Raw genomic sequence first — 72,089 nt, forward strand, 5'->3', positions numbered from 1 at the left:
CGCACACATTCACTAGCATTCATTGTGCGCCTAGGTTCTTTGCTAAAGAACTCGGTGAGGATGTTTAACATAGCAGGAACACGAGAGACTGAACCAACAGCCTCAACCATGTGAACTTCTTGAACTACAAGTTCAGCATAAGTAAGAGCCTTCTCTAATCCCCTCTTCACACTTTACTAAGGAGCATTTAAAATAATGTAAGATTTTTTTTGTAATATGATTACAAAATGTAAGATTATGTAGCAGATTATTTATTAGGTATGTTAAATTATTATTTTGATTCATTTGATTGGAATATAGAAAGTCGATAATATAAGAATGAGTTGAATTGATGTTTAAAAATTCTCAAAATGAAATAAAAAAATATTGAAAACAAATCAATTCCTTAGCTTTTCTTACTATGAAATTCTTCCAAATTATCTTCCTTAAAATTAATACATTTTATGGATAAAAAAATTGACGCATTTTTATATAATTTTAAGGATAAGATAGAACCACTAATTTTTTATTAAAAATTTGTGCCCAAAAGTTTTAAAAACTCTCGCAAATGAGAATACAAGTTTAGCAAACAAATATGCTTTTCAAATATGTAAGTTAAAGCTCCCTGAATAAAAAATAAACCTCTGAATAAAAGGTGAATATGAAAATAATAGAACTTAGAATATACCCTTTTGACATTTGGAACTTGTCTCTCATGCTTTATTTGTACTTGTAGAATGACAAACTAAAAATATTGTGGGTTTTAATAGTTGAGTATGAGATTCATCTCTTTTAGACACAAATTTAGTAGCTGTTATGTTAGGCTGGGGAATCCCTCCCAGGATCCATATCTGACCCTTCTTAAAATGCATGTGGCTTCAGGAAGAGGGATCTTTACTGGGATCCATCCCTTAATAGAACTCCATAAAATTAAATTTTAAATGGTTTTTCATTAGGGACATATATGAGTGTTAAGTCAAGGTGTTTTTGATACTTTAAAAATATTTAATGGAATTTACACAAATGATTTGGTGAGTATTTATGAAAAATTAATTTTTAATATTGTTATATTATAAATTTGATAAATTAAAACAATCAAAATGTAATTTTATTAAATTAGAAAATTTTTATTATCTTTTTATTGTTTATTAATTACACAAAAGTTTAAGATTATAGTGTTTTGTTTTACTAATAAATTAATTTCATATATATTTTATCGAATAAACAATCTGAAAATGGGGTGGAGGCTCCTTTTTAATCAAAATGATAGGGACAAAGAATAAATATATATATATATTTCATTAAAATGCGCTATACCAAAATAATAAATGGTATTTCAAATAAAATGTAATATAATAATATTAATTTTACTTATTTTATAATAATAAATAAATATAATAGAAATGTTGCTTCACTGAATATATTTGTCGGACATATTAAGTTAATTAAATTAATTTGTTTAAATGTTAGTTTTCTCTATGAAACTCCAATAATAAAATTTAAAAGCCTAATTTATAGTTTGTGTTGTTTGAAATTCATCTTTATGTTTACAGCTTTAAGCTTTTGATGAGCAATGTTAATTTAGTCTTCTTATTGGCTCCTTATAATCAAATGACAACATCTGTCATATAATTTATACTTTCTTATTATATAAATAATTAAAATTTTAATTAAAAATTCACAAATCAAGCCAACAGATTTTGTTCCTTTTTTCAATATTGGCTTCCAGATTTGAGTAGCCTTTAGAGGAATACAGAAAATGACCAAGAGCCTTCAAGATTCTCATTTTCGTGTCAATCTGTAATGGTAGATGTTAGACATGACACAATAGACCTTCATTGCCAAAATAAATCAACACTATACGATTGTTGATTTGTCAGCCATGCCTTAAATAAATCTTGTAATTCTATATTTAATATTAATATATATAGAGTATATACACAAATAATCGGCAGGGAACAAGCAATGGACAATGTCAACGCAAGCATCTACCAAATCTTACCGAATACCACAACAATCCAATAGCTTAAATTATAAACAAATTAAAACCTTCTTTCTTAGAAATCATATATGTTTGTATCAATAACACAAATTACTAATTTAAAAAGAAAAAAACATAATAATAATTTTAACAATATTTCTTGAACACAAATACACATGACATTTTATATATATCCTTACCTTATGTTGTGCCTTGTTCTCATTGATCTTTGATGATCTCGTACATTATTACGAGCCTTCATCGGAACTTTTATATCATGTTGACGCAAATCCACAACCAGGTCAACAAAAGCATTTAAAATGAATTTGTAACACTTCTTGTCGTTCAAGTTCAAGTAACAAAACACAAGCTCTTCCATGAAATCCCAATCAATATCGGAATTATGTTTCAGCCTCGTTTCCACCATATCTTGCATTGAACGTCGAAAATCATCATACGGGTTTGGAGAATACGTTAACACCGCGATGCACTCATTCGGAATATTGCTCAGTGACTTGACAGTGACCCCATCACCCCCGATGGTGCCATTGCTGTTGGAACCGTTGGCAGCGGTAGTATTATCGATTGAAGCTGACGACTTTGAGGTTGAACCCAGCTCCTCAGACCTCGACTTGGTCCCAGCACTGCTGCGAGCCTCGTCAACGAGCGAACCCGACGACCCCGTCGACACAAAGAACCTGTTCGAGCCACAAAGATCAGAGGGAAGATCAATAAACCTTGGAGAATCAAAGAAGATGCCACGGGTGCCTTTTACTTCATCATCTTCTAATCTAACGTCACTTCTCTTTTCATTAATTTCACCGTAGTCTTCAATATACAGTGACTTGAAATTCTCGAAGAGGAAACGATCAACATCAGCAAGTGTCGCCGCAACATCATTATTATCATCGCTGTTCCCTTGATGACCATGATTTTCGGCAAGGTTGACTGCAAAAGATAGGGTTTTGGTGTGTTTGCATCGGATCCATTTCTTGGAAGAAGAGAGTGAGTTCGGAGGAAGAAACTGAATATTTGGGGAAGTTTTTTTGATCTTGGAGACGTAATCCTGGAGAGATTTTTGAAGCTTCTTGGACATAATTTTTTTTTTCAAGCTCTTTGGTTTATCAAAGTATAAAAAGCATAAGAATAAATAGGTTCAGGTTGGGTTATTATAATAATAATTACAAAGCAAATAGAAACAAATACTTTGAAAACTTACCTCGTTTAGCTCATCAAATTTGGGTAAAGATTTGACAAATATGGTTTGCTATTAAATAGTGGAAAAGATTTACTTAATGGAGGCCAGATTTTCAATGGAAATGTGAAAAATATTTGGTAAGATTTGGGTTGCTGTTAAATCATGGAAAGATTTACTTTATTTAGGACACATTTTCGGATGCTAATATTAAAAACATTTAATTTATTAGGTTGTTTTTAATTTGGCAGATTGTATGGAAAGTAATATTTAAATAGAGATTTAAAAATTGAATTTATTCAGAGGTTTCGTTGTGGTATATTAATGTATGGGGTTATTTGTTTTGACCATTAATGAATTTTTACATTAAATTTTACAGTTTTCATTTCCATTTTAATTGGTTGTTGGTATAAGATTAAAATTTATTTAATTATTTTTCACCTCAAAACATGAGAAACACAACTAAACTAATTAGCACTTAATAAACATACTGAAGCTACATTATTATCCGCCTTATTTACTTGTCTATGTGTCCATTTAAATAAAAGATGTATGGCCTTTAACCGGCCATGAATATTACCGAAGCTGAATCAACGTGGGTTTTGAAATAGGGGTTACAGTATAAATTTGTTATGATGAATTTTGAATTTTGAAATTTGTTATTATATTTTATTTTGATTGATTTTAGTCATTATATTTTAAAAATATAGATAAATTTATCATTTAACCTTTACGTGATTGAAAATAGCTACTAAACTTTGAATTTTAATTACTTTTTTTATTAATTTAATTTTTTAAATAAAATATTACTTTTAAATATTTATCTTAATGATTTGAAAAAATAAAAAAAAATTATTTTAATTATTTTATTTTAACAGCTAAGATTAAGTTATTTAATCGAAGAAAGACTTGAAAATTTTTAAAAATCTATAAAGATAATTTTTTTTATAAATAGCAATTTTTTTTAATATTTAATATTATGTTAATTTTAGTTATTTAAATGAAATATATTTATTATATATTTGAGGAGTTTATTGTTTATATTCTGACCGATCAGTAAGATGATTTGAGGAGGCGTGTGCTTGGGATGCTATGGGATACTTGGTTTAATCAGAATGTATTGGTTTGGAAGCATATCTCTATGACGACAGACCAGCTTGTGCATTATGTTGATGAATTCATACATTGTTGGTTGGGCCGCATACGGTTCACATCTCTCAATCGGTTAGGTGTCTAGGGGTTGAGGGAGGTGATGATTGTTGGAGGAAGCCGTCTATTGGCATGCTCAAATGTAATGTTGATGGTGCTACTTTTGTTGATAATGAACATGTGGGATGGGTTGCTGTTGTGCACAATGATGTAGGAGGCTTTATAAGATGTATTTTGGGTTTCATGAAGAGCTCTTCTGATCCTTTTATGGCTGAAATGTGAGGTTCTTTTTTGGCTTAGGTCATTGCATTTGGATGGTGTTATCATGAAAATTGGTAGCCAACATATCTGGCAAGCAGTTTATTTGAGGCGTGTAGATGCTTCGGATTCAAGATTATTAATGCTAAAAGATTGTGTTGCTATTGCCTTCAAGTTTTAATCTTTCAACCTCCATTGGGTTCGAAGGGGTGTTAATAAGGTTGCTCATGGATTGTTATCCCTCCTATATTGTTGGTATTGTAATCGCTGAGAGATTGGCGAACATGAATGTTAATGAGAGTAGTTAGGCTCGAGTGTATTAGGTAAGCTTGATGATTTGGACTTAAGTGGCCCTCTTGTTTTTCTCTTTACTGTTTTGTCCTATTATTATCTTAGTGAAGTTGTCTTTTCTTAAAAAATAATTGATTAAATTCAATTTAAGTTAATTTAAATTAAAATTGAATAGTAAAATTTAATAATAAAAAATCAAATTTTAGTTTCATAATTCAATCATACAAAAGTGAAGTGACAAAATTCAATATAAAATTAAAATAGAGTGGCAAATTTATCTTTAGTTTAAAAGTGCAATGAAAAGTATCAATAAAACTAAAATATAATAACAAGTTTCATTTACTATCTAAAGTAGTAACAAATTTACATATTAAACGTGACTCACTTAACACTTATCACATGCCGAGAATTTAGCCCTATTGTCATGCTCCCTTAATTAAGCTCAAGACTTATGCCTACACGTGCCAAAACTCAATGTTCAAATATTCTACGAAATACATGCACGAGAAAGCCTATAGGCACTCTGATATACCAAATACAAGAGTTAGTAACTTAGTATGCTAAGAAGGAGAAAGCTATAAGCTCATATTACTTAATACAAACTTATGTACACCTGCGCTTTTCCATTGGTGGGTGCCTCCCATTTATAGGCCAAACCCCATATAGGATCCACTAATTAATGATACAACAAATGCATGATCAAAATATACTAGCCAATTAATATCTAGTTTAAGACTATGGTTGAGGTGGTGGAAGTACCCTAAAGGCTTTCATTGAGTCAAAGGCATCCCCTACATCTTTTATAGGCCTCCCTAGGATTGGACCAATACAATATTTAATTTCACACCTACGATGTTTTGTAATATTTTAGTGCTCACTTGTGTGTTCCAACACTCACCACAAGTTTCTAAACTTGTCCTACACTTTTAGTACTCGCGTGCATTGGGGACATCCGAACCCTTTGTTCTCAAAGTATCTTAAAAGTGAGTCGAAGGCTTCAAAAGTCTACCAACCCACTAACTGCACTCAGAGGGTACCTTCACCCTTGGAGACTTTCAAAGTCACCAGACCAAGTCTCTTTGCATGCACAATTGCCACCATAGTCGCATGTATAGGTATTGCCTCCAACACTTATGTGCAGGTCATTAAAGGTAAAATTAAGAGTTTTTTTTTATTGTAGTGTTAAATTTTGAAAAATTAAATGTTTAAAAAAGTAACATTAACACTCTATAAACTAATACATAAAATGGTTAAATGTAAGTTGATTATAAAATGGTAATTAAATTTTTTTTCACAAAAATATAGACCATTTAAATATTTTTTGGTACCATGAGAATACAATATGTCAAATACAAGATTCACAGTAATCACACTATTAACAATAAATTCTAAAGACATGCTAAAATTTTAATCAATGTTCAAAAAATTTCAAGGATAATAAAACCTAATTTTCTTTCATGATTTGTATTAATCAACATCTAAAAATTATCATTCAATCAAGATGTTAGGAATTTCATACAAAATCAATATCTCAAAACAATTCAATAATGAACACTTAATCTTGCATAAAAGTCCTAACCTATGAAAAATAAAGTCTGCAATCTTAATTTTTTAGAGATAATCTAGAGATAAATAAATAAAAATTAAAAAGAAAAAAATGTTATACCCACTTAAATTTTTTAAAAGATTGACCATTTACCATGTAGAAGTCTTTAAAAAGAGAGTGAGAAAATAGGTAGATTTTTAAAAACATTATAAATATTAAAATAAATTAAGATAAAATAAAAAATTAAAGATTCTAGGAGTTTTAGCAAGAAAGAAATTATTTTTCTTATAAAGTATATATTTTTAAACTTTTTTTTTAGATTAACTCCACAATTATTGAAGTGGCTCCGACCTTCCTTGTTTGACGTGCAAAGATGCTAAACACTATTGTGATTTTCATTGTTATAACAAATTCTCCTTTCGAAGTAATCACAGCAATGAATTTCTTAGCACCGGTTTATTTTTAACTACCCTCACATTTATGATTAAAATAGTATGATTTTTAACCTATGTTAATGTTGCATTAATTATTTTACGCTAAATTGTAGGGTTAAATTTTAGATATAATGTAATTTAGTTTTTAATATTTATATATTTTGTCAATTTAATTTTTATTTTTTAAAATTAAATTTAGTTATATTTAAAAGTCTAACATTTTAGTCAGTATTTTTATTAAAGAAATAATAATTTAATTCTTTTTAAAAGGTTTAAGACCAAATTTAATTTTTTTGAAAAGTTGAAGAACAAATTTAATTAGAAAAGAATGAGGGTCAAATTGACACAAGATGTAACCGTAAAGGGTTAAATTTGATTTCATATCTAAAATTTAAAGTTACAATATGCTTTGAGTTTGTGTACTCTCTATCTTTGGAATTTAGTAGCCATATATTTATTTTCAAGAAAAAAAAACTCACTTGAAATAAGAATAAATTATCTAAACTAAATGATGACATTATAAACATTGAGGTACCAAATTATATTAAAAAATTAAAATATAAAAATTAAATCTCAAATTTAAGCATAATATAATCGGAATTAAAATTTAACTATTATATAAGAGTGATTAGAATTGAGATGCAATACCAGTTGCCAAGCTTTAGATAAATCTGCTGAAAACTACGTTTTGATAAACCAATTTTGAGTTACTTGGAACTTTGAGACATTCAAGAAATATCTCATTTCACTTTTGGTCAAGATTCATCCCTGATTGCAATAATAATACAACTTATAAAAGCAGCCCACATGTTGTGGTTGGATGATTGAAGAACATAGAATCATATATTCCTTTAGTGGATGTTTAGGCTCCATCAAATGGTCCGTCGAAGTTACAGATAGGGCCCGGACATGAGAAGTGAAGGTGAATGACTAGGTAAAAGAACCAGAATTGCAGTGCCCATTAACTGTTCTAAACTCAAAATCTTCACCTGTGCTGGGGCTTCTTGCATTGGAAATTAGGAAATTTTCTCATATTATCTATTCATAAAGTTTGTTGTGAAATCTCTCTTGCCATTTTCACCATACTTATTGATTATGGTGATTGAATTAATGGATCTATCTAAGCTTATACGGATCAGGGTAATGGTTAATTTTTGTAATAATATCATGCACGTATTATTTGTAATTGTTATCTTCTTCAGTTCTAGCTCCTTACATGCAAATTGAGGAAATCAACACAAACACTGGGGTTCCAAGCTTTTGAAAGAAGGGTCAAGCCATGCACCAAATGACACTCTCACTGGGCCTTATTTCTGCATTTCTAAGACTTTAAGATGTGACCTGAACTATTGCAAATGGAAACACTAGTGACTGGTGAGACATCTGGGTCCTTATGTATGAACATATGGTTGCACCATTCATTTGTTGATATACTATTAACCATACATACCATAAGATCTCAAAAGTTAAGATTTATTTATAAAAATAATTTTAAAAAATTATTTCAGCTGTATGAAAAGGACTTTTAAACCAGGATTCAAAAAGCCCAATTTCATGCTTTGAACTGAAGAGAAAAAAGAAAATATGTTTCTGTTACTAAACCTAACAGGGAAGTTGCATGATATATATATATATAAGCAAGTTCTGTGCCACTAATGAAAATTGATTAAAATAATTTTCTTATTAGCAGAAAGCTTGCAGTGTTGATTAGTTAATGATTAAATGAACAGCTAAACCAGGAACAACAATGTGATTCTTCATTATAAAAGCTTGTAAGTTGAATAATAGTGTTCAGTTTTCAAACTACCTCTATTTTTTCCCATAAAACATCGCTGCAATCTTCAGAAAAATAATAGGATAATACCCATTTGAAAATTAAAAATTATTTTGATATAATCCTTTTAATCATTAATGTTTATAATATATTTCAAGTTTCACTTAAAATCTAAAGAAAACAAAATGAAAATATGCTCTACAGGTTTGCCAGACTGGGTTTGCAATATTCAACCTTGAAATGTGATCACACATCTTCAGTTTCTTATCGGTTCGTGGCATCCGATAGTTAAGAGGAAATATGGCGGCCGAGGTATTAAATGAAGAAAAAAGCTACACAAGAAGATAAGATGAGGAAGAAGAGTAGATATGTTTTCATTAATTAAGATGACCAAATATGTAAAGCTTGGTGGATCTTAACATTAGTAGATTGATCATATCAAAGTGAAAAAAAAAAAAAAAACTATATATATTATTTTCTTAACTCAACAATACATGGATCAAGCTATGAATCCAGTCTTGTCAAAAACCCTCGAGGGAACAGCAAACCTAGCTGAAAAAGACCTGGAGAATTCATCAGGATCAGCTGGGATCAGGCCCTGATCGAAGTTCTGTGCATATGTATGAGGATCATAAGAAACATTATGCACCCCAGAAGTAGTCCTTGATGTACAAGCAAATACCTTCTTCTTTTCCCGCATCAACTTCCGCCATAGCAGCCTCCACCTCGGCACCTTTGATGTGGTCGTCAACACACTGATTGAAAGCATCCGGTCATAACGGTTGCTTCTCCATCTCAACTCCTGGATGCCTGAGCTGCACAACTTGCTAACTTCCATTGTGAAGGAGAAGCTAGAAATTGTGGGTTTTTATTTGAGATCTTGTTGAGGCGAGAGTGTAAAAGCTTATGGATATTCATGCTGTATGGTAGTTATATACGAAGCAACAACATGCTTCCAAAGTCAAAATCCTGTTATGAGCTAATAATAGAATTCTTTTATTTTATCTTATTTTTCAAAAAAGAAAACCAAAATTTCAGCTTAATTTGATTTACAATATTTGATCCTGAAATTATGCTGCATGACCAAAATTTCAGCTTAATTTGATTTACAATATTTGATCCTGAAATTATGCTGCATGTGATGGTGAGTAATTAATGTTTCCTTTGGTTCTATTATTATTATAATAATTCAGCTACATGCACTGGCTAATTTGATAATTGGGTTAGCATAATCGCTTGATTGAACCGTTTAGAATTGAATTTTCATGCTTTTACAACAACTCTTCAAAACATTATTATTCAGACTAATTAAGATGCTCTTCGAAAAGGAATAATAAATAGATGCAGCAAAATATATTCAAATGGGGATTGGGGAGTATTAGGCCATGGGTGCAGCCCAAAACAACAGTTCCCCATTAGGGGTAGCTGCCACAGATCCAAGACTCATATTCAAATGCAGAACCCTAGATTAATAATGGGATTATGTTTATTAAACTACTTTCATATTTCATTAATTATATCTTTTTCTTTTATCTTTCTAGATTCTTAATTTATATGGAATTTCATTCCCCTTAAAATTTTAATTGATACGTAATTTATCTCTTCCCTATCGTTTTAGATTTTTTTTTGAATAATTTAACTGGGCTTTTATTATTTAAAAAAACAAATACCCAAAATTTTCTTTGGGGCTCAGGACCGTATAGCTAAAAAACCAATAAACTATAATGGGCATACCTATTGTTTTAGATTTCTTTAATTTTTTATGATTATAAATATGGGAAAGAATAGAGTAAGTGTGAACGTATAACAAGGTTAGCCACTTCTACAGTTCATACTTACTAGTATCTTAGCAGTAAAAAATGTTTAAATCTCTTCCATGGTGTCAGAGGCATTGATTAGCCTCACATTCAATTTTTTCAAATTTTTTTCAGATTGACGATTGTAGTGGAGGATACCCACCAACCACAAATCAAATCCCAGCCACCGGAACCCAAACCACCTAGGGCACGTGGTCGATTTTTGTAATCTCCGCCTCTTTTTCTTCTTTTATCATCTTTCAACGCCGTCACAATACCGTCCATCGGGATCACTACCAAACCTTCAAACCATCCCTGTTTTACCATCCTGTTTCTGTTCCCATCCCTCACTTTCCTATTTTATTACTACTTTCTATCTAACAATCATAAAAGCAGCTGATGGGAAAATCCAAATCATTTTTTTATGCAGATTAACCAATTCGTCCAGCATAATGGAAACAGGATATACTATAATTACAATACCATGAAATAATATGCTGCACAAGTTTAAGAAACCTGTTTCGATTTCTATTTACAATGATGGCTGTGGAACACTGGTTAATCTTTCAGCTTTTTCTGCACCGCAAGCAATCCAATCCATTCCACTTCATTCCTCGTACCCATCGCTTCCAACTTCATTTCTATGCGAGGGTCAAATTGACAATAAGTTTATAAAACAGAGTACAATATCTATAAAACGAAACTCAACACGCATGCGTGAATTGTTAGCTCCGTCCGTACCTGAGGGTAGCAGTTTTGGCGGACGATAGTCTGAGTGGTTCTATGTACCACAATCTCGCATAAGACTTTCGCCTGTTCAATATTATTACACACATGAAGAGAATCTAAAGACTAAAATCATGAAACAGAGTAGTACAACATTAATATTTAATGCTTGTTAATCCAATAATCCCATTTCCTTGTGTTTCTCGAAACAGGGTGTTAATTTGATGAGCTTAAGCAATCATCAAGTTGAATAATCAATCTTCATCTTCAAGAATGAAAATTTTGAAGATGAAGATCAACATGCTTAGAAGATTGCAATAATATATCATCATTTTGTTCAGTCAAATGGTAAGTTGGTATAAAACAGCTTTAATGGTTAGTTACCTTTCTTTCTCCTTTTTTTTTTTTTTTTTTTGCTTTCCAGGAAATCAAAATTATTGTGTCAATCAACATTTCACCCCAAACATGAAAAGACAAAACCTATAGCTTAATATACCTAAATATTTCGAGAAGAAGGCACCATTATAGTTCTTTGTAAAGAAGCCATCTAAAACTTAAAGTACCAAGCCTTCAACTTCAATCTTGTCAATATTGAAACCTATAATAAACTGAAAGGTTTAATTCTAGATTGAGTCCTTCTACTATATTTAAACTTTGAATTTAATCCCCTCTAATTTGGCATAATTTTGATCTTCTACTTTTACAATGTTATCAGTAGGCCACACTGTTAGCTTTTCCATTAGAGTACTAACAAATTAACTGTAAACTATATTAACAGTGTTAATAAACTTTAATACAAACCGTTAATTGTTTTGTAAATTTAAAACTACTATGGGGATTAAATCTAAAATTTCAGTATAGTAGGAGTACTAAAATTAAAATTTGACCTAAACTAACATATATTGCTAGGGACGAAAGATAGGTTCCAAGAAAAGCAAATATAATAATTAAAAATTAGAAGTTTATTTTTACCTTTAAAGGGAACTTAAAGAAGGACAGACCGAGGTAGCCGGCGACTTCCGTAACAGTGTCAAACGGGACAGTTCCCTTGGCCAAGTCCTCCAGCAAATACACAACGTCCGACAACACCTCAACCCCATTAAGCTGGAGCACCGCCTCCACATAAGACGACCCCAACGCCTTCACGTGACCTTGCTCCGACGTCACGTGTCCTAGCATCTTCCCTCTGAACCCGACGGCAACGTCCAAACTGGTGAAGTCCATGGAGTAGACGTCCGAATTCCTCACTTTCAACGTAATCAATAAAGACATATCCAACGCTATGATGGGTACGGTGTGGATTTTCATGCGGTTCACATGCATCCGTACGATCTTAACGTCGGGGTCGGAGGGCCAGAAAATGTACACCAAGGTAGCTAACAAGAAGAAGGAAGCCGTGCCGGTGTATAGCATCCGGCAACCGCACCAGCGGAGCCATCCCTCGGGGGAGTAGTAGGGCAAAACGACGTAGTTTTCATCAGGAGGTTGGGGTGGTAAAGCAGTGTAGCAGTGGGATGGCGACGGCGGTTCTTGTGTGGGTGATTGTTGTTCGAGTTTTGAGAGAGCCATTGACTTGTGTCGGGTGTGAGAGAAATGTTACTTTGGACCAGATGGGAGTGAGGGCTGTGTTAGGAAGATCATGTAGGTTTTTAGAGGAAAGTGGGTTTTTTGTTTGCTTCCCCTTTAATCATGATGGTTGCTTTAGACGGGAAATTTTTTTTTTTTTTTGTTTCTCGCATTCAAATAAATAAATAATATATTTATGTAAAAGACATAATTAGGTATGCAATCATGGATGATTTTCCTAGCGCTGATTATTTAAGTAAAGTAGTGTTTCTTTTAATTATAAATTTTTAACATAATTTTTTGGGTAAATTTCACCAATAGTCACTCAACTTTAGGGTAGCTAACAAAACAGTTACTTAAGTTTTATTTCAATCACTCAATTTTGGAAAAATAACAAAACAGTCACTAACGTTATAAAAAAGTAACAAAATAGTCACCGATTAATAGTTTCCATTAGTGTCTTAACTGCTGATGTGGCAAGTTAACTAACTGATGTGGCCAGTTAACTTGCCACATTGGATGTTTACAGTAAAATTGAAAAAAAACCCTTAATAACAGAGAAGAAGAAGAAGAAAAAGAAGAAGAGAAAGTGCTCTTATGGAAACCCAATAGGATTCCATCCAAGAACCGATTCTGATATCGTCCAATGGCAAAACTTAGCTCGTAACCGCCGCCATAAAACCCTCTTTTGCTTCACCAGAGCTCCCCACGCCGCCATCAAGAACGATTTTAGAGGCTACTCCTCAACCATTTCAACAACATGTAGTATCGTCTCCCTATTTGAATCACGGAGGATAGCCAATTCTAGATTGTGCTGAATTAAGTAGAGAGCTACGTCTAAGTAGAAAGGAGAATTTGATCAGTTATTTTATAAATGGACCATAAAGTATGGACTTAGGGCCAGTTTGGCAATGCTTTTGAAAAGTGCTGTGGAAAAGTACTTTTGAGAAGTACTTTTGATAAGTGCTTTTGAGAAGTACTTTTGATAAGTGCTTTGGAAAAATTTAAGTGTTTGATATTCCTGTCAAAAAGTGCTTTTGAGAAGTAAAATGTCCATTTTAGACATGATATTATAAAGTAACAAATATGTATTTAAATAATGTTCAAATTAGTTAATATTATGATATTTTAGCAAAAATATAAAAAAATATAAAAAAATAATTTATTATAACTTATTGTTAATATTTTAATATATAATATTAATTTTAAATATTTCTAAGTAGTTAATATTATTTATTTATTAAATTTAATTAGAATATATAAACTATATTTAAATATTTAAATATAATAATTAAATATTTGTAATTAGATATTGACACAATTGTATTATTTTAAAAAATATTTTTTTATTTTTAATTAATGCTTTTAACACATTTATAAAACTCATATTAAATAACCAAGAAAGAGAACACAAAATAATAGCATCAAACACATTTTAAGTCAAAAAATAAGGTTAAAAAGGTAAAATAACAGTCAAAAGTGCTTTTTGGCTGAAAAGGCTAAAATTTACTGCTTTTTCATCTCTAAAAAAACTCATCCAAAAGTTAAAAAAATTGCCCCAATGATACGTGTTCTTCATTGCTTTTAAGAGAAAAATACTTTTTTTAAAAAAAGTTCATCCCAAAAGCAAATGGAGAACACACCCTTAATAGCCCTAACCATTATTAAACATCTAATAGACTTCACTTCATAGTTCATACCAAATAAATCAGTGGTGATGGTTGCTATAAGCAACCCAATATAATCCTCCTGATTAAGATACTCAGCAACGATCACATTGTAAAGATACCAAACCATGTCTCGATAGCCTTTTTGTGCAGCAATGCAGGGTGGTGTCACCCCCTAGTTACCCCTTAACCCTGGAAAAAGTTTGTTCTTTTTCACCATCACCTCTGCAATCCTAGTAATACCCGAATCAGCGGCAACGAAAAGCGCAGTGTTACTGGATTTGTCCCTTTGTTCCAAGTCTGATACGCTCATCAACTTGACTACCTCCTCTACAAATCCGATGTGTCTGGCCCTTACAGCAATGTCAAGAGTTGTTTCCAATCGGTTGGTTATCCTGACATTTGCAGCACCTGGATGAATATTTAGGAACTCTTTAGCTTTTCCTTAACCACCTTTCATTGCGGCTTGATGTAAAGGTGCATACAAGGTAAGCCGTGTAGAAGTCCTATTACTCCCTGCCACCCATTATATTGATTGAATGTCAAAATATTGAGTTGTTCTTAGATAAAAGTCTGTCAAAAAACCAGAGGCGCTAGCTTCACCTGCTAGTTCGTCTTCAACTGTATGATCGCCTGTTTGATCCCAGTCTTTTTTTGGCATCAAACAACTTACCTTCAATACCAATGATATTTACCCAATGACCCAAATCTTACTCTATTTTCATCCACTGTGACTTAGTCAAAAATGGTACCTCCTCCATTAAAACAATACCTTCAATATATTACACAGATGTAAAGTTTTTGTTGGGGAAGATAATGTATCAAGAGTTGCAGAGTAGGTAAGAAAATTTCATCAGACATATGTTTTTTTCTTTGAAAAAAATGGTGGATTGGGTTTCAGGGGCTTTGTGCCGATGACATAATTTGTCTGTAGTTTCAGTGGAAACAATGAGAGACCATAAGCCTAGTAATTGATTTTGGAATCACTAGAGGCACCTCCATTTTTTCTCCTCCTCCTTCCCCTCTTATTATTTTTCTTCTTTTCTTCTTTTTCTTTTTTTAAACCCTAAAATGGTGCTGATAGGGCTGTTAAAGTGAGAGTAACCGGCCAGTTGGACGGTTTTTTGATACCAAGGATACCGTCATTTGCCATGTCACTTTGTCATTATGTCTGTGACAGAAAACGGTAAAAAAGACTGTTTTGTAACTTTTCGAAAGTTGAGTGACTGAAATGAAACTTAAGTGACTGTTAATCCCAAACTTGAGTGAGTGTTGGTGGAATTTACTCTAATTTTTTTTTATTTCCCATCCCATTGTATTGCCTTCATACGATTTTCTAATAAAAATTGAGATTCGGTGTAATGAATATAAAAATCTGATTTTAATGATAGTTTATCACTCCATTTATCTTTCTCAAAGCTTTGGTAGGACTTTGTTTTCTTGATGCAGCTTTTTTCGAATGCGTATCTTCATGTACAAGAAGAGAACAAATAGAAGACAGACTACTCTGGGTGACTCAAACAAGCCACACAATTAGATAATAATTACAATTTTTTTTTTACAAAAATTGCAATGTCTGGCTCTTTTGTTGGGTTGTTTTTTCTGCTTTAAATTTGTTGGGAATTTTAAACCATTTGTCAGGTACGAATATATTTATATTTCTCTAACTCCTCGTATGTACCCTCCTTTTTTTTAAACATCCAAAAAAAAAAAAAACTTAGTACTTTTGTTCTTGTATTAGTTAGTTATTTGATTGTTACGCGGAAGCTGTGATTGTAATTTTCTAACAAAAATTCCTTGCAATAAAAATGTGAGAACAAAAAATTGGTACATTTGAAATATGATTTAATTTAATTAATTCATACAATTATTTTAAAAAAATGGAATTTTAAATTTTTAATACTTAAGGGTCTTATAATACGGATAAGGCCTCTTTTCAAGGACGTTTAATCTTTACAAGTATCAAGCAAAATCTTGAGAAGCAAAGAGAAACAATCAGCAATGGTCCCCTTCCTTATATGGCAAACACATCCCATGTTATCTGTCGCAGTCCAAACTACTAACTAATTAGTTCATTGTATCCTCAAAGGAAAAAATCAATTTCATTTTCGCAGCGTTCTGGAAAAACGTAGCATGGGAATGCCTTAAACTTCAGACAGGAATGAAGAAAGCCGAGGCCGGCCTAAAAGAATCTGGGGTTTTGTTTAGTTGATTAACACTAGCATCTTAGACTGACCATGTATATCATAAGCCCCTTCCTCTTCTTCAATGATTCCACCATAAATTGTCCAATATCAATTTTTTATATCCTCTTAATGGTGAAGATTGAAATTCATCTTCCAAAAGTTATAATCATTTACAGAGAAGCAGTCAAAATCCGTATGTAAATAAACACGTAGTAATATCATCTATATATGTATCCGAATCTATTTTTACAAGCTTTTTTTTCTTTTTCTTTTACATGAATGAACGAGCAATTCATAAAGAAATGTAGAGCTATATATGGTAATGAATGAATGAAACAACAAACTAATTTCCTATAGATGCCTTTCAAATCTGAAGATTACTAGGTAGAATATAAATGCAGGTAATATCTATACTCTCATAATACTGAGTAAATATTCTTTTATTGCTGCCTTAGAGCTGCAAGACGAGTTGCCAAATCATCATAATCTGGTAGCTTAGGATGCACATGCCCAGCAAACCCATCTGAGGCAGCTCGGGTGTGTCTTCCTGCTCTCTCAGAAGAACTTGTTGTTTCTTTGGAAAAAGATGCAACTCTGCCTGGAAGTGAAATAGGGTTGGATTTAGTGCTTCGTAAGCCTGGAGCTTTACTTGTGCCTTCGGATTCTTGTTTTCTAGGAGGAGGTGCTAGAATTGCTGTCTTCCATCTGCTCACCCATTCGAAAGGCGACTTCTTCTTACTATAATGCACCAAAAGCTCATCCATCCTCTTTTCTTCTTCATCCCTCTTATCTCTGCCTTCCATTTGTGTGGATGTCCGACTCATATTTGCAGCTACATTGTTTCCAAAACCACTTAAACCTTTGGAACCCGGTGGTGGTCTCAAAGGTCTCCTCCAAACAGATCTTGGTTCTGGCTTACTTTCACCAACAGGTTCATTCCATTTATTGTTATTCTCATTCTCGGTATTATCATTCGGTGCCATGGGGTCCTCTGTGATGCTTTTTTCTTTACCCAGGGCGGGCCTAACATAGGGAGGAGGAATAAACCTGTAATAAAAGGGCTTCCTGTTTTCTATACCATCCTCAGAAACACTTTCATCCGAAGCAGAACTACCCTTTGGGATATCTTGATCAGTAACTTCATCTTCACTGCTGCTATTCTGCTTGAATTTATCATCAGTATCCTCCATTATCCCACGAGAAGTAAGGTCTGCTTCATTTCCCTTTTGCCTCCTGTACCTATGCAAGTTGCTCAATCCATTCTCATCTTCATTGTTGCTTTTCTCAAATGTGTCGTTCTTGCTTCTATACAAATTGTATCTATCATCATCAGCATTGTTCTGCAAGAAAAGTCACAAAGTGTATCAGCCTTAGAAAAGATCTTCAGAGACACAAGTATTTACTGTAATGAGACAATTTGCCTAGCTATATGCAATGTCCCTAAAACCTCCTAACTATTCTACCTTCTAACAAAGGCCCAATGCATTCCCCAGTGCATCAAAGCATTTTAAAGCCAAGCGGTACGAGAAAGCAAATAGATCTACAGTAACTAAAACGTAATAACTATAGATTTCTTAACATCAAAAAGCATTCAAAATTGTTCTGTACTCATGTTCCAACAAGATACTGGTTTTACAAGGTTCTAGGGAGGAAGTTTACTTGCTCTAATGGAGGTGGTTTAAACAGCTTCTGTTCCAAAGCCTTGGAGTCCCATTCAAAAGAGAACTCTTGTGCTATGTCATGCATCAGTTGAAGCTTCGTATCCTTTGTGGGAGGCTCTGCCTTTAGCTTCTGCACAAACTGCATGTATGCAATTATCCAGATCAGTACGTAAAGAGACACTATTCCTAAGCATAGGAGAAGAGAACATCTTATAGGATTTCAAGTCACCCATTTATTACCTCTTGGTTTAAGTAAGAATCTAGGGAATTTCCATATTTCTCAGTAAATATAGTTCTGAGTTCACGTAGTTCTGGCAAATCAGCGAATCTGGCTGCTGCGTATATTAGAGAAGGGACAGCTTCTCTGCATTCCTCTCGACACTCACTGTATTGAAGAGAAAATTTGGGTCAAATTCAAGTATTTCCCCATATCCTTAAGCTTAAGAGATGGAAAAGGGGGGTAAATGTTCGATTTAAGCACTTGATGAGGTATCCGTTCTGTAAATACGAATAGAGTAGCACATATTCAAGCGTCACAAAATACCTCTGCTTTTGCATGACTGAGAGATTCTTTGAGATGCACTCACAAAACTGCTCTATGAAATCGTAACAAGCTGTTCTCTTTTGCTCCATCAGAAGACCTGAAGCCTGCATGTACAGGCCACAAACATTATTAAATTTTGATATAGTCAATATGCGTGCATAAATTATTAAACTAACTTGGTTGCACATTGAGCCAAGTAATTAAATCTCATATTAAATTGCACGCAAACAAAGGTGTAAGACGGTCTGCATATGTATCACTAAGTCTGGTTCATGTTGGGAATTTAAGGTGCTTAGACCATCCAATGATCCTTGAGAGCAAACATCAGCAACATAGACGCTTATTGCACATGAACCCTGATGAATGCCAGCAGTAATACAAAAAACCTAGCAGTAGCTCAGGTCATGAAATCAAGATGCTGCCTTGTCATCGAAGTATCATGCTGATAAACAAAAACATCCCGAACAGCTGCTGATGCTCAATCGACACGCCAACAATCATATATTACAGTTCATTAATCAAAACTCACAACTAGACACTAATATATTCTGCCAAATGAAGTAGGGTGACAATTGAAGACAATATAACATAGCACACGAAGCATAACATCTGGTCCCGTAACATACTCCAATATTTCAACTTTTATTCTTTTGGTGTAAAATTCTGTGGAAATGTTCCCTTAAGCCTAAATGTTTCCAATATTCACGGATAATGAAGCAAGGAACAAGGCACTCAAAGTTAATTAAGTCGAAAACTTGTTAGGCTGCCATGAATCCAAGGATAAGCAGACAACGGAAGTATTACAGCAAATAGATGCTTAAAGAACCACCCCCCCCAAAAAAAAAAACTAATATTAAAAATTCATCACAAAGTACCAACAAAAATTAAACAAGCAAACAAATTTTCTGGGGTTCTTGAAAATCAGAGCTATAAGATTCATCGAATTAAAAAGTAAAGACAATAAAAAAAATTAGCATTAAATAGTTTATTTTTTCAGAGTGAAGAAGAAGTGCATTAAGGAAACAATGTCTAATTAGCAATATAGGCGACAAACATCATGTATGGTAATTATGAAACTCAAGTTTTAGGCTCTGCTACAAAAAAGTTAATGCGTAAATCATTGAGCAAAAAAAGAGGAAAAGGACGAATTACAGTGGAAGTAATTACCCTGCCGTAAGCATTTTCATCAAGACCGTTCTTGAGAAGGTCAGCAACATCATTCTTCAGATACTTTTCCACCGCATTTCTCTTCTTCTTTATAGTCTCCAGTCGCAACTTAATCATCTTTATAGCCGATTTGCTAACCGAACAAAACATGAAAAATCCAATCAAACGATAAATACAATGGAATTTTAAAAAACAAAACAAAGCATCAAAATTTCATGCAAAAAAAAAAAGAAAAAAAAAGGTCTTTGTATGTCTAACCATTTTGTATAGAACTTCGGCTTCAACAACAAGTCAAACATCTTGAGACTCAAACTTGAAAAGCAGACGGCTCTTTTTTTCTTTTTTGAAAATGAAAATGGCTTTTTGAAAGAAGAGAAAGATTTGAGGCCGAGTTTATGATAAAATAGAACTGGAAGTTTGCTCTTCAAGTTTCACCAGGAAGGTAGGAATCTGTATGTAAAAAACCCAGAGAAGCAAAGAAAAGAAGTTTCTCTTTTTTAATGCAAAAGGCAAAGATTTTATATAAAAGTTTCCGAGAAAGTTACTCGGTTAATGAAAAACAAAGAGCCGGAAGATAATGAGGAGACAGGTGAAGCTAAAATGGGTCTGTTTATAGCAAAGCAAAAGTAGCTAAAACGAAAGGAATTTGAGAGGTTTTTCAACTTTTCAAGCAGAAAATGAAGAAGGTTATGTTTAAAGAATGTTTAAAGCTATTGAATTTTGAAAATTTTGTAATCAATAATTAAAAATAACTGATAAAGAATCATAAGCATAAAATTGAAAAAAAAAATTGAAATCAACAACTAAGAATACCTTAAGTGAAAACTGAAAATTAAAAATTTATAATCAAACTTTGGTGTTTTATTAAACATTTAAAAATGAAAAAAAATGGACTACTTAAAAACTAAAAGAATTAAAAAAAAATTGGTTGCAAAAGAATTAAATTAAATTAAATGAAAAAACTAAAAATGATTAAAACATTATAAAAGAAGAATTCATGTTAGTTTATTTTATTAAAAATTTAATTATTTTTAAGTAATTAAATTAAGTTAAAATAATATATCATACATATTTGGATATATATCAATATTTTTATGTTTTTTTATTGATGCCTGAAAATTATATATTTTTAAAATATGATTATTCCCTTAATTTTTTTGCTATTTTAAATATTAGTAATTTGTTTTTATATTATGGTTCCGATAATTAAATTTTACTCCATGATAATAAATTGAAATAAAATGATTAATTAAAACCAATTTAGCGTAGTGCAGATCTTTTGTTACACAAAAATAGGTATAATAGCCAACATCTTAGAGCATGGTGGAAACTCTTATATCAAAAGTAGTTTCAAGTATGGTCAACTTGCGTTAATGTGATATATTGTATCCGATGTACTTATCATTCAAAATATTGATTCGATCACTTGTATTTGTATTCTATTTATAAAAAAATTATATATTATAATTATTTTTAAAGTATCATATAATTTATATTAATAATTTATTTATATAGAATTTATTATATCTATGTATTGTTTTTGTTATCATATTTTTATTTTTATTATATGTAAAATTGTTAAAAAAAATTATTGTACTAAAAACTGTTATGGCTAGTTGACTGGAGATTACGAAGATCAATGAATTGAGGTAATGTTTGTTTTATTCATTTGTTGAAAAAGTTCGGAGAGATTTAATTTTAAAAACTTAAAAACCATTTAAATTTAATATTTATTTTCATTAATTATCTATAAGTTGTAATGGGATTATTTAAAGTTTAAACATTAAGTTGTTAAACATTCAATTAGAGTCATAAATTATGCATAAATAACATATGTGGATCTCAAGCAAATTTATTTTTTAAGCTTGGGATCTATGATTGTAATTTTTATTATATTTAAGAGATGAAAAACTTACAATATAATCAGGGGCGTAGCTAGGGGGCTGGCATAGGCCCTGGCCCCCCCTAAAATGAAAATTTTTATTTTAGTCTCTTGAAATTTTTTAAAAATTTTAAATTAGTAAAAATAAAATTGCACTTTGACCCCCCTAAAATTATAAAAATTTAATTTAATTCTTTATAAATTATAAAAATATAAACAATAAAAAATTAAAATTTTATCCGACCCTCTTAAAAAAAATTTTTAGCTTTGCCCCTGAATATAATATATCTACATTACTAGCTTTTTTATATATATATATATCACCTTAACACTGCTTAGCATTATCATGTAAGATTTTCCTCACGATTTAAAGAATAAAAATGGATGAATCACACTAACAACTAAAATAATAACCTACTCACCCCCAAATTCTTTTAGAATGAATAATTGTCAATAACTTTGCTTTTACAGTCGCGTGTCGATATTCTATTGGATATAGCCAAATAAAACAAGTCCAACTCCAAAGCTTAACTCGGTAGAAAAACGGGGTTTCCATGTCTTTGGATTTTGGAGCACAGCTGTTACCTGGATGGAAATATATGCCAATGTCCTTACTTGCTTGCCAAGTATTAAAATATTCTCCTTTTTTTTTTCATTTCATTAAAAAAATTGTTATATGTGCCAATTGGTCGATTGAAAACTAAAAGCCAAAACAAAATGCTTCAACTTTTCGGAAAGATTTTTACCACTTAAGTATTAAAAAAATATTAATATAGAAATATGCTTAATTTTATTTAATACGAATTATTGATAATTAATAATTGTATAAAATATAATTTTAAATACAATTTTAATATAAAAAAATATGTTGCATTGTTAGGCAAGTTCAATGATCCACTTTGAGTTTTTGAAAAGTAGTTTCACTTTAATACTTTGAGTTGATTCATTTCCCCCAATATCAAAAAGTGTGCCCCATAATCTTCTTTAGTAAGTAAGCAGTTTTAGTTAACTTAGTAGCCAATTTCTTTGGGGGGAAATATCTGTGAACATATTATTTATGATTACAAAACATCAACTTCCATTATTTATTTTCTTATAGGAAACTAAATTTTTAAATATATTTTTCTTATGAAAAATTAACATTATTATGATTATGAAAGAGAAGATGGTGACATACATTGTCAACATTAATTTCACAAAAAGGAACGCAAGTTTTCCATATGGGTTACCTTTTAAAAAAACAAAAGCAATACAATTCTATGATATATAAATGATATTATCTCTTTTTTTCTATTTTATAATTTATATTATATTAATATTTTTAAATGCATGTTAAATAAAATGTATTTTTTTTATGGATATAAGAGGATTTTGAATTAAGTTAGATTCAAATCTTAAAATTTTTATTGAGAACCTGATGAATCTTCATATAAAAAAAATTATGCATCAAAATTTCATGAATAACTGGACAAATTAAAAATTAGACACGTTGTAATGATTTTATATATTATTTTTATATGTAATAACAAAGGATTTTTTTTTCTGTTCACAAAATCAAAAATTGATATCTTTGTTAAAGAACGTCGAACCCATTTGAACATCACTAACCTGATTTTCGTTCGTGATAAGTGGTTGAGAGAGACAATTTGCTATTTACTGATCCTGACTCAAAATTTGATTAGGTATTGCTTTTGGACCCCACTAATCACATGATATATAGCCTCTGTACCTATACTTTTATACTTTATTCTCCACCACCTTTAATTTATTCTTTTAAAAATGTCATCTAAAAAAATGGTTTTATAATGTATAGACATAAATAAATGCTTCGACTCCTCAAATTAATTAGCATCCAAAAATTTTAAAAATACTGTTTTAATTTAGATAAAATAAGGTAAATGGTTAAAAAATTTAAATTTAGAGTTAATTAAGTAAACGCTGATTACCTTACAAACTGAATCAAATTAATTAACTAGTGTTACATAAATGCTTTTTTATTTGGACGTGAGATTTAAAATAAACATACGTGAAATATAATTATGGGTATATTTAATGTATTGATAGCGCATAAAATCTGTGCACCATCCAGTAATTATAAATTATCATCTTATTAAAGAACAAAATAAAAAATGTTAAAATGACTTTTTAATAAATAATAAAAAATTAAGTTGTCAATCAATGATTGATAATATTATAATCATTGGACATTTATATACATAAATAGCGCAGACCCATTGTTTTGTTGTCTTGAAGTTGGGTGAAGGTAAATGGGCAATGGCGTCCTGAGGTATATAATCTGAAAATGGTGTATCACTTTAGAAATAATTAGTTAATGCATGAAAATGAAATGAATGGTTTATAGCCATGTATCGATATAGAGATAGCTGGCAATAATAAGTTGGGTATGGAAGCAGGGAGAAAAGCATGATCTATGGTGAAATGGTTGTGTTTGCTTTAGTGGACTAAAAAAAAATCGTCATAAAAACTGTAGGGGATGGCGTCAAAATGAAGTTTTCCTTTGGGCCTAATTAGCTAGCAGCTCACATGCTACGTTGCCACCAAATCGGGTGAAAAATATTGCGCCACCCCATCCAAGTATCCAACTCACATGAACATTGCAAATACGTATCACCAAGTCTTCGACTTGCCACACTGGGCCTTAAACAAATATTATTCCCAGTTCCGGATAGCCGTGTTTCTTTTAATAACAAAAAAAAATCTTAAATTAATTCAGCAGGTGTAGTTTCATATAAATTGATATTATATTATATTAAACAATAATTATAAAATATAATAATTTAATTTGAACCGAAATAAAGTTTTAGTTCTTTAGTACTCTAAAGTTTAAAGCCTAATTATTTAGTTTTTAATTGTTTTAGTTAAATATTTTATATAAAACAGTAAAAAACAAAAATACCATTATATTATATTAATTATTTTATTAAAATTAAATTTTTAAATAATTTTATTAAGTGAATAATCACAAGTTAATTCGTGACATCAATTCCTTAACATGAACTAAATTAATTATATTATATATAATAAACATTAAAATTAAATTAGTATAATAACAATAATATAAGGAAAACTTGTTCCGGCAAAACAGGAAAGCATTCCATGTGATTTATCATAGATGACTTGCGCCGCAAAACCAACATCTTTTGTAGATACTAAACGCGGTTCTTACACTACCAAATACGGTGGCTACCAAATTGCACTCGCCGCTATACCCATGCATTTTATACTAGTGTGTTGTGTAATATATGGTTTTGGTATTATTGATCATATATAAAATGACTTATCATAGAAAAACTATTAAAATCTACTTTAAAAAATAAAATAGGTGAAATTAAAAAAAATTATATCAATCATATTATTATTTTTTGATATAACCAATACACATTAATATAATTCTAAAAACATAAGATGGTGCAATATAAATATCGTTTTGTTTTACAGTAAAATCGGTGCAATATTGATCGATATGGTCTTCACTAAGATATATATATTATGATGGTGGTGACTGCTATAAATTTGACGAGAAAGAAAGAAAATGATGAATGGATGAACTTTTTTTTTTTTAAATTTCTGAAGAATGGATGGATGAACAATTAAATCCGTCGGCCTGCATATATTGGAGATGATTTTGGCTTTACAATTCTAGCAAGGCAATTTTATCTACCCATGAATTAAATATGATATTTACATTCTGACGTAAAGAAAACTGCCAGTGAGTTCATTAAATGGTTCTATTTTGTTGATTATGAGTCGAGCCTATTTTATTGTGCCCGATTGGAGGCACCGCATTCCCCACACCTACATCATCAAAGTGTCAGTTCGTAACCAAATTAAGCCCTGAGAAGCCTTGCGTATGGTCCCGTAGCTTTCAGATTAGTTGGGCCTATAACCCATTTATTATTAGTTAGTGTTTAAAAAGGATGTTTTGATCCATGTGGGGTGAGCGGTGGCTCAACTGTACGAGTTTCAGAGGGTTTCGGCCTACACCAGAAAACGTTTTTTTATTTTAATTTGTGTTAGGTGCTGAATACAAGTTGTTTTCAATTTTTCTAAAATTGGCAAGAGTCAAATTTTTATAATTATTTAAAAAATAAAAAATAATAACATAATTTAAAACTTATTATAAGATATTTAAAAAGTTTTTACTAGATTTTATCTTTATTTGATTATTTTAAAATATTTTATCTTTGTTTAAGTATATCTGAAATGAATTAATCCTTATTTGATTATTTTAAAATATTTTAAAGAGTCTGGCTCAAATTTGAAGTGTTAGTCTTTTTATTTGAGAAATAGACTATTTAAATACAAACTGAAAATTTAGGTGTTGCACATTATAATAAATTGCTTAAAATATTTTATAAATTAGAAGGAGACACGAGTATGGTTTCTTGGTTCCACCTTAACTTGGTCATTACAGCACCAGTATGTTGTTGGATGATGCGGGCAACCGTATTATTTCTAGCACAAATGAACTCACTCATCGTCCAAGGAGAGTGAAAGTTTTGTACGCAAAAGACTGGGAAGATTGTCGGAAAACTAGCAATATAGTCGTGAATTGACTACTGGGGAATATCCTAAATTTGTTATCATGTATGATTCATTGTCTTCTCATCTTGATTTTGTATGTAAATCTTATTGGAGCATTGACTTTGATTTGGTATTTTGTCGGTACTTGAAGTTATCAGTTTCTCATATTATATATTCTATCAGACCGCATGTAATTTTCAAAAAATAATTTATGCATTTTATTATAATTTTTTATATTATAAAATAACTTATGTTATATAAAATTTTCATATGTAATTTTGTATAGTATTTGATATTAACCGGTGACATCCCAAATTAAATAATTCTCTGGCATCCGACATGTGGAGGGTCATTTTCTTTGCCCCCCACCATGCGCAGTTCACTTCCGATCGATCTCCACCAGCTGTTTCATTCATTAGTCTTTACGAAACAAGGAACCATAAAAAAATGAAAAATAAAAATCTGGTAATGGAATTTCATTAATTAGCATAGTCATGTTTCCTACAATACTAGTTCCCAGTTCTAAGTCTACTCGTTAACCTAGGACTTGTCTCCAAATGCATAACATGCAGTTTAGAGTATGCTACATCAAACTCTGGGATCCATCAATGGATGCTATCCCTCTCTTCCCACCAAAATGATCCAATCTCAGCAGGTCTGGGAAAGAAAATACAAAACAAAAATGAGACGTTTAAAGACTCTTACTATTACTTCAAAAGAACAGAATAGACTGTTAGTGTTACTATTACTCGTCCCACTGGTCCTAGATATAAAACAGGTAAACCATGTATTATCAGAAATGAAAGGCAATATTGATAAGAAAAATAAGTTATTGGTAATTTACTACCAAAAACATCTCAAGAGGTTGATGAGAAAATGAAACAAGTAGTTTTCTGGGTCCAGCAAGTCCCGTCGAACCAGTCTTTCTAAGTTGAGGTTTCGCGGTAGAAGATCGCTGTAATAAAGCAACGTTGTGAACGAGGCCGTTGGTTCACTCACTAGCGTTGTTACTAGCATTGCTGCCGACCGTACCATCAATGTCATCACAGACTGCAACAAAAATATATATCACTAAGATTATCCGCTGGGAAGCTTGATTCAATGGCAGATGATAATATATATATATACACATTTGTTAGAGCAGTTTTAAGAAAACTCTCACTCAAATTCGGTACAAAAATTGAAAACGAAACAAATAAAAACAAAGAAAAGAAGAGTGCATTACGCCATTACCATGATTTTACAGTGTCAAAAAAGCGGTGGAAATTTTGTCCAACGATTGTGGTAAAGTGAAGAAGAGATTGAAGGTTGAATTGAAAATAGACAATGGGTAAGTGTAGTGGATCGAAGAGAAATGAGAAATGTGGGTGGTTGATAAACAACTGATGAAATCGTAGCTGCCAATCTTCAGCTGATGTTCTTACCTACCCTTCTCTCAGGGTCAAATCCGCTGCCAAACTGTTAAAATGGCTTATAGTAATGCTACGACTGAGGAGCCAATCCAAGCTCCTGGATTAATAGTAGAAAGCCCAAATGACAGGGGCCTCGATGTTTTATGCGTATGTTCTGTTGCCAGTGAACTTTTTCGATTTCGTAAACATAAAAAAATTGATTTAAATTCACCTTCTCGTCGGCTTGCTTGTATTTACTTCCTGATTCAGGGGGTTTATCAGACCCCTTTAAACAAGGGGCAAACACATGGTTTTAATTCTCGGAGAATGTTGATTTTTTTTTTGATAGATTTATCTTGATTTCGTGTTTCTCGGTCCAATAAGTAGTGGGAGTGTTACCGACTAATGAGTTGATAAACATTCAAGTATGGATGAAGTTTAATCTTTTCATTAAATAAATCATCTTAATCAAATAAATTATCATCGACTTAACTTAATTCCATTGCATATCTATTTAGTTTTATTCAATTATGATAAAAGAATTTTAAAAAAATGAGACAAATTGTGTGTTTAAAAAAAGTGATTACTACTAAGGATTATCAATACTTATTTTCAACGTTAATTCCATTATAAAAATAAATTAATCGGAAAGAAGAAAGTTACAGTTAAAAAAATTTAATTATTGAAGAAGTTTTAAAATCTAACTAGACTTTCAAACCGGATGAGATTCCATCAAATGGGTCATAAAATAAAAATTCCTTGTTAAGCTGACAAAACTGCATGACTGAGTGGAGCCCATGGTTTTTGCAGTGAAAGCTTTAAAGAGTTCATAAATCTTTAATTTCAAATCAGTTTTTACCGATAAGACAGTTTCTTCCATCTCGAGGTTATAAGAATTGTCGCTTGTCAAATGGCACTTAGAATTTAAAAAGGAACTGCTACATGTAACTGTATACGGATTGGTTAACATTTTTTAAATTTAATTTATAACTTAAAATATAATTTGCTACATATTTCTTTTTTAAAATGTATTTGTGTCATTTTTTTATCGTATATGGTATTTATATTTAATAAAAGTTATATATCTAGACATAATTATATTAACTTTTTAATATTTAATTCGAGTTATAAGGTTTGATGAAAGTTAATTGTTAATATTATATTTTGATTTTTTTTATGAATTTTTAAAAAAAATTAGTGTTAAATTTGAACTTATTTAATTTTGTGTTTAATTTGTCAAATACAACCTTACGAATGTGATTTAATTTCAATTTTAGCGTTGATTTGATGAAAGTTCATTGCTAATACTATTAGCTAATTATAAATTTTCATTAAATCAATTCCAAAACCTGTATTAAACACTAAAAAATTAATATTATTATCTTCAATATAACATTTGTCAGATATATGTATCACATTAGACCAAAAAATAATACAAAAACTTGTTTTTTTAGATAAAACCCATATCTTTTAAAATAAAATTCTAGATTTTTCTATAAAACATAAAATAAATGCTAAAAGAGAAAAATAAATAAAATGAATAACTAAAATAAAATTTTTAACTAAAACAAGTTACTAAAACGAGTACACAATCATATTGTTGTTAGCTAAATTAATGGTGAGTGATTAGTTTGGATAAAAAATGTTTAGGTCCTAAAGTAAAAATTATTGTCAAATTAAAAGACTAATTTGAAAAATCTTCAAGCCCTCAAATTGAAATAATTGTTAAGTTCAGGCCCTAAATACTAGATTGACCCTTATACATTTGTTTCTTTGCTATTTCCTATGGAAGGAATGATATTTCATTTTCCTCACAGTTTCCGATCCACGCGATACTCAAAAGTGCAAAGGAACCTTCGTTTACTTGTTACAGTGTTGATTTCTGAAATTTCATCAGAACGAAAATGTTGAATCCTAAAGACGCGTACCCAACGCTGTCAAAGAAATGAATACCGTAGTGACCTCAAGATTGAAACTTAAAACAGAACTGTAACTGGAACAGAATATCTAAGCCTAGATAGTCACTACAAGGTAATCGATTTAATCCCCAAGCTTAACCGATTAATGGGTAATAAACGAAGACAACTGATTTTCCTTATTAGCTCCTTCACTTGCATTATATGTGTTAGCTCATCAGGTGTAGAGACAGACACATTAGCAGCAGGTCAAGAGCTGAAGGATGCAGAGTCGGGGTATCTGATCTCTGCTGGCGGGACATTCAGGTTAGGTTTCTTTAGTCCCGGCTCCTCCAACAATCGCTACTTAGGGATGTGGTACAACCAGCCTCAGCCTGCAGATAGAAAGGCGGTGTGGGTTGCCAATAGAGACAACCCGTTATTTGATAAATCCGGAATCCTAACCATAGATGAAGTTGGCAGTTTGAAAGTGTCGCATGGTGGAGGCAGTCCCTTTGTATTATCTTCTCCTGCTCGAACAGCTGGTAACGTAAGCGCTACGCTACTCGATTCTGGTAATTTTATACTCAGGGAGCTGAGTTCAGATGGTTCTACCAAGCGGATATTGTGGCAGAGCTTTGATTATCCCACAGACACGCTTCTTCCCGGCATGAAACTCGGAATTAACTTGAAAACTGGGCACAACTGGTCACTAAGTTCATGGATTAGCGATGCCGTTCCTGCCACTGGGTCTTTTACCCTTGGTGTAGACCGCAGCGGTGCAAGCCAATGGATAATCTCGTGGAAAGGGAAGCCCTATTGGACTAGCGGGCTTTGGCGGAACCGCGACAAACATTTCGATTTAGCCCCAGAATTGTCAAATGAATCTGACCACCACTTCAGCTACACTGAAAATGAGGAAGAGAGGTACTTCTCCTTTTCCACGAATAAAAACCACTCCATGTCAGGATATTCCATTACATCTTCAGGTGAAATCCTGGAGAGGTCAAAGGCAGCACCTTTTTGGAGCTGCGGTTTATACAGATCCAATAACCTTGCTACCGGTTGCATCCAGCCAACAGCGCACAAGTGCAGTACGCATTTTGTCCAACAGTATAAGCATAGCAAAGCTTCCTTTAAAGGCAAATTCAAGTTTGGAGAATATTCCAATCTGAGCCTTTATGATTGCAATGCCAATTGCTCTAGCGATTGTTCTTGTGTCGCATTTGCTTATGATGACCGAACCGCCAGTTGCGACGTCTGGAGCAGAGGACTGAGTACCAAAAGACACCCCATTTTTTATAAAGAAACGACACAGCTCTACTTCATGCTTGCGGACAATTCGAGTGGTAAGTTCATGCTCAGATAATTATAAATTTTCTCCCATTCAACGATCAATATAATCTTTGCTTACACATGCAGGGTCCTTTCACAATTTAGGATTCAAATGATCATCTTTGTTCAAATTTTAAAATTTTCTATTTTTTTTTCTTTTGCAATATTTATCACAACACCATAATATTTATGGCAACCATAACTGCGGTGGATATCATACAATCGAAAATATTTTCCTGACTAGTAAACAAATGTTATTTCAAGTAGAACATCGAATTTTCATCTCCTGGTCTTGAGAACTGCTGGAAGTTAGAATTTTAGAAAGAAACCAAGCATTTAAGTACTTTAAAATGGTTGTAGATTATGGAACATGAGGATTTTACTTTCTTGTTAATGTAGAATTGGACAACTCAATATTCTTGGTGGTTTCACTGGTTCTAGCCTTGGGCTTTCCCTTAACAATGTTTCTTCTCATAGTAAAAGAACTTATAAGATCGAAAGGTAAAGTTTTCAAGGCTAATTTCAATTACTCATCCATTATTTCTCAGTATTGATCTTATTAAAGCAATATGCACACAGTGGATGAAACAGAAGTAGAGATGTTATTAAATGAGCTAGGAGCCAATGGCAGAAATAAAGAGGGCAAGACAAACCGGGCGTTGCAATTTTTCAGCCTTGAAACAATTGCACATGCCACGAACAACTTTGCAGCCACAAATAAACTTGGAGAAGGTGGATTTGGACCCGTTTATAAGGTATGTTCAACAAATTCCTTGAGCTTGTTAGATGCTGAGAATTACTAGTTAGTTATAGAACTGTCACTTTTGGACACAACCCAATCACACAATAGGACACACAAAAATACAAACACGACATAAGTACTTGAACATATCAAAATTCAGATAGCTACTAACATGAAAAGTAAATAACACCGATACCATACAAATACATGAATGACCAATGTAATTAGCTATTAACTTGATTCTTCTGGTTAAGGGGAAGTTACACAGTGGTCAACAAATAGCAGTAAAAAGGCTTTCAAGCAGCTCTGGGCAAGGACTGAAAGAGTTAAAAAATGAAGCCCTTTTGATTGCTAAACTGCAGCATACAAATCTTGTTAGGCTTGAAGGTTGCTGCCTTGAGAAAGAAGAAAAGATGCTAATCTATGAGTACATGCCCAATAAAAGCTTGGATTTCTTCCTCTTTGGTTAGAATAATAAACACTCAAAAACTTCTTTTTTTTTTTTAATCATCATCCAGTGAGTTTTGCTTCTTTTCTTTGTTGAATGCATTCATCTATTTTAATTACTATATAATCTGCAAATTAACAATCTATCTTAATTAGATGCTGAAAGAAAGAACGTTTTGGATTGGAAAAAACGATATAACATCATTGAGGGTGTTGGTCAAGGGCTTCTTTACCTTCATAAATATTCAAGATTGAAAGTTATCCACAGAGACCTCAAGGCTAGCAACATTTTACTTGATGATGACATGAATCCCAAAATATCAGATTTTGGCTTGGCTAAAATTTTTGGTCGTCACGACTCTGAAGCAAACACTGAGAGGATAGTTGGAACGTAGTAAGTACATACATACTAATCATAGCAAACATGCCAAAGGCCGGTCAAATTAATGAGGATAAGTCAGTTTTCAACCTTTAAGGATTATACTTCATATCCCTATCTAAATATGTGTTGGACGCAAATATTTAAAGATAAATGAAGGATCTAAGCTTCAAACCCTTTTCTTATTTATTTATTTATTTATATTTTTAATGCAGTGGATATATGTCTCCAGAGTATGCAATGGATGGCATTTACTCTACGAGATCAGATATGTTCAGTTTCGGGGTTTTATTGCTGGAGATAATAACTGGCAGGAAGAATAATAGTTTCCATAGTCTCAGTGGACCTCTCAGCCTTGTAGCATATGTAAGTGCAGCAAAATCATACGAATTTTTTTCCCCTTTTTTTCATGAGATTAAGTGTTTAGACTGAAATATTAAATAAGCTCATTAATTATCTTTAAAATTTTAGAAATAACCTTGATCATTTTTAGCTCATAACAAGCAAGTTAACCGCATTTGCTGATATAAGAGAAGTCATGTCATGTAAGCACTGTAAGGTATTTATAAGAAATCTGGGATTATTTCAGGCATGGGAGGCGTGGAATGAGGGCAGAGCTTTGGAGCTAATTGATCCGTCATTAGGCGAGTCGTATCCAAAGGATGAAGTGATGAGATGCATACATGTAAGTCTCCTATGCGGACAAGACAACCCAGTTGATAGACCAACCATTCTAGATGCCTTATCCATGATGTACAGTGAAGGCAATCAACTACCTAGGGCCAAACCGCCAGCATATTACTTTTCCAGGAGCAGGGATGAGCCAGAGATAGTGGAATGCGAGTTGCAGATTTTTTCACCAAATAATCTCTCAATTACAGAGATGGAAGCCCGATAAGAAGATCAACTTTATATTTATCATCCCGCAAACCAGTTTAGAGACTAAATAAAAAGATTGCAAGTACGGAAATTTCTTTTTCCTAATATTTATTGTTTGCTACGAATAGATGACCTTCCCTAATATTGAAGTAGAGGTGATCTTGGCCGGGCTGTGTAAAATTTCGTGCCTATAAAATAGTAAAATTTTGTATCAGCCCAACCCATTTGTATTAAATTTTAAATTTTTATATAAAAATAAATTTAAAAAATATAATGCACTAAATACACTAAAAATATTAAAATAAATATTTGCTAACAAATTAAAAATAAATTTAAAAAAGTCTTTATACTTGAATAATATTAAAATAGGTACAACTTAACAAGCAAATATTTTAAAATAGTAGTAAAAAATAATAAAATAATAGTTATATAATATTTAAACAATAATACTAAAAATAATAATAATATAATAGTGAAATGAAAATAAATAGTAGCAAAACAGTAAAAAAAAACAACAACAATTTTTTTTTTTTACAAATTCGGATTGAGCCTAAACCCAAAAAATTACTCAAAGCTTGGCTCATTTTCTAAATAGATTTATATTTTTATTCAAATTTTTTTATTTTTGAGACAGACATTCATACTTAACCCATGATTATGTTTATATTGAAGTACACAACAAACTAGCTTAGTGGGAAAAGAAAAATCATAGATTTCAGTTCTTGTTTCACATGGGTTACGGTGATCATCAAACTTAGACAGCCCAATCCCTTTCTGCATATCAAATAATAATATATTTGGTCTCCTGTTTGTCAACTTAAATGGCTATCTACATAATCCCATATTCATACTAGTTGGAGGGAATTCTTGGAGAGAAAAAGACTATGAAAAGAAAATTTATTTTTATTTTTCTCATCTTTTTTCTTTTACAATAACTTCATCACTTATAACTTTTTGTATAATTGTTACAAGTGATTATTAATTTTCTATACATGCATCTTAATGCAACTCTTAATCTACTATATTAATGTAAATTAGATGAGTACATTCATACATATTAATTAAATAATTACTACATTTCCTAAATTTATTCATTTTAATCACTTTAATTAAATATAATTTTAAATCCCACATTATCATTAGATATGTTTTAACGAAAATTGGAGCTATGCTTCTTCTTCTTCTTCTTTTTTCTCTTTGTAAAGAAGATGATCACAAAATAAGAATTGTAAAAAAATAGCATAGATTTTATCATTTGAAATAAAAACTATCTGAATTTATAATAAAATAATTAAGGTTCAAAAGAAAATTTAGAATTTAAATCTATTAAATATATGAATTTATTACTAGCTTTGAATTTATTAATGATTTATCCTTTAAATTATATCATTTTCTTACTTTAACATCTAATTTTTCAAACTACATTGGTACTTATGTTTAGCTCTGGTTTAGCCCTTCAAGTTGACTTGGGATATGGTTTATCCTAAATAATTTTATAAAATTATCCAAACAAACAAAAATAAGTGAACTATTTTTTTGTTTTTTTTCGTAGGTCAAATTTATGCTTTTATATTATTTAAAACTTTATTTGGTGCTGAAATAAATTATTTAAAACTTTGTTTCTGTTATAAAATAAAGAGAGATGAAGAGAATAAAGAACAAAGAAAATAGGAAAGCAATAGAGAATATACTTTTTTTTTATAAAACAGAGAATATACTTATTGATCAAAAAAGGTGATTACAATGCTTCATCAGAGTCTCTATTTATAGGCATAAGAAATATAAAAGAAGTAGAGATCTAATTCTAATAACTATTAGAATTTAAAATACATCAAAACTTTATCTTGATCATAATGGACATTCACTTAATAAGATATTCATAACACTCCCATTGGATGTCCATTGATAGATAATGTAACTAGTTAAAACCTTAATAGGAAAAACCCTGTGGGATAAAAACCTAATGAAGGAAAAATAGTCCACAATCTATAATATGCATAATATGCTGTCTCATTAAAAACCTTACCAGAAAAACCCAATGGGACAAAACCTCGATTAAGGAAAAAAGAGTGCAACGCGTATTTACTCCCCTTATGAAAACATCACATATTTTCTCATATTTTACGTATTCAATCTTGAGTACTAGTTTTTTAAAAGACTATTTGAATGTATTGCTAACCATTTATATCACCATTCTTTTAAAAGTCATGAGTGAGGGAAATTTGAAGAAATATATTTTGATCTCTTCAGGAGATTCAACAATAATCATAACAAACTTTAATCATAATTCCTTTATAAAAACACAAATATGTATTTTGGATCATTTTATAATCCTCCTTCAACTACTCAAATTTACCACATATGTTCAAATTATTTCAATTCATATAAATGAATAATTTCCCAAAAATTTCAATATGCTTCTAGCATTCTAAATCCTTCAAGGATTTTAATATAAACTTTACTATATAGTGATTTATAAAGGTTGCAACAACAACCATTAGACGCAAGTTAAATCTTTTATGAATTGTCAATTTAATAATATATCTAAAGATTGATGCATCCACCACAAAAGAATATTATATAGTTTCATAAGCAATACCAGTACTTAGCGAAAAACATCATATTTTTATTCCGCTTTTGCAAAAATACTTCAATTGCACCCTTACTGGCTTTATACCTTTAGATATTTGGACTACTGGTCCAAAAACTCCACGAATTTAATTGTACTTGTGTAACACCCCCACGCCCGAAACCGTCACCGGAGTCAAGCTTGAGGTGTTACTAAACTTATCTTACCTTTTAAACAACTCTAAACCACTTATTTTAATTTTTGGAATAAACTGTTTTTCTGCGTCATGGTTGCTTAAAAATTCATTTCTCGAGTTTCAAAACTCAAAATTAAGATCCGTAAATTTTTACTGAAACTAGACTCATATATCTATCTACTAATTTTTTTCTAGAATTTTTGACTTGGCCAATTAGTACAGTTTATTAGTTAAAGTTTCCCCTGTTTCAAAACTTGACTGCACTGACCTCTTCTTACTACGAACCATTTTTCTTCCTGTACAAAATTCATATGACTAAGCTATTTGTTTCTCCCAAAACTAGATTCAACAAGGATTCTTAACATATAAATTACACCTTCTAATTACTTTTTTACTATTTATGGTGAATTTCAAAAGTTGAAACAGGGGATCTAGAAATCGCTCTGACCCTGTTTCACTAAAACTCAGATATCTCATAAAATATAATACCTCTACCTGTTTTTCTTATTCCATAAGAAAATATACATAATAAGCTTTAATTTCATATATTATTCATCTTCAAACTATGTTTCTACAATTTTTAGTGATTTTTCAAAGTTACGTCATTTCTGTTACTTGAATCTGTTTTTAGGTTACTTTCACATTTTTCATAATTTTCATGTGATAATCATCATTCAATCATACATATTAATAAACATGTATATCATCGGCTATTTTATTAGCTAATCACTAGCAAGTATTTACACATCATTCATTGTTCATATTATACCAAAGTAGCTAAGTTTCTATACATGCCATACCCAAAACAAAACGTTTAGTTATACCGAGTTATTTCTTTGATAGTGTGATCAGCCTCCGACGTTTCCTTTGATCCCCGAGTGACTAGATAAGTACTATAAGAAGAAGAAAATAAAGAGATTAAGCACTAGGCTTAGTAAGCTTACAAGCAAATAAATCATAACATTCAACATAATGGATAATTATGCATAATATCATCTAACATCATAAATTTCTTTACTTCTCAATTTCTATCTTCTTCTTTATTCCCTTACCTTTTTTCTTACCCGACTTTTCCTTTTTCATAAGTATAATCTACTTTTCCTTTACTGTTAATTCACTGTAATTTAACTCGTATCCTGACCCGTTGAACCACTCGAAATACTAAGGACACTAGGGTCGTTCCTGTCTATCAATATCCTGCCAATGCCATGTCTTTGACATGGACTTACATGAATTATTCCTGTCTCCAATGCCATATATAATATGGACTTACATGGCTCAATCCTGTCTCCAAAGCCATATTTCTAATATGGACTTACATGGCTCATTTCTGTTCTGTCCTGTCAACCCTAATATCCTAACATTCCTAGGGTTCAACCGGGGCTTTCTAACACTTTTCCTCTGTCACTTCACCTTAAATTCGACTTTAAATATTTTCATAACATAAATATATAAATGCTGGAAGTTGAAAATAATAATGTAAAATAAAAGAATATTGCATTTATTTACTGTAACTTACCTTGATACAAAATGTGACTAAACTTTACAATTTAGTCCTTTACTTTTTCTTTTCCCCGATCTACTCCCGAATTTCGTTCTTCTTGATCTATAATAGCAAATTTAACTTATTTAATATTCACATTTATTAAAACAGTCCTTGACCCAAACTTTTGCAAAATTATATTTTTACCCCTAAACTTTCACATATTTACACTTTTTACCCAAGGCTCGTAAATTAAACTTCATCCTATTTTCTTATGTTTTATGACATGCTGATAATTTTTCCCTTCTATGGCAATATCAAAATCACACTCTAACATATACTTATGACTATTGGTATTTTTTTCCAATTTAAGCCCTTTTACTCGTTTTCACTTAAAACCGAGTAGCATAAGTTGTTTAACATAATTTAAAACCTCATATTCTATCATAAAACACCAAAATACACAAATTTCAGCCATGGGTATTTTTCCAAATATGAACCCTAGGTTGAATTATTGCTAGAATAAGCTTAATCAAGTTACCGAGACTCCAAAAACATAAAGATCATTAAAAACGGGGCTTGGAATCACTTACTATGAAGCTTGAAAGTTGAAGAAACCCCAGCTATGGAGGAGAGCAAAAATAGGCAGAAACTAATTGTCATTTTTTTGTTATTTTTCCCCTTTTTAATTCATTTAATATCCAAATGACCAAATTACCCCTCTTTACTAAACTTTCAAAAATTCCTTCCATGTCCTAATTTTTGTCCATGAACTTAAAATTGGTCAAATTGTTATTTAAACCCTTCTAATTAATATTCCAAAGTAATTTCATACCAAAAACTTCTAGAATGTAAGTTTTGCAAATTATTCGATTTAGTCCCTAACCTCAACTTAAGCACTTTATGCATAGAATTTCATCACGAAATTTTCACACAATCATGCAATCATACCATGAACCTCAAAATAATAATAAAATAAATTTTTCTACCTCGGATTTGTGGTTTCGCAACCACTATTCCGTTTAGGCCCTATTTCGGGATGTTACAACTTGAGTTGCGTCTTTCTATTTTGATCAATTTATTCTATATCTATATTTCTCAATAGATTTATTCAAAATTCTACTTTTATTTCATTATTTCAATAATAATATTGCATGCAAAATCATTATCAACCAATTTTATTATTCAATTCCACATTTTCTCAAATTGACATAACTTATCGAGATCTCTTATTTTCATTATTTTAAAATTCAGTTTCAGGTATCTGAATCTCTTCTGAAGTTTTACTTATTAATTATATCTTGGGTCTCTTTTGAAGCACTCGCCTCCACTATATGACCATCTAGAAGAATTTTTCATCTTTGGAACGGATCAATCTATATAACACTTGGTTATTCTCATTAAGTTTGTAAATATATCTAACAGTTAACTTGTAATAAGTTATCCTTATTGAACTTATGGTTCAATTACTCTCCCCTTAACTTATTACAAGTTATTGTTTCTCTCCCTTTAATGTTAGGAAAATTGACAACTTATATCACAATTAAATCTCGAATTAATTGCTCAAAAATATTATAAGGAGACTCATATAAATATACATTATCAATCTCTTATTATGACCTGTGCGTTGTGGTGGAGCTGTTGGAACATATACCGCACATCTAAAAATTTTAAGATGGGAAATATTTGGCTCTTGACCAAAAATAAATTGTAAAGGGGAGTATTTATAATTTATTGGCTTGATGCGTACAACATGTAAATCAATACAATCTCATTTTGAAATAGAAAGTTTTATTCTCATAAATAATGATTTAGCTATTAGTTGGAGACATTTGATAAATAATTTAGTTAAACTATTGTGTGTGAACATGAGCTACAGGATGTTCAACTTTTATCCCAATTGACATGCAATAATCGTTGAAAACTTGGGATGTAAACTCACCAACATTAGCAAGATGAATTGTTTTAATTGCATAATATGAAATTAATCATTTAAATAAGTAATCTCGCAAATGATAGGTTGCGAGTTGATAACACATGTGATTATTTTGTAGATGCATCTACCAAAATTATATAATATCAAAACCATCCACATGGTGGATGAATAAGCCCATATTCATTTAAAAAATGCAAAACATTAAATCTCAACTTTAGCTAGTGAGTTTCTAATAACCAATTTTTATTGAGAACAAGCAACAAATAAGAATTCTTTAAATTAAAAAATCTTCTGGTTCTTTAATGGATGTCCATATGAATTCTCAATTAATTTTCGCATCATATATGATCCAAGATAGTCTAACTGGTCACACAAAATAGTAAACGCATTTGTATTGGTAAATTTCTAGCATGTGTTTCAATTGTGCTAAATTGTAACCAATTAAAAATTTTATTATCATTCTTTTTAATTTGTATCCACATATAAGTACTATTGTGGCATTTACTACTGGAAATGTCTAAATCAATGTGAAGTCTATAATGCCACCAAGTCGATAAATATAATTTTCAAATAATTGTATGCAATATTCATATCAGGGAATATGCCAAAATCTTCAAATGCCAAAAAATCTATTAATAGCAAACTTTGAGAGTGAATCTTATTTTTCATGTGTATAACAGGTATATAACCAATGACGTCTTTCTTGCAAATTTTCATCAGTAATATTTTACCACGTAATTTTAATTGAGAACTTATTCTAAATATTATAGAGTTATACTCACAGTTTTTAAAAAATACTTGCAACTTTAGATGCATCCAACCATAATAACCTTTAGATAGAATTATCATATTCTATTGCTCATTAGTAGGTCTTTCACATTCAAATATTTAATTTGCTTTCAACCCTTTAATAAGGATAATGACAAAAGAATATCATAAAGATTATAAATTAATAATTGAATCCTCTTTATTTATTTTTATGAAATATAATATTTTCCTCATTCACAATCTCAATATGAGATCCATTACAAATAACTTTTAAAAGTAATGCATTAACCATTACAAATTTTGTGCTTTTTAGATAGTAATATATTAGCTCTTCTGGGGCTTTCAACAAATTTTGTACCATCAAATATTGGAATAATATTTGTTTGTTTCAATACCAAATAAGATAAATATTTTCCATCTATAATGATAGAATTCATTCCTACATTTTCATATCATTCCTCAAAGAATATTAACAAAAATAAAATATTTGCACATATGCCACATATGTGGCCAATAATATTTCATATTACATATTGATAACATAAGTTATCTTTACCCTACAAAGAGTTACCTTAAGAACTCTCATTGTTCTCTTATTTATTACTATGTTCCCACTTTTAATAGTCTATTAGTATATCTTTTATTTTCTTTATGTTTACTGTAACAGCCTAATTTTCAGTGGTGTCGGAACAGTGATTCGAGATCACTAAATCCGACAAATGAGTAGGAAATATTATTAATTTAGTGAGTATAAGTTAAATGTGAAGTTAGGAAAATTTTTGAAATAGTGAAATGTACTAAAATATATATATTAAAATAATTAAAATTGAAAACGAGGTATCGAGACCTCGGGAATTTTAAATCGATCCATAAATATTTTTATAAATATTTATGGAGTGTTAATAAGTTAGTATTAAAGTTTCGTCAAGAAATTTTAAAGTACTGATAGCTAATTGAACAAAAAGGACTAAATTATATCAAATGCAAAATTGTGGGAAATGATTAAATAGCTTAAATGATAAAAGAAAGAGGGTTTAAAAGGAAAATAGACCCAAGGTATATTTGGGCTGGACGGCAAGAGCATGAAATCACCAAGAAAATGGAATTAAGGGCAAAATTGGAAAATTGCAAAATTTACTTAATAAAGTTAGGACTAAAGTGGAATTATCTAGATTTCTCTTTATTTTTCTGCATTATCATCAGCAAAAATACCATGGAAGAGTTCTCTTAAACTGGTTTTTCATATTTTTACTGCAAGTAAGTTCAATTCTTGATTATTTCTTGAAATTTTTGTGTTTTTGTGACTTTTACAACTAGGTCCATTTGTTGAATTCATTAGTTCTTGATTCTATGAAAGAAATTGAAAGTTTCTATGAATATGTGCTGGAAGTATATGATGATTTTACATAGAATTAGAGCTTTAAATTGTTTATATGCTGATTTTATTGAAAGAATTTAATAGAAAGTGAATGTTTGGGACCTAAACTGTAAAAGAGTTTGAAGTTAGAGTTTTATGTGGAAATTCTAAATTTCAATAGTTATGAAATAACTTATAATGTCTAGGAAAAGTATTAATTGAGAAAATTATTTTAATTGAGGGGTTAATTAAGTAAGGACTGAATTGTATGAATTGTGAAATTTGGGGCAAAATGAAAATCAACATTTTGCACTAAAACAGTTTTGGGCAGCAGCAATAGTCTAACTTTGAAAAATATCCAAAAATTTTAGAAATCTAATTAGAGGATGAATAAAATATGAAATTAAAGCTTATTGAGTCTAGTTTCTTATAGAAGAAATGGTGTAAGCAATGGAATTGTAAATCATGAGATATAATAAGTTTTGTGGGACCATGTCAGAATGATTTTGGGTTCCCTGTTCTGACTTTGGAAAATCATCAAAAATTGGAGAAAAATAATTAAGGGATTAAATTTATATGTTTAGAATCCTTAAAGAGTCTATTTTCAATAGAAATAAGCGGGAACATCATCCGAATCCCGTACGATGAGATAATTAATTCTTAGTGAAGAAGGGTCGGAACTGTCAGACAGAAGAACATGGGCAACTTTAAAGAATAAAATGTACTTATTGGCTAAACCAAAAATTCTGAAAATTTTATGGTAATAAGATAAGTAAGTCTAGTTTCAATAAAAATTAGTGGATCTTAATTTCGAGTTCTGTAGCTTAAGATATAAATAATTTAGTGACTATGATGCAAATGGACAGTTTTGAATATACATAAGTAAATAGTGAAATTATTGATAATGTTACTTGTTGCATGTTATATAAATTAAGGATGTGGAATGGAGAGGAGGAGGAGGAAAATATGTATGAATATTCAGCTAGCATGGCTAATTTGTATGTTTTAGGCTCATGGACTAAATTGAATAAAAGTAAAATTTTATGGGCAATTTTGTAAAAAAATGTTAGAAATGACCAATTTGCATGAAATGGATTATTTTATTATTTAAATTACAAAATTGAATGAAATTATTAATTTAGCTCAAGATCGGGGAAAAACATGTTTTAGGGATTAAATTGAAAAGTGTTGAAATTATGGAAAACTCTGACATTTTATAGAATTCATAGGTTGTTATCAATTTTTGTGAGAATAACGGCTGGAAATAAGGATTAAATTGCAATAATTTTATTTTATTTTAACCTAAGGATGAAATCGTCATTAATTAAAAGTTTAGGGGTAAAATGATAATTTTGTTTAGAGCATTAGTTGAATGTATTATGACATGAAATAAATGAAAACGACTATCAAATTTCTTTATAAAGATCCGAATGACTTGAATACGAGACTTGAACGTGGAAAAGAAAAGATATCGAATTAATAAAATATCTGATAAATGAATCGGTAACTCCGGTAATGCTCCGTAACTCTATTCAGGTGACGGATTCGGGTTAGGGGCGTTACATTTATTGGTATCAGAGCTAAGGTTTAGTCAGTTCTCGGACCGAACGTAGCATATGTGAAATCTAGAAATACATGCCATTATATAACTTGTGATAAGATAATTTAATATCTTCCAGCTCTGATGAGATTTATTTTACTTAAAGATAGAGATACTTTCCCAACCGAGCTAATTACGATAATGTTGAAAGCGATACTCAAATATATGAGCAAAAGTAGATTATGATGAGTCAGAACTCATAAATGTATGAATAAATGTTATATTTAAATTTATGTGTATAGTAAGTAAAATTTTTAGGTAAGTATCAATATTGAATTAAATTTGTATGGATATATGTGATTGATGTGGAAATAGAATTTTGGTTATATGTTATATTTGAAAATTTTATTGATTGGGAATGTGATGAAATTGATATGAATATGTGATTAATTGAAATGTGTATTGATTGGAAACTGGAAAGTGAATTGAATACCCTATTAACTGTACCGGACTGAGTCGGATATAGTTGGCATGCCATAGGATTTTGAGAAGGGATTTGGAGATGAGATTTGGATATGCTGATGTTTATATCCTTCGGATTTATCCGAAGAGGCACTTTGTGCTATTCTGGTGTGTTTTGGATGGATTATATTATTCTGGTGTGTTTGGGAGGATTATATGATACTGGTGTGTTTTGGAGGATTATACTGGTGTGTTTTGGTTGGACATTTTGGTGTGTTTGGATGGAATCCGTGTATTCGCCAACGTCCGAGTCTTGTTAATAGGGGTAAATATGAATATTAAGTGAAATTGAAATGAGAATTGAATTCCCTATTAACTTGTCGGACTAGTCGGATATAATTGGCATGCCATAGGAACTGGAAGTGTACGGGATTTGTCGGCTTTACTGATCAGGCACTTTATCTGTCGTATTTCAGGCACCTTGTGTGTCGCAGCAGGCACTTCGTGTGTCGTTTCAGGCACTTATGTGTCGTATTCTGATCAGGTACTATGTACCGTTTTAGGCACAATGTGCCTTGTTGGTGTGTTTGGTTAGATCCGTGTATCCGTCTGAGTCCAAGTTATGTTAATAGGGTTGAGTAAATGAAATGAGAAAATCGAATGAATTTGATCGATTAAACTATTGAAAGTGTGAAAAAGTGGAATTATAAAAAGAAATGTGAATTGTGAATTGAAATAGAGATATGAGATTGAAAGTTTGAACCAAAGGTTCATGAATTGATTAAAGATAATATAGATGATATATGATGCCATTTGATGAAAGACTATTGCCGAGATATGAAATTAAAGCATAATTAACACATATGACTTATATTGTTACATGTTTGATGTCTATTATTTATTATAGTATTTATAATTTGAATTATGGTAATACCACTGAGTACAAACATACTCAACGTACAATTGTATTACTATAATTCAAATTATTTATTATTAAATGTTAAATTTAAATTATGTATATGGTAAGAGAAGTATGAGTTAGTGATATTGAGATATTTGAAATGTGTTTACGATGAGAAGGAACTTAGAAATGTAAGAATAGAAGTTCATGATATGTATGTGACAATGTACGAAATGAGATAATCAAAAGTTGAGAAATGATGAAATGTGAATGAAATGAAAGTTTATATTGTGATAAACTTATCTATGTTTGTGTGGCATTCATATGATATTATGTGTCTGACTTGTTTGGTTAAGTAAATGCTATGAGTAAATTTACTCAAAATTCATGGAATGTATGTTTAAGTACACTAGTTTGAAATGGATAATTGAAAAGTTCGTGTAACATAATCATGTATATTAATTTGCTTGAAGTGAATTATGTAATTGTGATGATATGATGTTGATGATAAACGCTAAGTTATATGTGTGTATTTATGAGAACTCAGTTAGAGGCTTTACGACCTCACCCTCTTACCAATGTAGTATTTTATAATGAAAATTTACAAAAAAAAATGTTGAATAAGCTCACAAATGTGAAACTAATGAGTACAGTAATAGAATAATTAATAATGCAGACGGAGTTGAAAATAGTTTGACAAGTGAATATAGTTTTGAAAAAAAAAAAGATATCAGATTATTCTAAAGATCATTCAGATTACGTAATGTCATGGTTAAAGAAAAAGTTAACCTCGGCTAGTCGACTTATTCAGATACGATGTCTGAAGTATGTGTTTGCTGAAATTTTTCCCGAATTGGTTTTCGTTAATGAATGGAATGATTCGGGGTTCATGATGACAGAATTAGTATAAAAAAATGATAATTGAGTAGTAAAGATGTCTGTGTGTGATAGTTACAGTTGAAACGAATATGATCATCTTTTCTGGGTATTCTATATATTCTTTTATCCTTAGAGATATGTGTGTGGTTGTTCAGTCTCTGGTGGAGTTCTGATGTTTTGAGAATGCTAGTTAATTATGATGTTAGACGAAAGCCCTATTGGTCTGGTCGGTTTATGATCGCCATTTCTTCATCTTCTTGGAATTCTATTTTAATATGTTGGAAATGAAGTTAATGGTAAAAATTTATGTGAGACTATTCTTATGTTTCTACTGATTATGATTTTGTTTTATACATGCGGGAAATATATTATCTCTGTTATGATGGAAGTCCAGAGTCGGTAAGCAGTGTTTTTCTTCTAGCTTTCTTTGAGAAATTATCAAGATCTTTATTATCTTCTTGTGAGTTAGATGTACTAGTGATTGCACGAGCGTTACATAATATCTTTGAGTTCATGTTCAGATGTAACACCCCTAACCCGTCTCCGTCGCCGAATCAGGGTTACGAGGCATTACGAAACCAAGCTCACATAAACATAACTTTAATATCTAATTCCAAATGCAAGTCCAATTCATGAACATATATAATCAAATTCAAGCATGGAAGTTAAACTCTTTTCGCATTGCTATTTACACAATAGGATTCAAAATTATCCAAAACATTATCAAGCCTATACATGCCATAAGATCGAGTTCAAATATTTAACAAAATACCAAAAGAAGTCGATAGTGTGATGGGCGGTGCTGATGATCCCCGAGCTCGTAACGCGTCTCCAAAAAAAAATCTATAAAAACGAATGAACGAAAGCAAACAAAGTAAGCTTTTATAGTTTAGTAAGTCTACAGCATATCTATAATACATATAAAAGAATCATATAATTCTTTAAGTAAATTTATTGAAATTACAATCATCAAATATGATTACTAATCAAACACTACTTTATTGAGTCATTTTGTTTAAGTCTAAAAGGATGTATATTTATCTAATACACATAAACGGACAAATGTATATACATTATATGCATATAATCAAGTTACTAGTATAATCCTTAACAGCATATACTGATTTCTAGAGTACTTATTGTTCGCACTTCATCGAATCCATTTAAATACAACTATTCAACTACATATATCAAAAGCCAAATTTTTATGCTTATCATCCATAAATGCCGAATGCACATATGCACCTATACCCATCTATGCCGAATGCATAGATACATACACTTATTTTCACCTATGCCGAATGCATACACATAAATATATCCACCTATGCCGAATGCAACATATATATATATACATATCTATCAATTGCTTAGACCAAATATATGTATATATATATGCTCATCAAGTTAATATGACTAAAATCATGTGATTGAACATTTATGTATACATCGATTTCATATAATCAAAATCATAGAGGTATCAATTGTATATTATCACATGCTTTAAACGGATTCACCGGCATTTAGCCTGCTAGGTTTTAAAACCTGATTCAATACACCGGCTCTTAGCCTGCTAGACTTATAGTCCGAAATGTGTCACCGGCATTAAGCCTCTAGACTTATAGTCTGAAATGTGTCACCGGCATTAAGCCTGCTAGACTTATAGTCTGAATTATGTCACTAACGATAAACCGAATGATACTGAGCTTTAACAAAAGAATCTCAATTCATAGGAGTTGTATATCATAATGGTATATAGAATTCACATAAAAATTCAGCTCAATAATTTATAAACTATATCCTTAACCCACATCGGTATAAAAAGTTCAGTCATCAAATTCAACTCAATATCTAAATTATACATCCGAATATATATATGTATATATATATAACTTAACACAATGAAGCATATTATTAATATCGTACTTTCGAACACATTAAGATAATCCAAGCTAATAATTTCATCTCTTCAACCCCGTTCAAGAACCTTTACAAGAACATACATACCTAATCGAATCTCCCTTTTTCATATATAAGTTTCATACTTAAATTTATCACAAGAACATATACATGCATAGTTGCATAGTCGAACCCCTTATAAACTTGTATAAATGGCATACCTAAGTTCAATACGAGAACATATAGATGTAGATTTGCATAATATATATATAATTCACTCATACTTTCAATTATTTCAACTATCATATTTTAATTATAATTCATCCAAAAACAGCTCATATACTTATTTATATACTGATTTTATGACATTAAATAGCTAATAGACTTACCTCGGATATCAGCAAACACGATCGACTATTCGATTATCTTCGACTTCCCCCGATCCAAATTCGTTTTCTTCGTTCCTTGATCTAAACATAGTCAAATTTAACCTTTTTATTCATCAAAACATTCATTTGAGTCCAACAATACATAAATGGGAAAATTACCATTTTGCCCCTAACATTTTGCACTTTTTGCAATTTAGTCCTTTTTGCACAAAACACAAAATACACAAAATTTGCCCATAACACACAAGGGCCGAATATTCATGGTTCTCATACAAGTCCACACATTGCATTTATTTCACATTTTAGTCCCTCAAAAATTTATTTTCACAATTTAGCCCTAAATACTCAAATTCATCAAAAATACCAATACAAAACATGTTAATCTAAGACATATCTTCCATTATTCATCATCAAACACCCCAAAACACAAATATTCATCAATGGCATAATTCAAAATATTCATCAATTCACAAAATTAAGACATGGGTTTTGAAGTATTCAAAGCAACGATCTCAAAAACGTAAAAATTATCAAAAACTAAAATCAAACTAACCTTGAATTGAAATCCCTAAGATGGCCGAATGCTAAAGCTTGAAGAACAAAGTTTCTTTCTTTTGTTTCGGTGATACAAACAATGAAGAAAGAAAAAAAAAACTTATTTCTTTTATGTTTTAATGATATAATAATATAATATTATACTATTACTATTATAACTTTATATTTAATATATAAAAAGTATATATTAACTATCATTGCCGTCCACTATCTTTTAAAATGGGCTAATTGCCCTTTAAGAACCTCATATTTAAAAGCCACCATCAAATAAGCACTTTACACCTTAATAATCAAACTTCACATTTTATGCAATTTGATACTTTTGTCAATTAAACACATAAACAACAAAATTAATTCACGAAACTTTCACACATTTAAATTCACACATCATAAACACACAAAATAATATTAAAATATTTTTCAGACTCGGATTTGTGGTCCCGAAACCACTATGTCCAATTAGAGTCAAAATCGGGCTGTTACATCAGATGTCTATTTGTTAGCAAGTAAGCCGAACATTAAGAACATTTAGGATTATTGCAGTCAATGATAATACTAGTGTGTTATGAGATAGAATGACTATAGATTTCGAATTGGGATTGTCATTAACATCGGAAAGGAAAATGTTATTTAGTTTATGGTTGTTCATTTGACAAAGAAAGATCTGTATGATCATTTCAGCAGGTACAGAGTTTTCATTTGATAGATCAGCTGAGTATATGTATCCCTGAGAGGGTAATTTAGAATTTTGACAGTATGTTCCAACATTGTGTTTTAGAGTTCAAAGGTGAATGGAAAAAGATATTCGAGGTTAAATCAAATTGTGATTCTGAGAAGTTAGTAAAGGTGTTTTATGAGTGTTGAAAGCAACTTCTTCTGGTAAGATTTTCGGGGACGAAAATCCCTAAAGGGGGGAGAGTTGTAACAGCCTAATTTTCAGTGGTGTCGGAACAGTGATTCGAGATCACTAAATCCGACAAATGAGTAGGAAATATTATTAATTTAGTGAGTATAAGTTAAAAGTGAAGTTAGGAAAAATTTAGAAATAGTGAAATGTACTAAAATATATATATTAAAATAATTAAAATTGAAAACGAGGTATCGAGACCTCAGAAATTTTATGGTAATAAGATAAGTAAGTCTAGTTTCAAGGAAAATTAGCGGATCTTAATTTTGAGTTCTTTAGATGAAGATATAAATAATTTAGTGACTATGACGCAAATGGACAGTTTTGAATTTACAAAGTAAATAATGAAATTATTGATAATGTTACTTGTTGCATGTTATATAAATTAAGGATGTGGAATGGAGAGGAGGAGGAGGAAAATATGTATGAATATTCAGCTAGCATGGCTAATTTGTATGTTTTAGGCTCATGGACTAAATTAAATAAAAGTAAAATTTTATGGGCAATTTTATAAAAAAAATGTTAAAAATGACCAATTTGCATGAAATGGATTATTTTATTATTTAAATTACAAAATTGAATGAAATTATTAATTTAGCTCAAGATCGGGAAAACATGTTTTAAGGATTAAATTGAAAAGTGTTGAAATTATGGAAAATTCTGACATTTTATAGAATTCATAGGTTGTTATCAATTTGTGTGAGAATAACGGCTGGAAATAAGGATTAAATTGCAATAATTTTGTAATATCCTGATTTTGGGCCTAGTCGGAATAGTGGTTTCGTGACCACAAAATCCGAGATAGAAATAATTATTTTATGATTATTTAAGGTCTATGATATGATTGCATGATTGTGTGAAAATTTCATGAAGAAATTTTATGCATAAAGTGCTTAAATTGAAATTAGGGACTAAATCGAATAATTTGCAAAACTTGTATTCTAGAAGTTTCTAGTATGAAATTGTTTTGAAATATTAATTAGGATGTCTTAAATAGAAATTTTACCAATTTCTAAGTCTATGGACAAAAATTGGAAATGGATGGAATTTTTGGAAAGTTTAGTAGTAAGGGCATTTTGATCATTTAGAGGTAAAATGAATTAAAATACAAAATTAAAAGCCAATTTTGCTCATCTTCAACCCCATGGCCGAATATAGCAAGGAGAAACCATGGCTAGGGTTTTTCAAGCTTCCAAGGTCGATTGTAAGTCCGTTCTAGCCTCGTTTTTAATGATTTTTATGTTTTTGGAGTCCCGGTAGCTCGATTTAGCTTATGCTAGCAATAATTTAACCTAGGGTTTATATTTGGAAAAATACCCATAGGTAAAATTTGTGTATTTTGGTGTTTTATGATAGAATATGAGGTTTTAAATTATGTTAGACAACTTGTGCTACTCAGTTTTAAGTGAAAACGTGTAAAAGGGCTTAATCGGTAAAAATACCTAATAGTCATAAGTACATGTTAGAGTGAGAATTTGATGTTGCCATAGAAGGAAAAAATGATCAGCATGTCATAAAACATAAGAAAATAGGCTGAAGTTTAATTTACGAGCTTTGGGGCAAAAGTGTAAATATGCAAAAGTTTAAGGGCAAAATTTTAATTTTTTCCAAAATATGATTTTGGGTCAATTTGAATAATGTGAGTCCTAATTAGACTATATTTTAAATGATAGAGCAAGGAAAACTAAAATTCGGTCTAAAATGGGGAAAATACCAAGTTGTGGACGAAATGGTAAAAGTAGCCATTTTCGCATACGAGGTAAGTTCATATGTAAATGTTGGTATCATAGTTATTGTTTTAAATGTTTTAATGTTATTTAAATGATATGATAATTATTATGAAATATCATACTTGTGACAATTGTTTGATAATATGTCAAATTATGTGATATACTTGGAAAATGTGAAATACTACCGAGTATCGGTATCGACATTCCATAGAAGATGGTTGAGACATATGATTGGGAAAAATGTCCCGTTGAACCTTAAGAATGGATTAGGATACAAGTGACATGTCACTAGGATATTTGGGCATCCGAGCTCGTTGAGTTGAGTCCGAGTTCACTTATGGATGCGAACGCCCGAGCTCGTTGAGTTGAGTCCGAGTTCACTTATGGGCGGGTTACATGGTAGCTTGGCTACATATGTGGCACTTATGTGCAAACTTTCCATGTATCCGAATTATATTCCGATGTGTTCAACGGGTAAAGTTCTACAGAAATGGAGGAATACTCAAAGATGAAAGGGACGTATTGGTAAGTGTTGTGAAATGGGTACTTTGAACAGGTATGTACTTAACCTTCGGGTTGAAAAATCGATATAACAACAATATGGTAAGATGATAAATGAAAATGTGATATGAATGTCTTGGTGATGATTATGCAAATGATGTTTTATGTTTGCTCATATGGTTATGTTACTTGCTATTTGCATGTGAACTTATTAAGCATTTATGCTTACTCCCTCCTTTTCATTCCTTGTAGTTTTGACAAGCCAGCTCGAAAATCGGGAACGGTCGGAGGCTTGCTCACACTATCCGTATACCATCTTGGCATAATGGCTTGTATATTTTGAGTATGGCATGTATAGCATTATAATCATTTTGTGTATATGGTCTTATGATATGATTATTGAGTGGTATGGAAATGCTTGGTAATGATTAGCCATTGGAATGGCTAATCATGATCATATTTGGTGTTATGTATGTCAAATTGCTAGCTAATCCATGGAAACCATGAAATAGGTAAAATTTACCATAAAATAGATTCAGGTAGCAGTAGTGACATGAATTTGAAAAATTACTAAAAATAGTAGAAATGGAATTAAATAATGAATAAGTTATGGAATCGAAGCTTGATGAGTCTATTTTCATATGGAAGAAACGAAACAGGTATATGAGCTATATTTTATGAGATGTTTAAATTTTTGTGAAACAGGGCCAGAGTAATTTCTGGATCCCCTGTTCTGACTTTGAAAATTCACCATAAATTTTACAAAGATAATTAGAAGTCATGTTTTATATGTAACGATTCCTTATTGAGTCTAGTTTTATTAGAGACAAACGGTATAGTCATTGAAGCTCTGTGTAGGGAGATATTTGATTCGTAATACACAGAGGTGAGAGTAGTAGAACCCTGAAACAAGGGAGATTTTAACTAATAAACTGTACTAATTGGCCTGACCAAAAATTCTAGAAAAAAATTAGTAGATAGATATATGAGTCTGGTTTCAGTAAAAATTTACGGAATTGGATTTCGAGTTTCGGAACTCAAGATATGATTTTTAAAGCGACTGTGATGCAGTTAGCCAGCTTGTCTGGAAATTTAAAATGAATTGTATGAGCTGTTTAATTAATGAATTAAGTTCGTTAACACCTCGTGTTCGACTCCGGCAATGGTCTCGGGTACGGGGCGTTACAAATTTTATTTTATTTTAACCTAAGGATGAAATTGTCATTAATTAAAAGTTTAGGGGTAAAATGATAATTTTGTTTAGAGCATTAGTTGAATGTATTATAACATGAAATAAGTGAAAACGACGATCAAATTTCTTTATAAAGATCCGGATGACTTGAATACGAGACTTGAACGTGGAAAAGAAAAGATATCGGATTAATGAAATATCTGATAAATGAATCGGTAACTCCGGTAATGCTCCGTAACTCTATTCCGGTGACGGATTCGGGTTAAGGGCGTTACATTTACATTCACTTCAGGGAATGCAACAAATCTAGTAAGACAGACTTATAAATATCCCAATATATTCTTTATTTTATAATCACCATCAAAACATGCGTGAGATTTCAAATCAAAATCTACCTATACATGTTATCATGATAATCTCCAATTATAATAAATAATAAATAAAACATAGTAAAATATATCTGAAGATCTTTAACATCATCGTCATTACTAGAAGGTACGAGATAGTTCCAAAATATTCTTGACTTCATATGGATAATGATATCAAATCTTTCACTATCCTTAAGAACAAAAAGTAAAATAAGTTAATCAAAACAATGATAACATGTAACGTCCCCTAACCCTATACCGTCACCGGAACAAGGTTACGAGACATTACCAGTCAGTACAGTCCAATTCCGGTAATTAATTAAAATAAATATTCACACACATCCTAGTTTTAAGATGTAGTCCCTTTAATGGGCCCTTGCAATCCAATATGAACAGTAAATTCAATTCGGAACTAATTTAGAATCACTACGAATTTTTAGTAAATTTCAAAATTCATACTATATACCGTTGCCAACCATAATTTACTTATTTCACCAATACTTTTACAACCTAAATGACTCTCATTAAACATCCTGGGTACATGCCATTATCAATACTCAACATACTTTACCTTAATGAATTCGGGATCGTCCTAGGATACTGATTCAACGTACTATCTTTACTTAACCTGCGCACGGAAACAAACCGTACGCTGAGTATGGTATACTCAGTGGTATTTCTATAATCCGAACATTTAATAATATAACAAATACTTAAGATCATAATAACAATTACAATTATGCAATTATTTATTCATAGATAAATTTCAACTACTTACCATATAAATTTTATACAGTTCATATAATAAACACAATAACATAATTGTTCAATTCTTAAATAAATCCATTACTATTTACTCCGTTCTTTTACTTACTATTCGGTATAGCTTTCCTCAATTTATTCACAATTCAATATCATTAAACTATATTCAACTATACACTTATCAATCATATTCCATTTTAATTCATTTCAATAACAGTCAATTTCATTTATATCATATCAACTTAATTTCATCAAACTTTGTTCTAAAACTTCTAAAACATCAAAATTAAGTAAAAAGGGCTTGATTGACTTACCTATTAAAGCTTAAAGCTTCAAACCTTAAATTTTCTCTTTTCTCCCTTTCTTTCTTTCTTTTTCTCCCCTGCTCTCTGTTTCGTTTCATTCTGTTTCTATTTCCTTTCTTTTGTTTCTTTAGTTTATATAATATAATATAATATAATATAATTAAAACATAAAATATCTTTATTATATAATTATATAATAATATGATAATATACTAAACTTAAAAAAAACTTAGATTTTCTTCATGGTAAACCGCCTCAATTTATACTTTTTGTATAATTTCCTTTTTAGTCCTTTTTATTTTCTTTTAATCTATAATTCAACTTTTACCCCTTATTCAATTTAGTCCTTTTTCTTAATTACTCTTAATTAAATTAAATTCACTTAATTAAACTCTAATTAACCACTTAATTAAACTCTAATTAAAAATATTTACGAATCCGTTTTTCAGAAACGGAGACCCGAAAATACACTTTTTCGGTAACGGTAAAATTCGGGTCATTACATAACATATAATGAAAGAAGAATAAAAAATAATAATCAGATATGAAACATTAAATAAAAGAAACTTCCTATACAAATTTTGCATCTTGCTGTCAAAGAAATTAGAAATCATGGAAAATAAATTTGATCGTCGATAAAAGGAACTATCACTTTGAGCAAAATCGTGTTGATAACGTGTTATAAAATAAAAAGAGATTTAGAGAATAAAGAATAAAGAACAAAGAAAATAGGAAAGTAACAGAGAATATACTTTATTGATCAAAAAGGGTGATTACAATACTTCATCAGAGTTTCTATTTATAGGCACAAGAAGTATAAAAAAAAAGTAAAGATCTAATTCTAATAACTATTAGAATTTAAAGTACATCAAAACTTTATCTTGATCATGATGGACATCCACTTAATAAAATATTTATAACACTTTCTAAAATTAAAAATAAATATTAGATATATATGATTTCTAAATTTAAAAAATTTAAAAATATTTTAAACTTTTTTATAATAGTTTTATTTTCCACTTTTCTTCTTCATAGTTAAAGCATAAGCTATATTCATAATATTAAAATTATCTTACCTTTCAAAAATTTAAGTATATTTTTTAATTTGTTTACATTTATTAAATATTGTTTTATCAATAATTTTAATTAATATACTGATATTTAAATAATAACAATTTTATAAAACATACTAGTAATATGAAATAAAAAACTAGTTATTCATAAAGTGATGCTTTTGATTGAATGTGTTTTTTTTCTTTAATATTGTATTTAATCATTGAATTAGATAATCTTTACAATTTGATCCTTAAAATTTGAAAACTATTTCCTATAAAAATTAATCCTTACGATAACATAAAGGCTTTTTATTTAAAAAAAAGAAAAACATTTCTGATTTCACAAAGTTCAATCAAAAGCCAAGTTTTGGATCCAAAGAAAATTTTGAAGATCAATGATCCGGCCCAGACACCTGTCTTATCCAGTATCGATAATCCATAATTGAATTTAGATAGCTTGCTAATTTCACAAGCACGAAGAAAGATTAGGCCACTTCGGCAATCAACTTAGCCTACTCTATTATAATTCTACTATCCTGGTTTTCATAGGCGAAGCACAAATATAGAAAGAGGAAGTGAGCAAATACCACTAAGGTGCAGATGAGACGCAAGCTACTTAGATTTGACTTGAAAATATATCGAATTTGATTCCATCATTGTCAAGCTAAATTCTAACAGTTCGAGCTATTAAGCAAGCCCATTTTATATTTGAAATCAATAATAGAATTTAAAGTCAAGCATGAGAGTGAATTCATTATTTATAAATGAGCAAACTCAAGCATTTGCTTTTATTCCAAATCAAGCTTGAGTTGTAAAAGTGAAACTCAATTGAGATTTAGCTGAACAAGCTCCAACATTGAGTTGAATTGGAGGCTTGGAGCTTCTTACAACTAGAACTCGGCTCAGTTACATAGTAAAATATCACTCGGTAAATTAAGTTCTTAAATAAGCCTAGTTTAGTGCAATGGCTTGAGTTGAGTTCAGTTGAGAATATTTGGATATAGTTTTTTTTAGTACAAACCCGAATAAGAAAGCACGTCAACATGATTGTATCTTTTAGACTGTTCCTAGCGCCATGCTAGTGCGATCTTTATGCCATCTACGTGATAGTTTTGACAGACGACATTCAAACATCCTATATGTACAAATTATTAAAACATGAAGCATTAATGTGCACATAGACAAACACAAATCAGAGACTTTCAGAATCATATTCCCTAACTGCAACAGCTCTACTAGATGCATTTCTTTGAAAAACTTAGCACGCATCGTTTCCATTAGCACGCATCGTTTCCATTAAAAAACATAGACCAGGTGATGGTAAACCGTAAAATGTAAGATCACACTAAAGGCTATGGACTAATTGACAATGATCCATTATATTGGCTATGAGATTGGAACCTATGTTGCTTTGACCCTTTAAGTTTTCCTAAAAGTGTTGGTATCCGACATATTTGGATATGAATATGAATCTCTCTCTCCAAATATAAGCATAAGTTTTTCTTTTTGAATATATCCATGTCCGATATCCAACCAAGATAAAAATATACTTGGCATATGTAATCACTAAATAGCAAATAACCGCCAAATCGATATCATCAACAACCAAGTAGTGAGAAAAGTAAGTAGTTACATGAACACTTTTGACGTACTGATTAAACCAACTTATTCTGTAATTATATCCTTACGGAGTTCAACATAGGAACCTCAGCAAAACTAAAAGAACAACAACTTCAAGAGCAAACTAAGAAACAGTCATATGAATCTCAACAACAGGAAAGAAGATACATTACTTGATCAAGCTCCTCCTTCTCCAAAGGGTTCCATCGTCTCCTCACTGACATTCAGGCCCGCCATTTCCTCCTCCAATCCACAACTATTTTCTACTAAAACATGAGGATCATTGTAATGCCTAACTGCTTCCACAATTCCCCGAACACGCTTATACGGATCCGAGCCGTTGTCAAACACTTCTGATCCCACAAAGACACCATCACACCCCAACTGCATCATCAATGCAGCATCTGCCGGAGTTACAATTCCACCAGCAGCAAAATGCACCACTGGTAGTCTCCCCATTTGCTTGGTTTGGGCAACCAGATCATAAGGGGCAGCAATTTCCTTCGAAAACGCGAAAACTTCATCTTCATCCATGTTATTTAGAATCCTGATTTCACCCATCACAGACCTGACGTTTTTAACCGTTTCAGCGATGTTACCAGTCCCCAACAAGGCCCCCTGCGTTCTAATCATGGCAGCTCCTTCCCTCACTCTCCTTAACGCATCCCCTAGGTTCTTGCAGCCGCAAACGAAAGGGCATCCGAAATTATGCTTGTTAATGAAATTATTTTCATCGGCTATTGCTAAAACCTCGCTTTCATGGATGTAATCGACTCCTACTCGTTCGAGAATCTGGGCTTCGACGAAGTGGCCGACCCGGGAACGAGCCATAACGGGGATTAATACGCAGCGTTTTATTTGTTTGATGATCGAAGGATCCGGCATGCGCGAAATGCCTTGGCAGTTGGGTTCGGTGATGACTAAACAACAGGCATCGGCTTCCTCGGCAATTTTTGCTTGGTTGAGGGTTGAGACTTCGACAATGGCGCCGCCACGGAGCATTTGGGCAAGCCCCGCTTTGATAGAGAAGGAGTTCTTCTTGGCGTCGGTTATGGACGTGGCTTTGTAGAGTGTTACGGCTCCGTCCTCTGCCATGGCTGCCAAATGCTTGTGGAAATGTTTCAAAGGAAGAAGCCAACGAGGAAGCGTATTTCGGATTCTTTTAGTTTTGGTGTCTGGTAGATTGCTTGTAAGGGTGGGAGCCTAAGAGGGAATAAAAGAGGGGTAGCTGTTGGTGTTTTGTTAGTTCGAGAAGTTTCTATGAACATTCATAGATTATTCATAGACACAGGAAATTTATGCAGGCTTCTTCTCCAGTTCTGGCTCCACGTTCGGATTAAACAATCTTGCTTGCAATATACCGAACTTTTGCCTTTTACCTTTAATTTTTTTTTCCGATATTGCATTTAGCCCACCAACTAACACATTATCCCAGTTGGAATTTATAATTTTTTTTCTCAAATTGTTATAAAAATTGTGATTCCATCAAAAATTTGTATTTTCTTTTGTAATCCTGTTAAATATGGAACACTCGAGACTCGTAACATTAATAATGATATAATTTTCTTAATAAAAAATATATTATTTTTTTCAAAAAAAATATATATTAGTTTAAAAATCTAAAAGAAATTAAAAATTATAAAATATCTGTATCTAAAATTTTAAAAATATTACAAAAAATAAAAACATCTAAAATTGAAGTTAAAAAAATTCAAAACCCTAAAAAATTACATTTGTGTCTAAATAAATTACAAACAAATTAGATAAAAAAACATTTATAATAAAATTTATGGTTAGAGATGGGCGGATATTATTATAGATTCTTCATATTAACAAAAATGCAAAAAATGATTATTTTAAAAAAATATTGAAAATTTTTTCATGTTTCTTTTTGTCTTTTTATTTGTTAATTATGTATTAGATATTTTTTTACTTGAAAATTTGAGTTTCAAATATAAAATTCTTGAAATCTCTTTCCAATTTATCTTCTCCTTGAAAAAGAGAAGTAATTTTTGTCAATTTTTCATCCCCTCAAATCGATGGTAGGAATCAGAGATGGTGGAGACGCAATGGGAAGTCGGATTGAGAGAGGTCGTTGGATACAATGAATATTACACTTGTGCTCTAGTATAAAATTAGGACAAAGAAAACATAAATTTTTTAATTAAAAATTCAATTATTAAAGTGAATAGTAAAATTAAACTTAAATATTAAATTAAACATAAAAATTAAACTCACACATAAATTTTAAAAAACCCAATCAATTAATAACTTCCTAGCCTAATTACTATTCGGTACTATAAAAAAAACCTAAGTTTGATGAAACGTGTCGTGTAGTTAGAGGGATCCCACAAAACGAAAGTGGGAGTTTTGAATGAGCGCAATTGATTAATTTCTCCAAGTGGGCCCCAGCCATGTAGGACGGTGATGGTTGATAGGCGCGTTTTCTTTTCTCAAAATAAATCCAATTTACCAAATATTACTGGATCCTACTACCACCACCAAGGCTCAATGCGACATCGCGTAATATTCCCTCTTGTTATTCCGCGCCACGTCCCTCACTTGTCCCACAAATTTCAAATTACTCCGTCTATTCCGCTGATCCCTCTTATTTTTCACTCTTCCATTTGAATCTTGTCTGAAACAAAGATAATTTAAAAAACCCGATTATAGATCCGATTAAATATTAATCGGGTTCATTGATTTCTTATTTGATCATGTCGATTTAAGAAGGGACAGAGAAAGGGAAGCTTTGGATCGAAGCGTCGAGGTTTTTATTATGATATCAAGTAATTCAGAAGGGGGAGAGAGTTGGGAGATGAACGGAATAGGAAGACAGGGGCAGAGATCTACTGCGGCGGGGTTACAGGTGCACCATCAGAGATAAGACAACATTCGGATAATTTATTCCAAACGACGGCATAGGGCTTCAGTCTACTGGTTTCAGCATATTCACTCTTCTAACAACTCTGCTCCTCCACTTCAGGTTCCCGTAGACTCATTGTTTGTGGTTTCTTATTTGTTTTGAGAGCATGATTGTGCATTATATGGCGGCAGAGGAGGAGAAGAACGTGGGCTAGGTCTAGAATGTAGAGAAATGTCCGGAGGGGTTCTAATGCGGGCAATGACTTTTTCATGGAGCCTACGACTCCTCCATTTAGTTCTCTACCGTCAAGCCAGAGGAAGAATGGTGAAGAGTCACCTAGTGACTTTAGTCCTGGTCTCATAGATCTGCATTCTTTTGTTACGGAGCTTCTGCCTGAGGTTGGTTTCACTTGGCATTTCTTTAAAGAGTATGAATGCAAGTCGTGTTTTTTTTTTTAACAGCTCATCTTTATGTGCGATATGCACCCTGTTTATAGTTAAATTTTTGCGTATGAATGCAAGTCGTGTTTTTTTTTTCGTCAAATTATAAACCATCAATGAACTTGAAAGGTATTTATACTTTTGTTTCCCCCATGATTTATGCAGGTTAAACATTTGAGATTCAATTGTGTGAGTATTTAGACTGCTGGATATGATGCTGAATGACAAAAAGATATGTTGCATATGCTTTGTATGGCGTCAAATTTGCTTTTTCCCTGAATAGAGTTTCTATTGGTTTTTGCCTGCAGGTGCGCAAAAGACCTCTTAATAAAAAGGTGTTAGTAAGGAATAAGGAAGATATTATGGAGACAGTTTCCAATTCTCTAGTAGTCCATGAGACTAAACTTAAGGTAACAATTGTTTATTCTCTACAAGCTCAACACTATACCATACTAAAATGGTGAAATATGAATAGGGATCCAAAATGAACCCTAAGAATCTGGTCTATCCCAATTTTATCCCCCTGCCATTGCATGCAAAAAAAAAAAAAGGCATTTTATTTTTATGTTGTCATAATTTATTACTTGGCTTTTGACATACTTTAAACACTCATTTTCTGGTATTTCTTTATCTTCATACTACATTTTCTTGATGCAATTTATTCCTGATATTTTGCAGGTTGAGCTAACAGAGTACTTGGAGCAGCATGAATTTGTTTTTGATGCTGTGCTGAAGGAGGAGGTCTCAAATGATGAGGTGAGTGCTTATTGGTGGATAAAGGAAGCATATATTACAAGACATGGATTTCCTAGAATGATTGTTTTCTTTAGCTTAGTCAAGCTTATTTTCTGTCGGTTTACCTTGAAACTGTCGAGCCCATAGTTCCTATGATTTTTCAGTGCACAAAAGCTACTTGTTTTGCACATGACCAAACCGGTGAATAGCTGTTACTAAAATATCGAATAGATACTATGGAGTTAGTTTTGCATGACCCAAAATTTGAATTTATTTGTTTTAATGTAATATTTGTATATTTGTAAATCTTTATGAATATATGTTGTTATCAGTAAGTTTTTTTTGGATATCCTTTGTCTTTTGTGAGGACTGAGGATAACTGTTTTTATCTATTTGGTTGGTCGTTAGCTTCTTATGAGCCTAAATTTGGCAAAGTTGAGGGATGCCTTATGGTTTTTTTTTCCCCTGCAATTTTTTCTTACGGACATTAAAATTTACCTTCTTCATCAAGTCATCTCATATTTTTGGATTATTGCTTTAAGCTATCTTGCACTGACAGGTATTTCTCTTGTCCAGGGAGTGGAAAAACCTATACTATGAAGCCACTTCCCCTTAAAGCTTCTCGGGATATATTGAGGTTGATGCACCATACTTACAGGAACCAAGGGTTTCAGTTGTTTGTGTGCTTTTTTGGGATATATGGAGGGAAATTATTTGATCTCCTCAGTGATAGGAAGTAAGTTGTTGTAAGCATTCTCTTCATCTAATCAGTGCTATTTGTTTATTTGCTGATAGCTAAGCTTTTGTTTTGCTGGAAACTTTTCATGCTGGAGGATGGTAAGCAACAAGTTAACATGGTAGGTCTGCAAGAGTACTGACTACTGAGTATCAGATGTAGAGACTATTAATGGGCTTATTGAGAAAGGACGTGCCACAAGAAGTACTGTTACCACTGGTGCAAATGAGGAATCTTCCCGTTCTCATGCCATACTTAAGCTTGCTATCAAGAGATCTGTTGATGGTACTGAATCAAAGCCTCCCCGTCTTATGCAAATCCTCGTTTATAGATCTGGCTGGAGGTGGAAGAGGTGCAGATGCTACAGATAATGATAAGCAGACAAGGTACAGAGCAATCTTTCAAATGCACTGGTGATTATAGCTGAAATAAAAAGGAAGTGTTTTTAGTATCTGATATATATTGTAATTTGTCTGTTAGACAATATTGAAAAGTAGATGTTATGCCAAATAGTCAAGAGTTTCTGAATCGTCTCAACTTTTCTTTGTCATGTTGGTGTCTTATCTTCTTAACTAATTTTACTTAATGATTTGTTATCAAGACAAACATTTCAAAGTTAAATGTTATTCAGAAGTCTATATGCACCTGCAGATGAAATTTGTTTCCAGTTCATGATGTTCAGCTCTTTCCAGGATTTTGTTTAATTTCGCTATGTCTGTTTAATTTAGCTTGCTTGCTTTGAAGGAGTGCATAAGAGCTCTGGACAATGATCAGGGTCACATACCTTTCCGAGGCAGTAAGCTGACAGAGTCACAGAGGTTGTAAGGGACTCATTTATGATTTCTATTGAATGTAAAGCTACATCTGGGGTCAAGAGCCTCTCGGAAGGGAGAAATCCCAAGAAAGATCTGTTATCTTCAACCTTAAACCTGAAAGAATTGATTGCTCAACCCCTATCTTCGGTTTTACCAACAGCATCAACCTTTGAGGACGATATTAATGGCACATGGGTTGACCAAAATGAAAGAGATGATTTTGATGCATCAGAAGATCCTTTTGAGAAGGAGAAAATGACATGGAAGAAAAATGTGAAGCCAGATCAATACAGTTCCTCTGTTTCCGAGGACAAGTTGTGGAAGCCTAATGGTCAGATAAAATGGAAGGAACCCACTGAGATCCGATTTTAAACATTCGAAGTCGGATGATGATTTGAATACCCTCCTACAGGTAATTTTGTAATAGAATTCTATTGTTAGAGACATGCAGGGCAAATGATTCATATGTTCAATCCTTAGTGTTTTCTTTCACCCAGGAAGAGGAGGATCTTGTAAATGCTCATAGAAAACAGGTGGAGACTATGAACATTGTCAACGAGGTAAACGATTTGACGATTTCATGTTCAAGCTTTTTGTTTTTCGCCTGACTAGAATCCGAGCTCTGAATATTCCACGTTGATTCGATATTATCGTAATTCAGAAAGCGGTATTTATCTTCGGCAAGGCATGCTAGTTACGTTTGTTTGTGCTGATACGTTCATGTTTATTGAATGTACACAAAAACATTACAGGAGGTGAACCTGCTGGTTGAAGCAGACCGACCTGGGAAGCAGCAGGACGGTTATATATATAGACTGAATGCTATTTTTTCGCAGAAGGCTGACGACGTCGTGCAGTTACAAACACAATTTGCTCATTTCGAGAAGCTTTACAGGAGCATAACATTTTAGTATCTTGTTCTGGCTATTGGTGTTCAGGGATGAAGAGTAGTAAGCCAGAGTGGTGCAACCATGGGTTTGCTTGATGATTCACTGATTGCCATTCAACACCCTTCCCTTCTTTCTTTTAAATTATATATATAGCCTTCAAGCAATAGGCAAAGGAAGTGATGGATTTACATGCTATTGTAAAGTTCAGCAGCATTGTGATTGGATGCATTATTTGAATATGTCACACCATCTTTATTTTATGTATTTTTTAATCCATACTATTATTATTTAAGAGATTAGCTGAGTTCGGACTCATTTATAAAATTACTAAAAACTCATTAGTTTTATTAAACAATAAATATTATTATGAAAGCATTTTTGTTTTTATAATTTATATAAAATAATAAAATATCTATATAGATAATGGGAGTTGAACCCAAAGTCTGATATAATATTGGGATAGGAGATGGAGGTAACATGTTTAAATCTGGCAATAAATATTTGAAAAGAATTTTAACTGAGTTTAAGACAACATTCAATTTATATTTTAATTTTATCAATTCAATTAAAGTCATATTTAATTTTTATATATATTTTAATAAATTTATTATATAATTTTTTCACCTACATTATAAGTGTATAAGAATCTAATCTTATTTAAAGGGGTGAGTAAGTTTAGTATCATGGACTAGTCACACTTATTTAGTTAATAAAAATTGCATATAATATGAATTAAAATTATAAAATAAAATAAAATTAGATATAATCAAGTATTTTAATTTTAAAAATAATTATCCACTAAGAGAAGCTCTATTTTTGGACTAAGAAAAACAACTTAATTCTTTTAAAGGACTTTTTTATCCTTGAAATCTAAATTCTAAATTTCTAATTTATAAGAAAAAAATTTATTTGAACTTGTCACCCATATTTTAACTCATTATTTTTTTCCCTTTCAGGTTATGTCATCTTTAAAATATTGGCCAATGATGGTTTTATGATAATAATAGTCTTATGAACTTTTGAGAATTCATGTTTGAAATGTCATCGCGTGTAATGAAATTAACAATGAAATTAATAGGTTAAAATCAGCTATGGAATAAATATAAGAGAACTGGATCCTCTCGATTTTTACTTCCAGGTGCTCACAGCACCGCAAATTCTTTCATAATAACTTTGATGGATTTGATGGCTGAACCAGACTCAAACCCTGATTCTGAATTTGGGGTCAAACGTCCCAAGAGCCACTCATCAACATCACCTACTGCATTCAATGTTTCACCATCATTTCACAACATACTGTTATCGGAATCAACTCTATAACCTTCCTTTGAAAAAGTTGAACAGCTTTTCTAATAACTGGACTCGACGGCCTTGATTCTCTGGTTTTCACTTTCATCCAAAACTCAAACAAATTTACTATGAACATCCATTTTCTATTGATGCAAAGTTTATTCAAAGCAATATTTGATATTATGATACGAATTACATGCAAATATACACTTCTTAAATCTTGATATGAAACTTCTATGATTTACTGATAACAATGGATGCTCAACCAAATTATAGCAATCCAAGAGAAACAGAAGAATGCAGTCACACACACACACAAAACAGATTAAAAAAGAAAGTATTTAGGATAAGAACACAGGTTCATCTGAACAAGAGTATGTATGGGGAGACAAGGATCTACAGCCGAATCGACCCAAATCTTCGCTTCGAACGGCTGATGCTGGCAGAGGCCTGTGGAAGAGAGAATTCTGAGTACATATCCATGAAGAACTTGTCGACGATTGAAAGATAGACCGGACTTTTAAGTCGAGAATAATAATGGAGTGCTTCTTCAACATCCAATACATGTTCCATATCACCAACATCCATCATCTCCAGCTCTTTCATCTTTTGAGCCAATGCATAACTTCCTTCTCCATTTCTGTTGTAATAGTACTGTTCCTCCGCTTTGCTCAGTTTTGAGCTTCTCACTTTCTTTTTCTCCTCTTTTCCTCCATTTTCCTTTCTGTTCTTCACTGCACTCGTATCTGAAAAGTTCATCAAGCTTCCATTACATTCTTCTTCTTCTTCTTCCCTCATTTGTTCTTTCAACGACATGGATATGATGGCATCTTTCTTCCCCATCCTTGATTCCTCTACACCAACTTCCCAGCCCTTACAAAAGTCTGCCAAGGATCGATCTTTTTGGCCTTTCCTCCTGCTGCATCCAGTGCATGAGAAGGGGTCTGGGAGGGTTGGTTTGGACAGCTTCTGGTATCCTACAAAGAAGAAAGATTTAAGGTTGTCAACTGATTTGTGGAAAATGTTCTTGGTCTTTTGTGTGGATTCCATCACCAGCATTTTTTGCCAGTGATGTTTGTATGGGGGAAGGCTTTGTTAAGCTCTTTGATGTCTCTATCTGCAACTAAAGACACAGCTCTAAGCTTCTTCTTCTTCTCCTCCAACTGTTGTGTCCAATATACAGGTCAGACGGATTGAGACAAGAGATGTTTCTTAAAGGTTACTTAAAAACAAAACTTATATTACTTAGACTCGGGTGTGTCTCTGATTCATGTACGTGTCCCACATGAGTATGTTAGAAAAATGAAGACTTAAAATAACACAAGACAAAGCTAATGGAGCCAAAAGTGCAAATATCTTCCCAATCGCTTGCACTTTTCCTTGTTTTTCTCCTTAACCCTCCAATATCTGGGGCGAAAAGATGAATTAAATGAAAGTTAAAGATTTAAGAGATTGAGGTCTTAGGAATCTAATGATCACAAATGTTTTTCTGTTTTTGACTATTTGTTGTTTAAAGTGCAGTGCTATTGATTAAGATGCAAAGCAAAAGGCATTAGGTTGGGTGAAATTTAACTGATATATAGTCCACACTTTCAACTACTACCCTTTTTTGGTTTACTATGATGACCAAACTGAAGGACCCATATTGTTGCTTCTTACTTTCTTTCTTTTTTTAAACTCTTTTTTTGTTGAATTTCACAACAATCAATCTGATATCAACATGGCATTTGGCACCACATCTCTTTTTAAGATTTTTTGGTGCGATCATAATTCATCATCTAGAAGTCCTCCTTTTGATTTGACTCATAAAGTAGTTAAATTCAATTTTTGTTTCTTATACACTTTAAGATACAGATATTGAGATATGAATCATCCAAATCTCTGAAATATATCCATGTCAGACATATACATGATTTCGAGTAACATAAGCATGAAATGGTCCTATTTGTTTTTTTGGGGGGGGGTGATGGCATCTAAAGGACCCAAAACTCAGTTGCCAATATTAATGCAAAGATAAGTGCATGTTGATGCTTGCATGGTGAAATCACTTTCTCACAGTTGCCATCGCTGAAATAAAGTCGTTCCACCAACCTAAAACAGGGAGCTTGAGCCTTTGTTACTTTTTACATAAAGATAAGCCTAAAGGAACCAAGCCAACAAACTTCACTTAGCAGTTTGCTTAAGAAGAGCCTTCCCCTCTTACCTGATAATTTCAAACCCAGAAGTGTTCGAAAATCGAAATGGTTGTAAGAATCTTAAGAGGGAAAAAGCCTAAATAAATAAAAAGGAGAAAAGCAAAAGCCGTTAGATATGGTTAGAGGATAGCTTTTTGGTCCCTTTTGTTTAGGTCTACATTGGCCCATTCAGATAGCGTTAGGCCACTGGAATGATTGTGTTGGTAATATTTTTAATTCATGTCTGATATGATGATTTTTTTACATTGTGTATAATACAATGTGTTTGAATGGGAATAAGTGCACCGTAATTTATGATTTGTGTATAAACTTCTTTTTCAAGAATGTGGTGCATAAGAACAGGTTTCAAGTAAGCATGGTCATCAGTTATCTGCTCAATTTCTCCTCTACCTGAGACTGATGAAATCAATTAAAAGAGTATCAGAAGCAGTTCTGAGAAACTGAACACTGAACAATGATCCAAGTGAATTAAATTCCCACCTTCATCCTTCTTCTGAGTTGTGACCACAATAAATATCCCTCAACACATATACCTTACAATTAATTGATTGTGGTACTCATAATGCTTAGCACCTACTAATTGATTGGTTTTCAAAATATTCCCTGGCCTCAGCTCAAGGAAATAATTTTAAATTTTACAATTCTAATTTCGGTATCGTATAATCTTTTAACATCGAATCAAAATATTTTAAAAAAATTTAACCAAACAAAATGTTTTTTTTCTTTTGGTTAAAACAACTATAAAACATATAAAAAAATACAATGGTAATGTTCATTTGTCTTGAAAGTTAACTGAAATTTTAAGTCTTGAAACACTACATAATTATTAATTTTAATTAATTCGATTAATTACCTGATTTCGAACTGAATTAATTGAAAACAAAAATTCTAAAAAATGATTTAACCAATCTCTGACCAAACTAAGTTTGACCACCGACCAATTAACTAAATTAGATCAGTTCAATCAATTAATTCGATTTTAACCGCAGTTTGAACATCCCTGATTCCAACTTTATCAATGTTAGTAGTTAAATTTGATATCTAATTTTTTTTAATATAGTACCTAAATTTGATAAAAGTTATATAAGTTACTTTTAACATGCTAAAAATGTTAATTTTTTTATACAAGTAGTTAATGTATAATCGACACATAACACTTGTATATGAAGTAATTTTAAATGTGGACAAAATGTAAAAATTTTATTTTTAAAGACTTAATTAAGTTTCATTTAATATTTATTTATTCTTTTCCCAAAAATCTTTAAAAATTTTAAAAAATTTCACGCAAATAAAAAAGCTAACTTGAGATTTTACGTTTGCATTGGACCAAAACAAAATTTAAATACCAAAAATAAAAAAAAATCAAATTTGAGTACGAAATATATATTAAGATTTTTTTGGCAAAAAAAAAACCTGATTCCTGTTCAAAACTATTTACCCAATTTTGTTTTTGCCAGTTCAATAACAACCATATATTCCTGCTGGCCCAACCCAAGCTAATTTTTGAGTGATAGTAATTGGACCAAAAGTATGAACAAGAAGTAAGAGATAGGCCCATTGAAGTCCAAGTGTGGCACATCTCAGCCTTAAAAAAACCCTTGTTGGTGCCTTCTTTTCGCTTCCAACTGGTATTGTTAGAAACCTCCGCCGCTCTCTTTCTTCTTCAGAGCCACTTAGGGTTTTTCCTGCGCCAGCTCCAATGGTAATATGCCAAACCAACACACCCTTCTTTTATATCTCTTTTTCCACCCCTTGATCTACTTGTATATTTGAAAATGAAATAAAAAAAGTGGTAATGTGCAGGGAAAGGGAACAGGGAGTTTTGGTAAAAGAAGGAACAAGACCCACACTCTCTGCGTTAGATGTGGCCGCCGTAGCTTCCATCTCCAGAAGAGCCGTTGCTCTGCCTGTGCTTTCCCTGCTGCTCGTAAGAGGACATGTCAGTGCCTCGTCCGCTTTTTCTTTGTTATCAAGATCGTTTATTGTGTTTTTCGTTTTTGTTGTTAACTTTGTTCCTAAGTCTAATTTGCAACTAGATTTCTCGGATTGACTAGTGGGGTTTCTTTCTTTATGTGCTTATATATCAAAGCTAATATCTTTGACATGAATATCTATTTGGGTTTCACTTTGAATGCGTTTATTCAGATAAGAATTCAATTTCCTGAATATGGTGGGAAAAATGGTGTGATTAAAATTTTAAGATGCTTCTGTATAAAACTATGGACTTGTAGTTCGAATCAATGTGTTTTCTGCCTGAACCATAGATTTGTCAGTTGTAATGTTACATGAAATTTGCTTATACCAGTAGTAATACTTAAAGTACCTTGAATGAACATGCGTTTTGATGTGTTTATATGTTACGATTGGATTGTAATTTGGTGTTAGTCCTTAAACCTAAGGGGAATTTTTTATTGTGGGATTCAGATAACTGGAGTGTGAAGGCAATCAGAAGAAAGACCACTGGAACCGGTAGGATGAGGTATCTGCGCCATGTCCCTCGCAGGTTCAAGACTGGTTTCAGAGAAGGTAATGAGTTGCTAATTCTTTTTGCTGACGGGTTTATAATTTTAAGCTTCTTGTCATTCTGTTTTGTTCAAAGCATATCTTTGGATTTTGTTTCTATTTTCAATTCCGGTGTTGGATCATGATCTAGGTACTGAAGCAGCACCGAGGAAGAAGGTTGCAGCAGCTTCTGCTTGAGGTATTACGAGGTTGTTTTGGATGAAGCATCTTTTTTTAGGAAAACTTTTACGAGAACATTACTCTCGAGGGGTGTCATTACATTGAATGCTTTAGCTGTTTTTAGTTTATGATTATGGAGTTGCACTAAATTTTGAACAAGGATGAATGATTTAGTTTTCCTCTAGTTTATTTTTGAGGAGTTGCTTCAAATTTTGAACGAGGATGGACAAGGCTATTGTTGGTTTACACTTAGTTACTTGATACAATTTTTTTGGATGAAGTTAACGTATGTTCTTGTTTTTGGTTATAAATGATGCCCTAATCTTGTTTCAAGATAGTTGAAAATTTAAAGTCATTTGTGTTTCGCTTATTATTGTCAACACTACTTCTAGTCGAATATTGTGGTCGGAGAAAACACTTCCATATATGCTGAAATTTTAGGGTGGAAGCCATAAGACAACAGTTTACTAGTAGCATATATCAGTAGCTATTTAGGGTTTTATTTGTTTCTCCTTGAAAGCATTATTTGTGGCTGGAACATTTGCAACCTGGGTTTACCTCGGTGCTTTGTAGTATTTAAAGTTAATGTTGTAGGAACCGCTGTCGCTAAGAGGCTCATATCCGTCATTTCTCTGTTTCCGTCCTTGCTATGTTCCTCTAGCATGTAAAAATGGAAAATTTTTTGACGACGCAATATTTTACTGTTGAAGTTTAAATGTCGTGAATGAAACAACCATCTATCCTACAAAAAATGGGGAGGCATTAAATTTAGGGATAATATAATTTATGCCCAAGTAGGTGATTTTGGTACTTGTAAGTTTTTTCAACTTTGGTGGTTAGATTATTTTTGTTCATGAGCTTAAAAAATATAAAAACTCAAAATTCGATGGTGTTATATTTTTAACTTATTTTATATTATCATTTAAAAATTAAAAAGTACATAATTTTTTTATTCATGACTTGGTATCATGTTTTAATAAATAATTCCATGATTAAATTGATTACATTATTGGTTTTTGATTCAACCGTTTCAATTATTAGACGAACAATAATAATTAAACTCCTTCAACCTGTTTAACTGTAGTTTTTTTCTTTTTGTTTTTTACTTTTGTCAGTCTCAAGCTGTTTTTTTCTTCTTCTTAATCTGGTTAATTCTTTTGTTTAAATTAGTATATTAAATGGTTTTCGATTCGATCTTGTTTGTTTCAAGAATATTGGATATGTGAAATTTTCTCTTAATTTAAGTTTAAGGATTAAAATAAGTTTAAGTGTTAAGTTTTAAGTATCAAAATGAGTTTAAAAAAAATAGAAATACTAAATTGAAGTTAAATGCAGGCTAATTTACCAATATGTGTTGAATTGAAGAAAGGTAGGGTGTGTTTTTAGTCACATCAATTGAAATTTGACACATTAACTTTTTTTAGTTGATAGTTAAATAATTATAATTTTATTCTTGAGTTTTGAATTAAATTTCTCTTATAAATATTTTAATATGTATTTTTTATTTCATATTGTTTCAATTTTTTAATAATTTTTAATTAATATTAATAAATATATTATTTTTAATTTTTTATTTAAATCTATTTCCGTTTTATTTATAAAAACAAATAATAAATATATAATTACATTTTAAAAATATTAACTAATTCAAATATTTGTATGTTAAATATTTATTTTTTCTACTTATATCGGGTAGAGTGTAAGTACCTGTCGATCTGGTTCGGTGTCAAATTGAAGCGCTACTTTGCAGCGACACGTGCCAATAATTCATAGTTTTCGGCATGAACTTTGGACATTGAACCCCAATTTTCACATTCCTTTGGGCTTGGGTGTGGGAGGGGGTAGACCGACAAAACGAAACCTCTAGAGATTTTGCGTGTAAGGGTAACTATAGCTACTTTTACCATTCCCAGCTTCAGACACAATTCCATTTTTGCTCTCTCTGTTCTTGAATCCAAGGTTCCTGCATCAGAAAAGCTTTTCTTCTCTCTGAATCATAAGGATCAGGTGTCTGAAACATTGTGTAAAAATCCATGGAAGCAACGAGAGGACGAGAAACCACAGGGTTACTAGACAAGATCCTCCCTCCACGCCTGGAAGACGCCGGACTCGAGGATTGCGCTCTTCCGCCAGATTCCATACACGAGGCCTTTCTCAAAGCCGCTTCCGCCATCAAGTCACGAGCAGCCAACATCTTCCACTCTGATGATGAAGATGAAGTTGAACGCGGATGCTTAGATGACCCATTTCTTGACAAGAGTAAGTGCTCCTCCGATGTTCTTGTTTCGCCACCGTGTCCCGACATGTCTGACGCCGTAGTGGTTGGCGGAGGGTCGCCGGATCCAACCTCGGACGCTGTGGAGGGCTGCGTAAAGGAAAAGGGATGCGGTAAAGAGGTAGAGGAGGGTAAGGATATGGTGATTGTGGGTGGTGATGGTGGAGAAGCCGCGGATGGGAAGGGTTGTTTAGATGATGAGCTCAAGGGTATGAAGATTAAGGGTGAAGAGAAAAAGAAGAAGAATCAAAATCAGGAGGACGATGATGAGAGGGAAAAGGAAAAACCAATTCTGGTTGAGGGTTTTGTGTAAGGTTCTGCATGTTGATGCTTCATGATGAAGAGAACAAAGAAGAATGTAGCTTCTTGTCTTTTT

General features: G+C 31.6%; 7 protein-coding genes and 1 long non-coding RNA gene across 17 annotated transcripts in view; 4 read left to right on the forward strand and 4 right to left on the reverse strand.

Annotated features, from left to right (window-relative positions):
• Positions 1–10,403: 10,403 nt before the first annotated feature.
• LOC107941074 (uncharacterized) lies at positions 10,404–12,815 on the reverse strand. Its single transcript, XM_016874590.2, has 3 exons — positions 12,102–12,815; positions 11,145–11,216; positions 10,404–11,044 (listed from the first exon to the last, which is right to left on the reverse strand). Exons 1-3 carry the CDS (start codon positions 12,696–12,698, stop codon positions 11,039–11,041), a joined length of 675 nt encoding a protein of 224 aa, XP_016730079.2. The 5' UTR covers positions 12,699–12,815; the 3' UTR covers positions 10,404–11,038.
• A 3,931-nt stretch (positions 12,816–16,746) lies between these two features.
• On the reverse strand, positions 16,747–20,604 carry LOC107941090 (uncharacterized). The gene is made up of 6 exons (XM_016874613.2): positions 20,179–20,604; positions 19,921–20,053; positions 18,754–18,857; positions 18,450–18,594; positions 18,208–18,348; positions 16,747–17,888 (listed from the first exon to the last, which is right to left on the reverse strand). Exons 1-6 carry the CDS (start codon positions 20,217–20,219, stop codon positions 16,989–16,991), a joined length of 1,464 nt encoding a protein of 487 aa, XP_016730102.1. The 5' UTR covers positions 20,220–20,604; the 3' UTR covers positions 16,747–16,988.
• Positions 20,605–27,115: 6,511 nt separating this feature from the next.
• Positions 27,116–28,072, reverse strand: LOC107941073 (uncharacterized). Its single transcript, XR_001695545.2, has 2 exons — positions 27,581–28,072; positions 27,116–27,397 (listed from the first exon to the last, which is right to left on the reverse strand). It is a non-coding gene; the product is annotated as an uncharacterized lncRNA (long non-coding RNA).
• A 1,475-nt stretch (positions 28,073–29,547) lies between these two features.
• LOC107941069 (G-type lectin S-receptor-like serine/threonine-protein kinase CES101) lies at positions 29,548–33,686 on the forward strand. Of its 5 annotated transcripts, none has more exons than XM_016874588.2 (8): positions 29,575–29,769; positions 29,868–30,982; positions 31,368–31,469; positions 31,548–31,723; positions 31,965–32,175; positions 32,314–32,551; positions 32,752–32,902; positions 33,126–33,686. In XM_016874588.2, exons 2-8 carry the CDS (start codon positions 30,007–30,009, stop codon positions 33,432–33,434), a joined length of 2,163 nt encoding a protein of 720 aa, XP_016730077.1. In that variant the 5' UTR covers positions 29,575–29,769; positions 29,868–30,006; the 3' UTR covers positions 33,435–33,686. The 5 variants fall into 5 exon arrangements, 4 of the variants coding, with proteins under 4 accessions (XP_016730074.1, XP_016730076.1, XP_016730077.1 ...); XM_041113454.1 differs by having other exon boundaries at positions 29,876–30,982; XM_016874585.2 differs by having other exon boundaries at positions 29,548–30,982.
• A 23,054-nt stretch (positions 33,687–56,740) lies between these two features.
• LOC107941089 (pyridoxal 5'-phosphate synthase-like subunit PDX1.2) lies at positions 56,741–58,271 on the reverse strand. The gene has a single exon (XM_016874612.2). It carries the CDS (start codon positions 57,882–57,884, stop codon positions 56,967–56,969), a length of 918 nt encoding a protein of 305 aa, XP_016730101.2. The 5' UTR covers positions 57,885–58,271; the 3' UTR covers positions 56,741–56,966.
• A 1,009-nt stretch (positions 58,272–59,280) lies between these two features.
• LOC107941088 (kinesin-like protein KIN-13B) lies at positions 59,281–63,535 on the forward strand. 6 transcript variants are annotated; one of them, XM_041113457.1, is made up of 9 exons: positions 59,281–60,053; positions 60,261–60,284; positions 60,404–60,505; positions 60,774–60,851; positions 61,390–61,566; positions 61,664–61,952; positions 62,295–62,793; positions 62,879–62,941; positions 63,134–63,535. In XM_041113457.1, exons 1-5 carry the CDS (start codon positions 59,925–59,927, stop codon positions 61,444–61,446), a joined length of 390 nt encoding a protein of 129 aa, XP_040969391.1. In that variant the 5' UTR covers positions 59,281–59,924; the 3' UTR covers positions 61,447–61,566; positions 61,664–61,952; positions 62,295–62,793; positions 62,879–62,941; positions 63,134–63,535. The 6 variants fall into 6 exon arrangements, with proteins under 6 accessions (XP_040969391.1, XP_040969390.1, XP_040969389.1 ...); XM_041113456.1 differs by having other exon boundaries at positions 61,390–61,952; XM_041113455.1 differs by having other exon boundaries at positions 61,390–61,952; positions 62,311–62,793.
• Positions 63,536–68,336: 4,801 nt separating this feature from the next.
• LOC107941070 (60S ribosomal protein L37-3) lies at positions 68,337–69,684 on the forward strand. Its single transcript, XM_016874589.2, has 4 exons — positions 68,337–68,458; positions 68,560–68,695; positions 69,181–69,282; positions 69,410–69,684. The coding sequence occupies exons 1-4, from the start codon at positions 68,456–68,458 to the stop codon at positions 69,454–69,456; spliced, it is 288 nt and encodes a 95-aa protein (XP_016730078.1). The 5' UTR covers positions 68,337–68,455; the 3' UTR covers positions 69,457–69,684.
• A 715-nt stretch (positions 69,685–70,399) lies between these two features.
• The window catches only part of LOC107941095 (uncharacterized), a 1,866-nt gene continuing 176 nt past the window's right edge, over positions 70,400–72,089 (forward strand). Inside the window, exon 1 of the mRNA XM_016874625.2 lies at positions 70,400–72,089. This exon is cut by the window's right edge and continues 176 nt beyond it. Coding sequence (XP_016730114.1) covers positions 71,472–72,026 — 555 coding nt within the window. The 5' untranslated portion in view covers positions 70,400–71,471 and the 3' untranslated portion in view covers positions 72,027–72,089.

This window comes from Gossypium hirsutum, chromosome A05, assembly GCF_007990345.1.
Source record: "Gossypium hirsutum isolate 1008001.06 chromosome A05, Gossypium_hirsutum_v2.1, whole genome shotgun sequence".
Classification (NCBI taxonomy): Eukaryota; Viridiplantae; Streptophyta; class Magnoliopsida; order Malvales; family Malvaceae; genus Gossypium; species Gossypium hirsutum.

Bases quoted from the DNA above. Each gene is read 5' to 3' on its own strand.
- LOC107941074 (XM_016874590.2), bottom strand. From the start codon at position 12,698: ATGGCTCTCTCAAAACTCGAACAACAATCACCCACACAAGAACCGCCG. The intron at 11,217-12,101 runs GTAAAAATAAAC...AATATTGAACAG, and splicing joins TCTTTAAGTTCCCTTTAAAG to GCGAAAGTCTTATGCGAGAT.
- LOC107941090 (XM_016874613.2), bottom strand. From the start codon at position 20,219: ATGTTTGACTTGTTGTTGAAGCCGAAGTTCTATACAAAATG. The intron at 20,054-20,178 runs GTTAGACATACA...TTGTTCGGTTAG, and splicing joins CCGAAGTTCTATACAAAATG to CAAATCGGCTATAAAGATGA. The intron at 18,349-18,449 runs GTAATAAATGGG...GCATACATGCAG, and splicing joins ATTCTTACTTAAACCAAGAG to TTTGTGCAGAAGCTAAAGGC.
- LOC107941069 (XM_016874585.2), top strand. From the start codon at position 29,803: ATGGGTAATAAACGAAGACAACTGATTTTCCTTATTAGCTCCTTCACT. The intron at 31,470-31,547 runs GTAAAGTTTTCA...ATATGCACACAG, and splicing joins AGAACTTATAAGATCGAAAG to TGGATGAAACAGAAGTAGAG. The intron at 32,903-33,125 runs GTAAGTGCAGCA...GGATTATTTCAG, and splicing joins CTCTCAGCCTTGTAGCATAT to GCATGGGAGGCGTGGAATGA.
- LOC107941089 (XM_016874612.2), bottom strand. From the start codon at position 57,884: ATGGCAGAGGACGGAGCCGTAACACTCTACAAAGCCACGTCCATAACC.
- LOC107941088 (XM_041113456.1), top strand. From the start codon at position 59,925: ATGGAGCCTACGACTCCTCCATTTAGTTCTCTACCGTCAAGCCAGAGG. The intron at 60,054-60,260 runs GTTGGTTTCACT...TGATTTATGCAG, and splicing joins TTACGGAGCTTCTGCCTGAG to GTTAAACATTTGAGATTCAA. The intron at 60,506-60,773 runs GTAACAATTGTT...GATATTTTGCAG, and splicing joins TCCATGAGACTAAACTTAAG to GTTGAGCTAACAGAGTACTT.
- LOC107941070 (XM_016874589.2), top strand. The intron at 68,696-69,180 runs GTCAGTGCCTCG...TGTGGGATTCAG, and splicing joins TGCTGCTCGTAAGAGGACAT to ATAACTGGAGTGTGAAGGCA. The intron at 69,283-69,409 runs GTAATGAGTTGC...ATCATGATCTAG, and splicing joins CAAGACTGGTTTCAGAGAAG to GTACTGAAGCAGCACCGAGG.